A 72089-nucleotide genomic window follows, 5' to 3' on the forward strand; every position below is an offset into this window, starting at 1 on the left:
TACATATAATACATTATAACCAGTGCGCGATATTGAATCAATAATTATGTACATCCATAATAAGATACAAGGTGATTCATGAAAATTGGCTTGAATTTCTGATCTCCATAACTTGGGGAGTAGCAGTATTATTTCTTTTTCAAATTTTGTGGGTTTATTCACTTCATGCAACCTTTCAAGACGTTAAATGAAATTTCTATATTTTCAGGGTAATACTCACATTATTGAGGTTATTCCTTCAGACATCTTAATCCATATTTGTTACACGTTTAAGAGGAATATCGTTATTGCCATGAAAAATACATGTTTGAAGTGAGTGAACCAACAGAATTGAATCAGAATCGGACTACTGATTCCCAACTTATGGATATCAGCAATTCAGGCCAATTTTCATGAATCTCTCAAACTTACAATCTTAGGATACAAAACAAGCTATTTTTTTGAAAAGCTTGGGTAACCTGTTTTCACCACTAGTCTATGATCATTCACTCATGTTACAACCTCAAAATTTTGTTTTTGGTTGGCTTGTTACTTGTTGCTTATTACTTTTTTTGATTTTGTCTCAATATTCTATGAAGCTTGAAACTGTTATCCTATATACATACACACATAAATCTTAACTCAGTTGAATCTGTTGTACCTAACTGAAATATTTTGTAGTTTTTTTCGATATTTTTCTTGAAATTTCTCTAGTACTAGTGAAACAATCAACATAAAATTTTGCATGAATCTTGAAATTATTATTTTACATCCCAAATCGAAGTTTTATCTCCATAGAATTTCTATAGAATGATATTCCACATATTAAGCTTGCCGTAGAAGTTTCGAAGGACTTAACAGGTTCAGGTTAGGTTCGCTTTTCGAAAACCTACCTAGTTTGAGTTTGCTTAGAGCCAACTCGATCATCTTCAAATTTATTATTAAGATCTCAAAGACAAACAAACAATTTGAAGTTTCCTGCAATATTTCAAGTTGATCGAATTACCAGAACCATGAAAAATTTCAGAAGAATATCGAAAAAATAACAACCGGCAATTTCAATTTTCAAACTTCATGCAAAATTTTAAGCTGACTTCATCATGAGAACTAGAAAAATTCAACAAAAATAAATTATCATAAGATATGCGTTTCTTCGTGAAATATTCATTTACTTACTTTTTCAAGGTGGGTAAATTTGCTGAGAATTGAGAGCAGGACCATATCTGTATAGGTTAAATATTTACCCAGATATTTTCTTCTTCTTGAAGTGCCATATCCATCTCAATGAATGTTGGCAACAATTACCAAGATATAGTCCCCCAGAAATTGGCATTTTTCCAGTTCCAGTAAAATAGTCTCAAACTTCCATTATTAGTTCTGCTTTTCACTTTTTTTCCATTTTCAGGTCTAAACCAAGGCCGGCCTACAGTTAAGCGAGGCTGCCAAGGCATCCAATATGGTTCAACATGTGAAGACATATTCAATGATTTACGTAGCAGTGGTTTATTCCATCGAGGACACCATGAATGTTCAACATGTAGTACGGACTTCTGTAATTCATCTGGAATCATAAGAAGTTCCTATAAAATTTTAACTAGTATAATCATACTTAGTATTTTTAATCACTTCTGTAAAATTCTATTTCTCTGACAAAGATAGGATATGTGGTTGAGAGTAGAAAAAAAGTTCTTTATAAAAAAACTCGCTGTTCTTTAGAACTATCCTTACTCTTCAAAGTATCAAGCAAAGAAATTTTCTTTATTCTTAATCATGATATCATTCTATTTGAATTGAAATGAATTGTGATAAGAATTTTTTCTTTGTAGAGTGGATCGAACCTTCATTGAGAAGAAACCTCAGCACCATTATGTGTTCATAAATTAAAAATACTACCAATTTTACATAATGGTTTATTATATTCACCTATCTAGATAATATGAGAACCCACAGAACAACCCATATATATGTTCAAATGAAAACTATTGAATGTGGTTTAACATTAGGTTATTCGTTGAAAAATACTTTTGTAACTGTGAAATTAGAGAAGGTTAAAACTATATATTAAAAAAAAGTTATTTAAGTTTAAGTATATACTCTATGGCCTAGAATTTTCTGGAAAATATTTTTCAATTGAAAGCAAGTTCAACTGAACTTAAAATTCGAGTTTTTATTTTTTCATTACCTCCTACATTGAAATTCTTTATTTTAGATTTCATGAAGTCTTGAAAAATCTATGAATTTTTTATCAAAAATACATAGATTTTTGGATTTAACTATATCTAGTTAAATCCAAAGATGAATCCCTTTCTACGCGCTTGTTGGGGAAAAGCAGGCTATAATTTAGCTTGAAAAAGAACCTCTGTTCCTAGCGATCTGAAACCTTTTCTGTCTCCTCTTCTATAACAGAAAAATTGAAAAGTCCTCGGTCTACCATAGTAAAACGCATTTTTTTGGCAAAATTCAATTTTATTATCCAACATAGTTGCCTTCGAGGGCGATAAAGCGATTATAGCGATCTTCCAACTTATCGATACCATTTTCGCAGTACGATTTGACTTTCGCTTCAAACTAGGCCACATTTTCAGCGATTACTTCTTCATTGGCGCTAAATTTATTTGAGGCCAGCATTCTTTTGATTCGTGACACGGCGCATTGTGTTGATGAAACAGGAACTTTTTTTTTTCTTCAAATGGGTCCATTTTTTAACGATTTCATCCTTTAAACGATCCAATAACGATATATAATAATCGCTGTTGATGGTCTGGCCCTTTCAGAGGTAATCAATGAATATTATACCTTGCGCATCGCAGAATACTGATGACATCTATGGAATCTATGTTACTTTGACAAGTTAACAGTTTATTCGGGAAATATTCCCCCGAATTACACTCGTGCATCAAAATGACCGGATAATTTCGCATTCCAGAGTGTTTTCTACCTCTCTACCTCTCTACCTCTCTACCCTCCACCTTCGGTCGGGCTCTTTCTCCAAAAATGAAAATGAACTCATGCAGTTTTTATAACAACACGTTGTCATGCAAAATTATCGGTAATTTTGATGCACTTGTGCAATTACTTACGAAAATTTTTTTGACGTTTATAATGACAATATTTTTTTTGACAATCTAATTTTTATATGTTCACATGATAACTTTGATTGATTTCAACTACAAGCTTAGATGTTTTCTAAATTCTTTGGACCATTATGATCAATGTTTATACTAAAAACGCAATTATTATATAATATGGCAGGTGAATTGGAAGTTGCTTGTTCTTGATTTAGAGTACTTGATGAAGACGAAAATTGATGTTGTTAGAAATAAACACATTTGGTGCGCAATTTTCTTACCGAATACCACACGAGGTCCAATTAAATCCGGAAATTTTTTGTCGCTCATGAATATTTTTAGAAAATTTTCAAAATATTCATGAGCTATTTTTAGGAATATTTTTAGAAAATTTTCAAAATATTCATGAGCTCGAAAAAATTTCCGGAAAGAATTTGACCTCTAGTGGTATTATTAGTGAAAATTTGATTTCATTTGTAGGAACCACTGTTCTATCGATCTAAAATATTTTCAGCGCTGCAGTGTTGCTGCTTATATCAAATGGTATAGTATATCCAAAGTCACTTGAACTAGTGACGCTTGGCCAGAGATAATTGCAAAACAGTCATAAACCATAGGCGCACAATTTTCAAACCCTTGAGTTGAAAATAATATTTTTGCGTAGATATGTATGGGACTCAGATGTCGATTCTTTCAGAAAATTTGTGACGTGAGTAACTTTTTCTGTTACATCAAAAATGATACTTTGTCATTCTACGGTGTTATAATTTGATTATTCTTTATTCTCGACCTGTAATATACTATCAAGGAACGTTATCAACGATGATGAACTGATCGTTGCATAGAATTATAAGAGCATGAGATGAATTCGGAAATGTTCTCAATGATAAGACAAACTAGGGTAGAATAGGTGCATGACCTTGAGATCCTTGAATGACATCCTTCTACGTCCAATTAGCAGCTACGTTGCCGAATTGAATTTTATTTCTTCGTTATTATAAGGCGAAATTTATGTCCCTCAGTGGAAGCAGAAGGCTAAATGATAATGATGTACAGAGTGATTCACAGCGATGGCCTATTAGAAGTTTATGGTAAACTAATAATAATTTTGTGCTGAAAATTTATACAATTTCCTTTTATACTGGAAACAGAGAACTACTTTCTGATTTCAAACGGCACACTCAGTATATTATTGCATTATCAGATAGCTTGGTTGATGATAATTTCAGCAATATGGCAATACTTGAGTATAAACTCAACGTTTCATAGGTTAAAGAGATTGCTATAGATATCTTATGAAAAGTTTTTTTGGAAAAAACCTATATTTTTTTATTCATTTAGTTAATTTTACGTAGGTATGAAAAGGGAGGGGTCTCAAGCAAATCCGATACTTAAGGAGTTATCGAGGAAAAACTTGAACTAAGGAAAACTGCAATTTCTCATTGAATGGAGTAGTCTATGAGTTCCAGAAAACATAAAAAGAAACTAAAAAGTCGAAATTTCATGAATTGTAATGAATTATTCGTTGAGATGGTTGAAAATCCATAAACCAATAAAATTTTCAATTACGAATAATTAATGACATTTCATGAAATGTCAAATTTAGTTATCTAAATTTCAATATTAGTTTCTATGTTTTCCGGAAGTCATAGACCGAGTCATAGACTACTTCACTCAGTTAGAAGTTGTAGTATTTTCTTAGTTCTTCCTCGATAACTTCTTCGCATTCAGAATCAGAATAAATATTCAAAGATATATGTAACATATTATTAAAACTGTCCCGACTGATGGCAGGAAATGGTGAAATATTTCTATTTTCTCACTGGCATTCGTGTCCTGACTTTTAAGTATTCAACTATGTAGTGGCAGAGAGGACAGGGGAAATAAAAATCCTTAATGAGATGCCGACGTTTCGACCTTTATTTCTGGTCTTTTTCAAGGCTGGAAACAGAACGACATTGAAAACATGGGGCATAACATAGTGTCATAATATAAAGAAAGTAGTATACTCCAGTAGGTGCAGAAACAAAATACAACAGAGCATTATAAAAAACATAATTTAAAACACATACCAATTCATATGAATAATCCCTCACAATATTCTGAGGTGGACATAAAACTGTGTCGTCAATTTTTTAAGAACTCAATATACAATATACAATATACAGGTCCACTGGTCAACAGATGAAACTATCTATAATCTTTTATTATAATTTTAGGGTGTTCAAAAGATTTTTCCACATTAAGTACAATAAACAGCTGAAAACTAGTCTCCGTGTCATCTGTCATATGCAGAACGTCGAGCGTCATATGGTTATCTAATGTCAAAGAAAGGGGTATGTTCCTGAAATTCGTCAAGAACGAATCATCCGTTTGTATCTCTCTAAAATGTTGTGATATATTGTGCTCAAATTCTGTACATCAGTCCTCAAATTTACCGTCTCGTTTAAAGAAATATGAATCATCTCACCGATACATCTCTTTTTATAGTTTTTTTTCTTTATTTTTAATTATACAAACGTAGTTTTGCCAGAACCTATCAAAGATATTCTGAGTGCGGGTCCTAAATTCGCAATACCTATTTCCCCAAGAGAATGTCCTATACCTACACTAATCAAGGACATCGAATTTTGTATTGGTGACCAAGTTGAGTTAACCGAAGTGGACAAAAACGTTTTAAGAGGCATAACCACTAACATCTTCACTAACTATTTGGCTCGGTCTGCTAATGAAGGTCCATGTGTGAGACAGGCATACCTAAATTATGTATTAACAAGTAGGTTCCTCAAACAACATCCTGATTGCGTTGTTATGCGAGCTGACAAGGGAAACTCCACAGTTATCATGTTTAGAGATGAGTATGTCTCGTATATGGAGAATTTGTTGTCTGATACAGAGACATATAAAATAACACCTAGTGACCCAACAAATAAATTTCAAACTTTGGCCAATGAAATTGTGAAAGAACTTAGGGATGTGGGCGCCATTGATGAAATGAAAACGAAACATCTAAAATGTCATAACTCTGTTATTCCAAAGCTATATGGCCTTAGAAAAACTCACAAGGAAAATATTTCCATTCGACCTGTGGTCAGTTGTATAGGTGCTCCATCATACAACCTGTCCAGATATATTCATGATATTTTATCTCCTGTCACCACATCATTCGAATACAATATATCGAATTCCAAAGATTTTGTAGACTTCGTCAAGGAAATTAGAGTACCTAAGGAAAGTGAATGGGTGTCACTCGACGTTATATCGTTATATACCAATATTCCTAAAGCCCTAGTTTTGCACATTATAAAGAAACGATGGCAATATATATCTGCATACACAACAATTCCACAAAATTTATTTTGCAAAATAGTTGAGTACATTTTTGATTCTAGTTACTTCTCCTTTAACGGTGTAATATATATGCAGATTGATGGCGCAGCCATGGGAAATCCGGCTAGCGGCACACTAGCCGCCTTAGTTATGGATGAAGTAATAACGATAAGCTTAAGAACGCTAACCTTTGATGTCCATTTCATTAAACTATATGTAGATGACACGATTTTCTCTATACCGAAAGGGAAATCGGACGAATTACTCCTAAAATTCAATAACGTTCATCATAAACTGCAATTCACCATTGAACGAGAGTCCGAGGCAACAATACCATTTTTAGATGTACTGTTGATTCGAAATGAAGATGGAACCATAAGCACCAATTGGTATACCAAACCCACCTCCTCTGGTAGAATGTTGAACTACCGATCACAACACCCCACATCCCAGAAGATAGCAACTATAACAAACTTGATGTTCCGTGCTATTCATTTGAGTGATGAAAGATTTCACAGAGAAAATGAACTGAAGATAACTGAGTTACTAACAAGAAATAATTACCCAACAACCTTGGTCAAACGTATTCTTAATCAATATAAAAGGAAAGTGCTCACTAACGATGCAGGTTCGAGGAATGATGAACGAACCAGATATTACCGTTTTCCTTATATTCAAGGTCTATCTGAAAACATGAGCAGAGCCTTACAACAAACTAACTCTTCTGCAAGACTGGCTTTCTATCCACTGAAATGCGTCAGTTCCCTTTTCTCGAAAATCAAAGATAAAACTCCAGATGGTTTGCAATCCGATTTAATATACAAGATCCCTTGTAAAGACTGCAGCAGATGCTACATAGGTATGACCAAACAGTATCTTAAAAATAGAGTCTACCAGCACGGATATGATTGTAGACCCACTAATAAAGACAAAAATGAAAAAACCGCTCTAGCCGCTCATCACTTCAACGAAGACCACAATTTCGATTTCGAGAACGTCACCATCTTAGAAAAAGAAAAAAACTATAAAAAGAGATGTATCGGTGAGATGATTCATATTTCTTTAAACGAGACGGTAAATTTGAGGACTGATGTACAGAATTTGAGCACAATATATCACAACATTTTAGAGAGATCCAAACGGATGATTCGTTCTTGACGAATTTCAGGAACATACCCCTTTCTTTGACATTAGATAACCATATGACGCTCGACGTTCTGCATATGACAGATGACACGGAGACTAGTTTTCAGCTGTTTATTGTACTTAATGTGGAAAAATCTTTTGAACACCCTAAAATTATAATAAAAGATTATAGATAGTTTCATCTGTTGACCAGTGGACCTGTATATTGTATATTGTATATTGAGTTCTCAAAAAATTGACGACACAGTTTTATGTCCACCTCAGAATATTGTGAGGGATTATTCATATGAATTGGTATGTGTTTTAAATTATGTTTTTTATAATGCTCTGTTGTATTTTGTTTCTGCACCTACTGGAGTATACTACTTTCTTTATATTATGACACTATGTTATGCCCCATGTTTTCAATGTCGTTCTGTTTCCAGCCTTGAAAAAGACCAGAAATAAAGGTCGAAACGTCGGCATCTCATTAAGGATTTTTATTTCCCCTGTCCTCTCTGCCACTACATAGTTGAATATTTCTATTTTCTATAAAATACATGATTGATTTTTCGGTCTGGCTACGTAGCTGCTAATTTGACGTATAAGAGCCTCAACATCATATGCCTATTCTTCATGATTTCTCAAACCAATAATAACATTGCTAAAAATCAGAGAATGTAATGAAAATTTTATTGGTTAATCTCATTTTAATCAATTCTGCCTTCAGTGGAATGAAGATATTTAGGATGCGAAATCATTTTCTTCAGAACCCGTCATATATCAATTCCGACTTTGAAAGTAAATGGAGGAATAGATTTGATTGCGAAATATTCATCTTTTTTTACATAAACCGTACATTTGTGCCAAACATCATAGTCGAAATCATTAAAAGCATCAGTCACACAACGAACTAAAACTACGTAAAAATGCATTTCAATAATACCCCTATGGACCACACTGGTCTATGCGAATTATTGGAAAGTAATTAAGAAGTGACAGATGCAGCCAATGAGTGTAACCAAAAACGCTCTCAAAGTGGAAAGGGGAATACGAGGGGAAATATTCAGCCAATAAGATCAATCAAATCGAGACATTCTTGTTTCCAAGACGATCTGCTAAATACCGGGGTTTATTTGAGAGTATTGATAGCAATATTTTCATAAATTCCAAAGAAATTTCTGAAAACTTAGACAACCCTTGTATAATTGAAATATTCAGGCTTCCTCCAAGTGATTTTGGATATACTATACTGACAACTTCGATATTTCAAACCAAGCATCCTGTATGTTTTACTTTTTCGGTTTGCCATAACAAGGAAGTAAATACATAAATAATTAAGGGGAGGAATAAGTTATAACATACAGGGTGTTCTATTTGAAATATCGAAGTGGTTAGTACTCTTTGAAGAAAGCGGCAACACAACAGGTCTAAAAATATTTTTGATCAATAGAGTAGTGGTTTCTACCTAAGAAACCAAAATTTCAATAAAAACGTACCTTCCGTTCCCAGTAAAACTCTAGCGCACCATCGACCATAGCCCTACCATTGTACAAAATTATACAATACTTTTTTTATTACTTGGAGATATTCTACGAGGAAATAATAAACCATTTTCTAAAATTTTCCATATTTCCTATTCGTTTTGGATAAAAATGAAAACTTGTTGGAGCTGAAGAACCTGTATTATGCAAGGCGAAATAGCTTCGTAATTGACCACGGTAACGACAATGGTAAACAAACCGCGAGTAAATAGCACAGCAGAAATTATCTGCAAAAAATGTACCAAAGATGTGAAAAATTATGTGACTTGTCATAAATGCAAAAGTACTTTCCACCCCAGCTGTATTTTGAAAATCAGTGGACTATACGTGAGTGAAATTGGGGAAATATTCTGTTGTGATGACATAACCTCCAAGAAATGTAATTGCGAGGAGAAAGAAATAGAAATTCAGAATTTGAGAGCCCGACTTTCTAGTCTGAATGAGATTTGTTTTGAGAATTCTATTAATCATCAGCCTGAAATTGTAAACGATAATGAAAATTCTTCAGTTGTTGACACACAAGAGAAATGCTTTGAGGACATGGAACAATTAACATCGTGTACGCATTGTGTGAGATATCAGTTAAAAATACAGTATATGAAAGACGAAATAGCATTGAAAACAAAAATGACAAATCAGCTTGAGGAAAGAATAGATGAACAAAAACATTTAATAAGGCTTATTACAGCAACAAATAGAAATCCTGTTGAGGTTGGTAAAGGAAGTGAAAACCAAAACAAATGTAAATATGACGATAATACTTCAAAAAAGATACCTACTGTCAGGTTATCTGTGCCTACTACATCACATGGGAAAAATTTGCGACAACACGCCACAAAAGATACTAAGGCGCCGTCTGGAGGAAATATTAAGAATTCCACAAAGACAACTGAAACTGGAAATATGTTGACCTCTTCTGAGGAGGAGAAAACTAATAGAAAACCTTACAAGACTCGTAGAATAGACGTTATAAAGGGGACTGGAACAGAGAACTGCAGTCTCAAGTCGGCAAATAAAAAAGCGTGGTTACACTTAGGAAAAATAAATAAAGATTGCAAAGAAGAGGATGTAGTTGAATTTATAAAGGCAAAATTTCCAGAAAATAAAACGGAAATTGTTGTTGAAAAAATTTCAAGAGAAGATAGTACGAGTGCATCTTTCAGACTGGGTATTGATTTCGATCTGTTGGAGGAAGTGAATAGGGGAGACTTCTGGCCGAGGGGAGTTACTCTCAAGAGGTATTTTTTTCGAAAATATCGAAGACAAGCTGAACATTAAGCCCGATTTCGGATCTTTTAACCTACTGAACGTCAATATAAGATCAATTAAGCAAAAGACAGATCTCCTGGAGGAGGTGCTTTTCGAGAAAAAAATCGATGCGGCCATTATCACAGAGCATTGGATGGCGGAGGAAATCGTTGAAGAGTTGAAGATCCAGGGATACAACGTAATAGATAATTATAGTAGACTTCGAGGATATGGTGGAGTACTGCTGCTTGCTAATACCAAATATAGATTTGAGGTATTGAAAGACCTCAAAGATTTTTCCGTGAAAGACACCATAGAGATGGCTGGTATGTGGGATGCAAAGAACAGACACTTAATACTGGGAATTTATAGGCCTCCTCAGGGATCCGTTGACACTTTTTTGGAAAAGCTGAGATGCTGCTTGCATAGCTTACACGAGATGAAACCTGAAATTAAAACAATTTGTGTTGGTGGTGACTTTAATGTGGATTTATCGAAGGACAAGGTGGACTCGAGCAGATTACGAGAGGTGTTTATGGATTTCGGTCTCCAGGCTAAGTTTATGGAACCATCAAGGATATCTTCGTCAAGTAAATCTACAATCGATAATATATTTTCGAACGTGAATGATTGTGAGTCACTTACTTTTCAACCACACCTTTCAGACCATATGGGTCAAATATTAAGCTATGCTACTCACTCTGCCCCGGGAAAGGCCAAAAAGATCATCTCTAGGGACACAAGAAGGTCAAATATCAATAAACTGAAGAAATTTCTGGAGGAAGAGATGTGGACAATTTCTGAAAGTCTATCATGCAAAGCTGATTTTGATAATTTTTGGGAGAAACTAATTCATCATTTCGATCGAAGCTGTCCTGAAAAAACAATTTTGAAATCAGACAGAATTAAAATGGGCAAGAACAAAAAAAACAAAACTGTGATGGAAATGAGAAATCGGTTGGAGGCACTGGAGACAGTAATGAAAGTACGAGGGGACGAAGGAAGTAAAAAGGCATACCAAATCTACAAAAAAAAGTACGCCCGGCAATTGACAGAGTCGAAGAAGAAATCCAATATGAAAAGAATTGAATTAGCAGAAAATAAAAATGATGAAATTTGGAAGATTATAAGCCATGAAAGTAATCGTAAAACAAAACAACAACATGAGATAGATATTAGCCCAGATGACCTCAACAGATATTTTGCTGAAGTTGGTTCGAAAACCTCAAATGAGTGTACCAAAGTGAAAATTACACCAATACAATTATTGAAAAAAGCCAAAAGCAAATCGATAAAGTCTATTTTTCTACAGGGATATACAGTTAATGAATTGAGAAAAGCAATGAAGAAAATAAAATCTAAATCTTCCAAGGATATCTATGGAATGACCACCACCATCTTGAAAGAAATATTTCCCCTTATAGAGATACCCCTTAGTGTCATAATTACAAAGTGCCTGGAGGAAGGATACTTTCCGGAGCAACTTAAGAAAGCAAGAATAGTACCTCTTTATAAAAAAGGCGACCCAAGTTCCCCGGAAAACTATCGACCGATCTCAATCCTTCCTGCTCTGTCGAAGTTGTTCGAGGTGATTATGAGGGATAGACTGGTTAACTTCTTCGAAAAACAGAAGATTTTCAGCTCTCAACAACATGGTTTCTTAGCAAATAGATCGGTGGAGTCCGCAATCACAGAAATTATGCAAAATATAAGTGAATGTTTTAATGGTAAAAAAAAATGTAGCCTACAAGCATGTGATCTCTCAAAGGCGTTTGATAGTATCAAACATTCGGTGTTGCTTGGGAAACTTGAATTCTACGGTATCCGAGGGGTGGCATTGGACCTGCTTAAAAGTTATCTTACGGATAGAACACAAAAAACTTGTTTAGACGAGAAAAGTTCATCCTGGTTAAAAATAGACAACGGTGTCCCTCAAGGGTCAATACTGGGTCCCATCTTGTTTGTAGTATACATCAATGATTTGCCAGAAAATGTAACAGCTGATCAGTCAATTCTCTTTGCCGATGATACCTCATTCTTGAATTCAGGAGTGGAAGATCGGGAATTGCGGTCAAAAGATGAGAAAACAATGGCGGATGCAAAGTCATGGTTTGATGCGAATGGTTTGATGATGAATGTTGATAAAACCCAGAGACTCCTCTTCGAGACCAAGCCATCGTCTTCCGGTTGTTCCTTGAAACTTCTTGGTGTCACATTGATGCCCAACCTGAGCTTCTCACTTCATATTGATATGCTGATTCCGAGACTATCGAGAGCAACTTATGCTATAAGGAGAATCAGGCAGCTCGCGGGACCCGAAGCTGCAAGATTGACTTATTTTGCACACTTCCATAGTGCTCTTAATTTTGGCGTGCTCTTTTGGGGCGATTCCTCTGAGAGTGCCAGGATATTCAGAAAGCAGAAGATCGCTTTGAGGGTGCTGTGCGGGGTGCATTGGCGACAAAGCTGTAGGGAATTGTTCCCGAGGGAGGGCATTCTTACCTTGCCGAGTATTTTTATACTTGCCTGCATACTATTTATTTTCTGTGTTTGTAAAAAATTTAACAATTTGTGTTATACATATTTTTGTACTTTGTATTTTGACTCCCCATGTAAGTTTGATGGGTCAAAAAAAACTTATTTACCACATTTTTTTATGTAGATAAGTGAATAAATAAATAAATAAATAAATATAAATTTACACGAGTAAAATACCGCACAATATCCTGCGATAAGTTTATAGTTTTTAAATAGGAAAAATAAGGAGTGGTCCAATGAACTAATAACTGAATTTCCACTTGAAGGTTAAAGGAAACATTTGCTCTTGATGTAATACTCCAAAGTCAATATTACTTTATCAATGAATCCAGATGTTTGCCGGTTTTATGAAGTAATCAATTAATTATTAATGCAACACGAAATTTTATCTGAGACTCCACATTCATTCCCAAAGCTTCCCATCGCTTAATATTCTATTTTAAATCCAACAAGAAGATCTGGCGTTCAGGTCTATCCAAGAATTTTCCTCGATAGTTAACAAAGAGGTACAACTCCAGTGTTTTGTTAATAATATGTCAATGGAAATAATACGAACACAATGGTTACTTCATATAATGGTAGTGCTTTGTTGTTCATGTGAAGGTGAGTGGCTTGGTAGTAATTTTTCAAATGAAATCAATAAATTGAACTTTATCGAAAATTTGAATGTTTCTTAAATTCTTATCCATTTGTTTTTTATTTCAAAAAAAGATTTTGTCGATTAAAACCTTATACTATTGGAGCCCTCAACATCATATTGAGACTCGTTACTAATAAAAATCGAATTATTCTGTTCATAGGATCCTCCCTTTTATGCTACTCATGTTCAGCAAGTATCGGTTATGGAAGTGCATGTGAACATGCTGAGCTATTTACAACAACTATATCTCACCACGAATGTTTTTACAAAAATCCTGTTTGTGCTACTTACAGGATAAAATGTGAGTTACCTCTGTATATAAGCAGAATGAGGTTATATATTATATTATATTGTACAGTGCATCCCATTTTGGGTGAGACAGCCAGGTTTCTCGCTTGTTATGTAAGATAGAGCCTTGCGGTTTTCACGTTCCTGTCCTACTTTTTTGTGAAACTCAAGTTGGTCTAATCAGATTTTGCATAACTATTTCCGTTCAAGAGATACAGGGCGATTTTGGAAATTGATACTTTTCGGACACCTCCTTTATCTCCGAAGTTATTAGAAATAATGATGAGGTAAAAACTACGTCGGAATCACAATTCTGCGTAGAATCTAGTGGCGTACTCAATTTTTTTCTCGGGGTATGGTTTTGAAGATTCAACACAAACCTATATTCTTTTTAATGGAACACCCTATATATCATTACTTCGTTATATTCGTTATTTTTTCCCTTCAAAATGATACATGATACTTTGTAGGTAGGATGTTCAGAAATGTTAAAAAAAACACTAAAACATCGAATAATGATGATTTTTTCTAAATAGGCCATGTTTCAAATAGAGGATTATTACTTCTGATTTTTAAAAGTAGTAGGTCGTTGATGATACAAACATTCTTGTTGTCATTATGGCTACTATGCATTTGGGAGCATTGTTTTATCAAGTAGGCATTGGAGAGAAAAAAACCAATCTGATTTAGCTGTCATCGCTATGAATTATTATTGTTATTATTGATTCTTTTTTTATATGGGAAATCCATTGCCCATTTACAAAAAATCATCATTATTTGATGTTTTAGTGTTTTTTTTAACATTTCTGAACATCTTACCTACATAGTATCATATATCATTTTGAAGGGAAAAAATGACAAATTCAACGAAGTAATTATATACATGGTGTTCCATTAAAAAAAATATAGGTTTGTGTTGAATCTTCAAAACCATACCCCGAAAAAAAAATTGAGTACGCCACTGGATTCTACGCAAAATTCTGATTCAGACGTAGTTTTTACCTCAGCATTATTTCTAATAACTTCGGAGATAAAGGAGGGGTCCGAAAAGTATCAATTTCCAAAATCGCCCTGTATATCTTGAACGGAAACAGTTATGCAAAATCTGATAAGACCAACTTGAGTTTCACAAAAAAGTAGGACAGGAACATGAAAACCGGAAGGCTCTATCTTAAATAACAAGCGAGAAACCTGGCTGTCTCACCCAAAATGGGATGCACTGTACAAGGCGAACAAGGATGAAACATTTAAACGTTAATGATAGAATTCGCAGTTAAAAATAAGATTTTTATCATTACTATGTGAACTCACAGCTGCTTTTTCGATAAAAAAAAAGGTTCGAAGAAGGAAGTCGAATTATTGCCAGGAAATTGATTTCAATCAAAATTTGAATGATTTATGTATATACGGGAAATAAAATTCCATAACAAAAACGCCAATAGGACCCGCCACAGAATTGTTTATGCATAAACAATTTTGTGCAATTCTATGCAGCATATCTCCATGGGGATATAGTGCATATAATGGTCGGAAATTTAGTTGAAATGTTGCATGCTTTCTCTTCAATACCTACTTGATGCTGAAAACTATCTGTAGATGGTTCTCCATTTTAGCTACAAATACAGGGTGATTCTTCGACTTGTACATATCTAAATTTCATCCGAACATTCAACAGCCAGTATCTTTTCAACTGAGCCAGATCAGAAAAATTGGTTAAAGAAAAAAGTGTTTACCTTGACCTCAGGAATCTTCGGTTGAAATATATGTACAAGTCAAAGTCTTGCCCTGTATATAAATACTGAACAAAGAATTAATTTTTGTTCGATATTTCTAATATAATATATTTTTTTCTAGATGACAACGATATTATAATATATAGGAGTTGTAAAAAGGCAGATGTCTGTTTGGGCCTTTCTAAGAGATACAACACTCCGCAAAACCAACTTCTTGATTGCCAAACATGCAATGATAATCAATTATGCAATTCTGCAGTCGAAAGATATTTATTACCTGTTTCCTCCAGATTGATCCTTTTCGTTTTGATCTCTAGTTCAATTTTGACTTCTGTAGTTTGAACACCACATAACATTTAGATCTAACATTAAGGAGGCCAATTATTACCTCTTATCAGAAGTTTCCCAGAAAAATGTTGATCGTGGTGCTAATTTTAAAATGATTTGTATTATTTGCATATATTTTGAGGAACGCTTAAATTTCGTGATCAGTCTCATTCAGTTTTGTAGTGTTATTGAAAAAAAGGCACATTTAACTATACATATATGTATGTAAGTATATTGAGAAAATTTATTTATAATGGAAAATAATGATCGTCATAACGAACGGAAAATCCAATTATCTACTTCGATTATTTTTTCAAATACAAACATAAAAAATGTGTACCTGAGCTAGTTTCGAAGAGAATGTAGAAAACAAATTTTTGGCTCAAAAAAAGTTTCAACATAAGTATTACAATCCTAGTGTCTTTATAAGTACCTAATAATATTGTATGAGCATTATACATGATAAATAATACAATTCCTGTTATTGTGTATATTAGTTTCAATAAATAGTTTTGATAAAACCTAACAAAAAATTATGCTTGTTAGAGGAGAAGATGTAAATATGGAATATGTTTATAATATTGAATACCTTGGTTTTGACTCAACCGCAAGTGTTGCCTATCTATCTAAATATAGCTGATAGAACGAACTTTTTCGATCTGTATAGTTGGCAACATGAAACGCTCCACCATTTGTAACATATTTAGTTGAATTAGAAATTCCGAAAATTCCAATACCCTATATTTTTTATTTTTTAGTTTTTTTTCGATTCTTCATGATGATGCCATTCTATAAGAACCAAAGTCTAAGAATCGCTGCGTTTGTTCAGATTCTTGTTATCTAGGTCTTACTCAAACATTGATGAGTTTGCTTACTGGTAATATGGAATACTAGTATTCCAGTATTTTTGTTATATTGTTACTTAAATTTTTCTAAAAAATTCAATTCATTACACTGAATTCTGTTTTTTTATGGCAATAGCGACATTCTCCTAAAACATGTAAAAAATATTGATTTCGGTGCTAAAGGAAAAAAAAACAATAATCTGAGTACTGCCCTGAAAAGATTAAACATTTTGAAGATTTGTATGAACTTAACAAACCCACAGAATAAACAAAATTGGACTGCTGATTTCCGAGTTATAGAATTATAGATATCAAAAATTCAGGCCAATTTTCATGAATCACCCTTTATCTCCCAAACTAACAGTCTTAGGATATCTACTTTTCTGAAAGGCCTGGATGACATGCATTCATCACTAGGCTATGGCCAACTTCTAGTGTGGCACCCTGTATATTATATAGGTATGGCATAAGAAAAAATGTTGAAGCACTGACAGGAAGTAGAGAAGGAGCCTAGTTAATTCATGGTTCATTTGCGCCCTTGGAGATCACTATTTAATCATATTTACCAAGTTTTTGGGGTCGGTAACTATTTTTCTGGTTTATTATATCAAAATCTATTGGACTTATTAAGAAAAGCTTGGGTTTAAACTAACAATAAAACAAATTTGATTCATTTCGAAAAGATGTTTCTGTTTCTGCAAAATCAACCTCTCACTAGTCATGAGTAGAAAACTGAGACAAGTTCGGAAATTTCGAGGTGTTTCAGCTCACAAAAAAATTGCGGATGCAATGGACTAGTTTTCATTTTTTTGTTAAGGTTCAATTCTAAAAATTTAAGTAAAATGAAACAAAAATATGGAAGAATCATTGAAATATCTCTAGAAATGAAAAAGTTATGGGACTTTGAAGAATAATTTCATAGTACGTGTAAGTGTCGTGACGTCACACACTAGACGACTGGTATTCGCAGAGTGCTTACGAATTCATTGGTGTACAATCACTTGTGCCGTTCGTGTCGTGTTTTGTTCGTTACACGATGGCTGAAATAACTTACTATATACATACATATAAATTACTTTTTTCTCTTTTTACTTTTTACTCCTCACATAAATATGTTTTGCCATTGATAGACTTCAACAACCAGTACTCAACTACAAACTGTTTATGAAACGTTTTTTAAATAAATCATCGTTATAAGTTGAACCATGATGTAGCAAACTCAAAAGTAGATACTTTCTTGAAAAGTTTAACTCCTTTTATTTCTGCACTGACATAAGATGGATTTGAAGAAAAAAACTCCATCACTGCGAATATATCTATTTTAGGCAAATTGTCACTTTGTCCTTTCACGAAGCCTTCTTCCATTATGGTGACATAACAACAAAACTCGAGTTAAAACTACACTGTACAACTACAAACGGCGCGAGAGCCTTGGCGCGGCTAAGTATTTAAATGTAATTTATGGTGTAGCGATCACAGGCAAGAGCCGTGACGTCACAGACCAAAGACGTTCCGCGCTAAAATACGTAAATTCAAATAATCTATTTCTCAGTCATTTATTGATGGAATTTCAAAATTTTTCCAGTGATTTATCAGTTTTGCTCTATATTTTAATTATATCGTGTCAAATATAGTATTATCAACATCACTAAACTAGTCCATTGCTGGAAACTTTGCAAATATGTCCTAACTACCTACATACCTGAAAACCTCGGCCAATGATTATAGTTCAGTGCTTTCTTGTCTTTTTAGGGATCACCTGCAGTTTGAACTGAATGGTCCAACAAAATTTCATTAAAATCGGATAAGAATTGTAAAATTGTAATCTGTAGAAGTTGACGCTGTTAGAAGGGTGTACGGACATAGGAATGGACGTATGAAAAGATGAATAAGAAATTAAGGTTGTTCAGGGGGGTTTGAAATTCAATTTGCAAAATAAAATCTCCAAATCAAAGCCTTACCCCATGCCTACGTGAGAAGATCATTGCGGAAAATCAGTCGCTCGAATTTCGCGCAGAAATATCAAATCATTTGATCGCGGACATCGCGCGAAAGTCGCGTCAAACAGTTTTACGACCGATACGACTGCACGTAGGACAGCTATTATATTCCAAACTATTCCAGCTATTATATTCCAAGGTTTGATAAATCCGCTTTGGTCGCGTCGCTCGCATCGCTCGCAATAGTTCGCTTACGCAGGACACAGCATTAAGCTTTCTTCCCAAAAATGACCACTACCTTCGTCAGACTTCAAAACCAGCTTCCTGCAATTATTTTGGAGTGTAACATCCACATTGATCTGTCTATTTGTGAAACAGTCGGTAAATAGGTTCAATTTAACTTTCAATAAAAAATATAATATCTTGTTAGAATCCAGTGGATCTACTTAAAATCCTCATTTCAACATCCCAGGATTAACATCAAAGAGAATTGTCGCGATGCATGACAAATACAACAACTATCTGAAACATATTCTTGTGACGGATAGTGCACATATTGTGTTTCCAGTTATTTTATGACCCACACATTTGCCTGTCAATTTGAATGTGTATTTCGATATTGGAACAGTCGCCAAGAAATGAATTTAGACGTGTATTTAGGCAGAATAGTGAATGTTTCCTATAACCTGATGCACAGAGTTTTCGCAGTTATATTTATTTTGTTGGGGTGAATTCTTATAGTGAAAAAATTAGGTGAGTTGATTATTTGAAGAAAAATCGAAAATAGTTCGTATTGAGTTGAAGAATGATAGGAATAGTATTAAGAACCAAGAAATGGTCGGCTCTGAATTTTTATCGCAGATCCATGATACCAATTACCTACGCCTTGTTTCCATGTTTTAACCATTTTTAAATTTACAAATAATTTCTTGAGGGTGTTACTTCAGTCATATTAACTGAAGTTTTGAGTAGGTAGATGTAGGGTTTTCGAATAACTCAATTTTCAATCCATGATACAGTAGAGTAAACATAGAAATTCAGAGAAATAATCCAATGTTGTTTTTCATTCATACAACAACTTTACTTTTTAAAATTGACTAGTCTTGTCCAGAAGGGAAAGCTAAGACTACAATCGATCGATCACGAGTACCCTACTAGACATAAACTCATGAATTTCAAGACGATACGTACCCAAAAGACGGTTGGTCAGAGATGCTGGTGGTATTTGGCACCCAAAATGTTCGCTTTTCTTTCTATGGAACATAGAACACTAAAAAATAGTAGATCATTCAGTAGGAAGGTAAAATTGTGGCTACTGAATGGAGATGCGAAGAATGATTTGGGAATTCAGTGAGTGTTGGTGTGGATTCACTTACCTTATTATTCATAACCATCATGACTAAACAGAGAGTTATTAAGTGCCCTCAAGAAAAGTGACAAATATTTACTCATGATTAAGACATTTTTACCCCGAATTGGACAGAAATTAAAAAACAGATTTTGACAGTTTCAACCCGATAATAGACTTTTAAATTTTATATGATTCCAGTTGTGTTATTGTTCATACCAAAGCGAATTTTTTTTTCTTTTTTTGCATACTGTTGTCACGACGTTCAAGGAAGAGAATTTTTGTTTTTTTTTTCAGAACTAACAGGCGAACCTCTAGTGAGCCTCTGTTCATAATGTTTATTTGCAATATTTAATATAATATTATATTAGGTTGTGTTGGAAACAAATAAACGTTATTATTATTCAAGAGAAAAGGATGAAGTTTGAACAACCTTCATGTTGTTTTACAATTAACAACAGAATTTCAAATTGACTGAATCGGTTTTTGACGTATTATTGCAAAAAGTTTTAGGAATTTGGAATATTTTTAGTCTCTTGATTTTGTATTTCCAAATTATTCAAGGCTTTCACTAACGAAAATGCATAATTGAATTTAATAAGGAATTCTTAATTCAACTACTTTCGGCTCATATTCTATGGACTAAGAACTTGCAACCGTGATGAAAATTCTACGAACGTTCAAAAGCTCCTCTGAATTTATCAATTCGATTATTTTTTATTTTGGGAGTATTGAAAGATGCTACTCATGAAACCCCCTAATTGGTTGATCGTAAAAAGGTAAAAAAGACATATTCGGATTTATTATGATAGTATGAATTTATTTGATTCACTATATAATATAACCGTATATCATATCCTTCAATATATCTATGAAACTATTCTTTATTGCCCTCAAAATATACAGGGAATGTCACATATAATCATACGAATGCAAATATCTGCAATAAATTATCCTTTATACTTATGATTCACCTTGTATCATGATTAACCAATCAGCCATCAGAAACATATTTTAATTTATCATAAGAATAAAATTCAATCGATAGAGAAGATCATCATTTATGTCTGAATAAATGAATAACCCTTCGAAATTTCACCATTTCTTATCTAAAATTTTGTTTCAAACTATTTCAACTGTGCACCAAATTGTGAGGAATCAGTGAATAAATATCGAAATGTAGAAAATAAAAGGCTGATAAATAGTTGATGACAAATAGATCACTACAATCCTGAGTCAAAAAAAAAAAGTCAGCCGAGTAGTACGCAGTCGATGAGAACCGTCCAAATCAGGGAAAACTTCAAACAAAGTAAAGAGGGCTACTCAGTTCAAAACGATAGTAAGGATATTTCTTTCTACTAATCACCGATAATGGGGTTTTCACATTATTTCCTCAAACAATTATTTATATTATAGAAAGTATATATTTTTATTTTGCGAATGAAAACAAATTAGCATCTTTCCGTTTTTCGCAGAAGAATTGATGAGGATATTTACAATGTACAAGGCACCAATATGTTTATAAAATATTCGTAAGGAAAAACCTTTCAAAAATCATTAGAAAAGAGGTGAACTATAATTATGTAAAAAAAAAAAATCTACCGTCGTCCAGTGCTGCCCTTTACTTATTTGCTTTGAAGAATGAAGGGAGATAAAGTGAATATAGACCGTACAGAGTTTGGTCATGGCAGGAACGCCAGAGGAGAATGAATTGGTACCAAAGGTTGACTGATATATGGAAAGCCATGTAGTGGTAATTCCTCTTGAGGAATCCGTATTTTTGGATGTGCATGATTAGTTATTTATCTTGACAATGGCCAGCAGCATTAACTGTGGAGATTTCATAAAAAGTCCTTTAATGAAAAAAAAAAATTACATGACGGTCGGACTCGACAATGTCCATGATTTTATCGACATTTTCGACCATCGGCTTTCCAGTGAATCTTTGAAATCGAAATTCCCGGAACGGAATCGACGAAACCAGAATTGCGCGTGATTGGCTGTTACAGTATCAGGAGCATAATAAACACTATTTACATGACGATATCACAAATCGATGAAAACCGTGGTCATATTGAACGAATTAAGCTTACAACTGCTCGGCCACCAAGCTTATTTTCTCCAGATCTGGTCCCCAGTGATTAGTGGCTTTTTGCAGACCTCAAAAGTATGCCCCAGGTAAAGAATTTTGGCTCTTATGAAGAAGTGATTACAGAGATTGAATCCTATTCCGAAATCACAGACAAAAAAATATATTGAAATGTGAGAGGAGTCATGGAGTACAGGTATAACACTTGAAAGTGAATATGTGAGCGAATAATGTCGAATTTTTATGAAAAATTCGTGATTTTCCTGATTGTATCCTGCAGGCCTTAGATAGTAGATATATTGTGCAACAAGTAGGGAAAGTTCATCTTTTCTCACGAGTGTGAAAGTTTGTGGTACGAGCCTGAAAGGTGAATGCCGCAAACACACGAGTGAGAAAAGGACTTTCTGTCCACATGTTGCATACTATACTTTTCCTACAACTGCTATGGAAAGTAGCGTATTCTTCATAGCTTACTCAATTTCAAACTATGTATTGCTCATACTGTGAGAAATATTTAACCCTACGGCACTTTGCCCACACCTCGCTTGGTAAACCAATGAAATTGGGTTTTTGAGCAATCGATTCTATGGAAACGCAATAAATGAACAGATTCTGTCGACGAAGGCCATTTTGAATTGAATTAGGTACATTACTTGAATTATTTAAATTTGTGCAGTTGTAGCGAAAGAATAGTGTGCAACATGTGGAGAAAGTCCTTTTCTCATTCGTGTGTTTGCGGCACTAGCCTTTCAGGAGCGTGCCACAAACTTCCACACTTGTGAGAAAAGTTGGACTTTCCCCACTTGTTCCACAATATACTATTTCCTACAACTGCACTAATTCAAATTATACAAATAATGTACTTGATTGAATCCAAAGTGATCTTCATTGATAGTACCTAAGCTTTTCTTTCGTTTCCATAGAAATGACTTTTCAAAAGCTCGATTTCATTGGTCTATCAAGCGTGGTGTGGCAAAGTGCCGTGAGGAATGATATGTCTCACAATATGAGGAATACATAGTTTTGAAATTCAGTAAGCTATGTGATATTGGATACTTTCCATAAAATTTGCAGGAGAATAAGATTTACGTCATATGTAGAAGAACGAGAATTAAAAAATATCTGAAAAGCAGGGATATGTAAACTCCTATATTACGTGTATTAAAAAGAAATCCATTATTTCTACAATTGATGCCTTAAGCCATATGTATCTCGCGTTACAAAAATCCGATCGGGTTCCAGTTGATGGTGTTAGATAGATGAGATTTCGTACTACAATAATTATTTTGATTGACAGTTTTGTGACTATTTGACTCAGTTTACTTTGAGCGCGCGTCGAAGATGGACACCAGCATAAATAAAATATGCTTAACAGTTTTTCTTCGATGAAGGCGAAAATGCGAGCAAGGTGACTGAAAATGTAGATAGTGTTTATGCTTCTGATACTGTAATAGCCAATCACCCGCAATTCTGGTTTCGTCGATTCCGTTCCGGTAATTTCGATTTCAAAGATGCACCACGCACTGGAAAGCCGATTGTCAAAAATGTCTATGAAATTATGTACATTATTGTCTGGTCCGACCATTATGGAAGAACTGTTTTGATTGCCCAAAATCTAAAGATTGTACAAAAAAACCATTAGGAACCATTTGCGTAAGACTTGTCTCAAAAAGAAGCTCGATGTATGGGTAACACATGGGTTAACGCAAAAAAAAAAACCTCATGCGACCGAATTTCCATGTGCGAATTGTTACTGAATCGCTACAAAATCAACTTATTTTTGAAGCAGTTGGTGACTGGTGTTGAAAAGTGATGAAAATTCACTTGCGACAACGTCAAGCGAAAACAGTCGTAGTCGAAACGCAGAAAGTTTTGCTGTGTGTTAGGTGGGATTGGCATAGAATTATCTACTAGGAGCTGCTCCCCTATGGCACAAATGTTAACTCGGAACTGTACTACAATTGGATCATCTAATAGGAGAAATAGTGTTCCATCAGGACAAAGCCAGTGACTCGATAGTGACTCGACAGAAGCTCAGGAAGCTTGGTTGGGAGGTTCTTATGCATCCGCTTTATAATCCTGACCTGACACCAAAAAAAACGGCGCATATGTGACTTGAATCGGATCGTTCTATAATAATTAAAGCCTTGTTTTTCATGTTAAAATAATGTTTTTTTTTTACTACACCTTATACACAGAATAAGAATTTTCATCATGAATGAAAGCAAGTTTGATAAAGCATTTGGTTGTATTGTAAAATTTAGCAATGTTATGACATTAAAACAATATCACTTGACAAACATAATATTTTTTTCCAGATATTCTTAGAATGTATTCGGTCTTCATTCACCATTCGTTGCAGCTAAAATAACATTACTTTTCATCAGTAGGGCTGGATATAGTTTCAAATGTGATAAAATACGTCTAAAACGCAGAATGGGGAATAATTGATATCATTTTTAACTAAAAATGGGACAGTTACGAAATGTTAATTACTTCTGAGCATGTGATAGGAGGACACTTGGGAGTCAAGTTAATTTCATTACTGATTCCCAAGATTAGGGTGGGCTTGCATTTATATTCCATAATGAAAAGTAACTCCGTAGCATTGTTGAAGAGTGGTTAGTTATAATTTTGAGCTCTATTCCGTACTTAATAATTTTTTTTTAATACCAAGTAAAAATAATAATTAGTGATTTTCGAAAAAAAAAACGTTCTTGAAGTAAGTATTGAACCAAAAAATTATCAGTACAGATCTCTAGAGATAATAGACAGGAGTATAGGTCGATTGAACAGCGTTTTGATTTAGGCTCCATTCTTTTGAGTCGTCACTCTCTTTGAATAAATTGCTCATATATATTTCAGACAGTATATGCATTGAGCGAATACGTTCACAACGTAAACTACTATATTATCCGGTACCTACTTTTTCTATCGCCTTTTTATCTCATTTCCGACGAATTGATGTAATAATTAAATGTTCAGTCTATCAATAATGATGTAATTTTAATTTAACCCAGCCGAGTAATATGGAAGTTGAGTCGAATAGCTACAAAGTACATCCTGAGTCGAAATCTCCTGTAAAGTCTAAAAGCCCGTTGAAGAAGCCCTCTATTCTGGACAAGATTAGGACGCACTTCAAGTCATATTGCAATCACACTAGCATCCATGGTTTCCAGTATTTTGGACAAAATAGAACTATTGTTGAAAAGTGAGTATTTATTCGATTATTAATTCCCTAGTTTATAGAGCATTCTATAATATTTTTGTATCAGTAAGACGGTAGGTTTGGATAAATGGAGGCAAGGCCGCTTTTATTAGTGACTTTCTGTCTACTAAATGACTGACTCGACGTCTCTTTAATGATAAATTCAATTTCACGAAAATTAAGAATCAAAAATTGAAAAATTTCGATATACATATTAACAAAATTAAACATCGAATGAATGTATGGTTAGTACATCTGTTGAAGAAAGTACATTACCTTTTTCACTCAGATCAGATTCATTTTGAGTCTGTCCGGAAATCGCTTGATGGATTCTTTCCATTTTTGGATGAAACCCTCGTATGGCAGTTGAGAATTTATTTAGGTAGATACTATTTTTTTTCACAATGAAATTTATAGTGTTTGTTTTATAGAACTTTAAAAATTGAAGGCTTTTGCACTCGTATCTTAATTATTCCAATAGTGAATTTCAAAATTTGTTGTAATTTACACATTCTGATGAAGAATACATACAATCCGTTCAAAGCTCAAAATAAAAATTTCCTTTTCATTACTTTCAAGTAGTGTTGTTCAAAAAATTGGTTAATTGATAATTGATAACGGGAAAATTTAGAAATTGACCGTTAAATAATTGAGGATCCATTGAAAGCCTTTAAATATTCAAAGTGATATCGAACAAAAACCATTATTTTTTGTGAAAAGAATTTCATTTCAAACTTCGTTCGAGCTTTTTTACCACAGAATCAAAATGAATCTAGTTACAACTAAGAAAGGTAGTGTATACAGTTACACCTTTAAGGTAACGCCTCATATGAAAGTGAAAATCATTGAAATAGATGAAGCATGATATAAACGTCATTTTTGATTTTTCAGTAATCAGTTGGATATTAATATACTCAAATCAGAGGAGCAATAATAAAATTGTGCAAAAACGAATTACCTATCTCAGACAAAAATTGCCTTCGATCGATGAAGTACGCATATTGTTCTTGATACTTTGTACATGGAATATTCCGTTAGTTTCTGAGCATATTCGTCAGTTTCACCGAATTTCATTGGAATGATTTTTTGGTTTTTCATTCCTCCATAGGTTTGAAACCGAAATCAGTTATTCAGTTGATCGGTCAACCAAAGTGTAATTAAACCAAGTTCTACTGAAATCAGGCTCCAATGCAATCTCTTTATTGATTTTTGTTTTCGTTTCGTTCTTTGAAAATAAAAATCAATTTTGACTGTATTTTCAAAGATTAACCACGGCGATGAAAAAAAAAAATTGTGTAATTGAGAATAGAACAACGTGAATCTCATCCGAGAAAAACAGTTTTTTTGAATATTTTTGGCTGACAAATAACGTCAACTTTTTATGTTTTTTATCGGTAGCTGTATTCCCTATATCTATAGGGAATACAGCAGAATACGTTATTTGTCAGACAAAAATATTCATATATTTTATTATAGATTCACGAATTGGTAAAAGGAAGCTCAATTTTTCTGTGCTCGTGAACAGTTGAAACCATAGAAATATTGCGACTTTTAGGTAAAAAAAGGTTTTTGACAATTTTCTATTATTAATATTGATACAAACCATACGATATTATATATTTTTGAGATCAGGAAGAATTGAGCTTTCAAAAAATAGCACAGAAATCTAGTGTTTCCATTTAAAAAAGATTACTTTGGGTCATAGCTTCGTAATTAAAAACCCTTTTGAAAGGACGAGTACGCCACTGGATTCCACGTAAAAAAGTGCCTGTATGATATTTTAATTTCAGAGCTTTATCATCAGTATTAACGGAGATATAAATGTTTTTCGATATCGCCATATTTCCAATAATTTACGCTTATAACTCGAAAACAAAAGGGGGTGACCAAAAATTAATACTACTCTTGTTAGTTTCTCAGGAAAATAGACCGAGAAGGGGTATCAGATTTTGTCTATCTCCTCTGGTTCAAAAGTTGTAGTGCTAAAACATCGAATTTTGCCCACCCTGTACCTACGATGATAAAAGCTTCTTCACCTGTGTTCAAATTGAAATAAACTTTGCGCCCTACACGATTTTTGAATCTCACTCGCATATCATTTTTGGCAAATTGATTTGTTTTTTTTTTATTTTAATCGTTGCAATAAGTTCTTTCAAAGCATGAGAATATTCATATTGATTTCATGATAAAACTAAAAAAAAACCATAGTCTGGCAACGCAGCTAGAAAATATGTAATGATGGCATGGCTCTGCTGAAATAAGTGGATAGAGTCGGGTTAGAAAATTTTGAACAAAACTATGGAGTTGAATAGTTATATTATAAGTGTGTTCCATTTCGGTAAAACTGATAATTTCTCCTAGGTGTTGGTGGATACTCATCTTCATTTGTATAATCAGCGGTTGTGGCTATGCAATCTACCTCATCTACAATAAGTGGCAAAGGAGTCCTGTCATTGTGTCCTTGACAACAATAGACACTCCAATATACCAAGTTCCATTTCCAGCTGTCACAATATGTCCGACAATAAGGTTCGATAAAAAGTGTATGGATTTCGGTTCACTTTTCAAAAATGTTACTGATGGTACCTTGGATAGAAATAATGTCAGCGATTGGAGTGAAGAAGAGTAAGTTCAGGTTGAATTATTTAGAGTGAATTACTCTTGGAAATTGCAGATTAATGAATATAGTCGTGAAGTTTTGGAACGGCAATGAAATTTTGATAATCCAAATTATTCATACTCATTCTTATTATATACCAATCAGTTCAATGAAGGTACACAAGCGTGCAATCTGCTTTCATACATATATTTTTTGCAAGACTTTGTCTTCAATGGTACCAACTACCACTAATTTTAAATAACATCAGAGACCTATCGTAACCAGTACAGAAAAACTATAGCTTTTCTATTTGTTTTTTTGAAACTTGTATAAATCTATGTCACACTTTGATCGAGGCCAAATTAGCAGCGCCATAGCGTCTATTGATATAGAAAATCAAAATCTGCAAAGTTGCAGAAACATTCCTTCCTTATTTTTTGGATAGCTAGAGTTTTAATGATGACAACAAATTGATTTCTCCGGTCAAATGAAACTTGGGTGAAATTTGTAGATCTTGTAGGTATTTAATATTATAAGTTTGTTTCAGAAAACAATTTTTGCATTATATGATACCCCTGTGCAAGAGGAATGATCTTTTACATGTACTCATTGATGAAGAAAAAAGCTCAGATGGAGTATATGATGCTATCAGAAAGGTGAGTATTTCTTTCAGATATATCAGAATGTTTTCCTTATTGAGATAACTGTATGACACAAATCAGAGATCGGAGGTAGTCGAAGCAACCAGGAGGTCAATAACAGATTATGCTCCAAAGGAATGAAACGCATGATCCTTCTGTAGCCCGAAAGCGAAGCTCCAAGTCGCTTCAAAGCATTTTGGGACTCAACCATGATTCTGATAAAAGGAATGAAAAAAATTAATAAAATTCCAATATGTGATTCGAAATTCATTAAAACAAATATCTGAATTGTATACAAAACTAAATTCGATTATAAGACTTATAAATAAGGAGCTATATTGCTTTGGTGAAAATCGAAAATATGTGCTCACATTTTCCATGCTGTTATTCCACTTTTTTTATAAATACGAGTATAACAAAAATCTGTGATGAAATATTTTGTGAATAGAGCGTTCACAAGAGTCAGCGAAGAAAACTATGTTGTTTTGTTTACAATTGTAAAAAATATATGGTTCTAACGTAACAGAACAAAGATATTTTGTGAATTACAGATGTAATAAAGGCTTATCCCAACCAGGAGGTTGAAACACTTTTGGACGATTGCCTGTCAAAAAAGCTGAATATCTCAGAATCTTGAAAATTTTTTCTAAGTCTAATTTCGAAAAAAGAGTTCGGTGTTCCTTGAAATTTTTTCTTCAGTCTAATGGCGAGTTGCACCATTTGCCTAAACATTGATTAAAAATTTGAGCATTGATTACTTTCTGATTTCTTAAGAGAAATCAGACAGTAATCAATGTTTAAATTTTAATTAATATTTAGGCAATTGGTACAACAGGCCAAAATGGTTTTCGGGATGCTTTCAGTGAATATCAAATTCGTGACACCCTGTACGTACAAAATGTTAGTAGAACAATTTTTTTCATTCTTTCAATTATACTATCGATATTACTTTTGAATATAACTAGGTACGTTTACTGTTATGTTCAACGCCTTCTATCCTAACTCTCGTAGACCTTTGTGAGATCTTTCAGGAGCATAGAGCTTGTATGAAATAGAAAAACTGGTTGTGTTCTCTGTAGAATTATTCGCTGTGTCTAATTGTCACTGCAGATACATCACTGTTGGCGAATTAGACGGTGTTCTGTAACCAGAAAATTGCTTTTATGGTCCGTGGCTTGAACTCTAGACCTGGACCAACTGATGCAACAAATTTCTAAATTTCGGTTTGAACGAATAACTAATTTTTCAATTATCTAGAAACAAAAATAGCCCTCTCGGCTTAAAAGTGGAAAATTATAGACATCCGATGTAGCGCTCAATAATAGTGTAAGACACACTTGTATGAAAATGTTTGCACCCTTATACAGGGTGATTCACTACGATGGCCTGTTAGACGTTTATGGAAAACTGATCATAATTTTCTGCTGAAAATTTACATGTGCGGGTTTTAGACAATGATTTTTTTTCCCTAGAATATTTTCAGATTTCTACAACTTCCGGTTATACCGGCAACAGACTACAACTTCCTTATTTTGAATTGCGCACCCAGTATATTATTGTATCATTGAATAGTTCTTTTGATGGCAATTTCAGCAAATTAACAGTCCTCGGTTAAATCTCAGTGGTTCATGAGTTGGTTCATGAGTTAGTTAATGAGATTCTTATGAAAAAAAATGGTGGCGACGAGTACTCACATTTTTTTCAGTATTTCTGCCGAAATGGATTTTTTCGAAAAATTTTTTTTCATTTTAAATTCTATAAATACGTACTATTATAAGACTCTTTGCTGATTGGACCAAAAATGTACATGGTGTTCATCTCATGTTTTCAGCACAAAATTCTGATTAAACACTAATAGGCTATAGCGGTGAATCACCCTATGTAGTATGAAATTGTCTTTCCAGTGTTCGCCATTCGCATCAGGAGAAGCCATCTCTGTCCATTTTATGGACCATCCTCTCAGCTTTAATGATTCATTTCAACCCATTTTTACCGAAGATGGCCTTTGCTTTTCGTTCAATATGCTATCGACAGAGGATATATTCAAAAATACCACGTAAGTCAATATCCATACTAATTTGATAAATCCGAATTTGTGTTTGTTTGTTCATTGGCGAATATACCTAATTTTAATTTCACCGCCATAAAATACCATGGCTGAAAAGTGGAGGTAATCATTCAAAAGTATTCTATATATTTATACATATGGAAAAATATATAAATAAATAAAAAATTCTATAATGTACCTCCTGAAGCTACGGTCTATGTAATAAAGATGTTAGTAATTTTTGCATCATTCCATAAATTTCCTCTATTCATGAACTTCGTCATGCAATTTCAGGAATTTCAACCAAGATTCCCATACTTCAGGTCCACAATCCTTCTGGGTTGCACAATACGGATATTCCGTGAAAGCCGATTTAGATACTTTTCCCAGAAGAGCATTGTTGTCAGGAGCAGCTAATTCACTTGAGATCAAATTGCAACATCGAAAAGACGACATCGATTATGTGTGTACTGGTGCACAGCAAGGATATAAGGTAGGTATGCACAATATTGCACCTACATTGGATCCGATCCATTATTCCCAATTGCGTCCTGATTATTCCATGCAACATAGATACACTGTGTCCGTGAAGTATGGAACAAATTCATTTTCAGCTAAACAGACCATTTTTAGAAATAATCCTGAAACACATCGATTTTTATTTTTATTTACCGTATTTTAAAATAATAATCTAATATACAAGGTGAATTACTTTCGAGAACCTAATGACGTCACCGTCTTTTTTTTGGAATGGAACACCCCCATTTTGTCTCAATTTTCGGATTACTCTAGCTGAGCTAGAGTATTCGGAAAATTGACACAAAATGGGGGTGTTCCATTAAAACAAAATGACGGTGACGTCATTTCTCTAAAGTAATTCACCCTGTATATTTGATTATTATTTTGAAATACGGTAAATTAAAATGAAAAATCGACGTGTTTCAGGATTATTTCATAAAATGGTCTGTTCAGCTAAAAATGAATTTATTCCATACTTTACGGACACAGTGTAGGTATACATAGAGGACATAAATTTTTTCTTTAAGCCTTCCATATTTACAACTATTTCTACGGTTGTTTCCGGGGTAAACTTGACCTCCCCCGAATGAGTTTTTCATTAAGTATCAAGCTAGGTTGACATGGGTAGTACATCACGGTCGTGGTTCAATAATTCGTGGAAAACGATTCGTGTCAACAGAATAGTGTCTCAAATATTCACGAAAAGGATGCTTTATTCTAGATGACATGTGTGGAGAAGCAAAGTTGTGGTTAGTTATGTCGTGGAGCTCGACTCGTGTCAAAGGATAAGTCACGAAACGAATGGTTACTTACATAAAAGGCGTTTTTTTTTGTGCTGAATTGTGATGTGCTAGGTTTGTGCTACTTTATGCCATTGACTTTTTTTGTTACATACAATTCTCAAAATATTCCCCAAAATATTTTTATTGAATATGAAATAGATTTCTCAATACATGTCCGATGTTGTGCTTTGAGAATTTTTCCTAGAATGTCCCAGACAATCACAAAATTCATTTAAAATCTAGACCAGGACCTATGTTTTTCTCTAGTCATAAATTTTTTGAGTTTCATAGTAAGTCTCGAAAATAAAAAAAACTCATCTATATTCCGATTTATCTTATGAAAATATGTGTAAAATGTTATGCCACACTTAAGAGAAGTTGAGGCCTCGAAATTTCCGTGAAAAAAAAATTGAAGAAAGTTAGACCTGCAATTTGGTTTTTTTTTTTACGAAAATTGCTTCCAATACTTGTGCTAGTTTTGTACTGTCTTGTTCTGGTCAGATTTTCAGAAATAACTCTCATTATTTTCTCAAATTATGGAAATCAGTCTTAAATAAGTTGTTTGAAAATCTGAAAGACGTCAGTCAGCAAAAATATATAGACCAACTATATAATAATATATTTAGATAGTCCTTAAATAATACGATTATATTGATGGGTCATTTCTAGTTTTGCTCAAAGAATTAATCACAAATCCAGATACCCGCTTACGTGAATCACCCCGTACAAAATTTGAATTTCTGTTATTTTTGTTATGAGGATGAAGATCTATAGTACAAAGAGCTATTTTGAGTACCTAATCCAGATGTACAATAATGATAATCTTGATATTCATGTGTGATGTCTGAACATTTTTACATTCACTAAAGCAGTTTACTATATTATATATACATTTGTAGTGACTCTGCTAGTCCAGCAAAGTCACCCATAACACACTGAATTTGTCATTTTATGTTGGAATACTAGAGCCAAGCAGTGATGAGCGAGATTAGAACATGGATAGGTGAAGCATGCTGTAAGCTTTAGGTTTATTCACTTCAGGCAAAGTCCTCCGGTATAAAAATTGAGGGTGTATTTGGTAGTGGTCACTGAGTTCCAAACTGACGATTCAATCAGTGATTTCAGGATGAAAAACAAAATACCCTCAAAAAATTAACTTGGGTCGAGTACATCTCGCCAAACCTTATATTTGGAATATCCAGAAGGTACCAAAAATATAACCCGGATAATTCATATGTCTTATCTATTTTTGTTATGTTAAATACAATATATAAATAACTGTTTATATATTGAAGTATTTTATATAACAAAAATAGATTTATATTATTTATTCATTTAAGTGTTCGATCAACGTTTGTATTGATATTATGATAAAACTGTATTTAGACGTGATATTTTTACTGATATTAAACGGTTAATTACACAACCATTTCACAACTTCATATTAAAATACCTACACCCATTGGGTATATTTTTTCCTAATATTGACATAATTCTATCGCAAAATTTCTCAATTAGTTCGCACTCATTCATTCAGTCCATGTATATGACTATATGTACTTTTTCGATGTTTAAGGTCAGCCTGCATATGCCGACTAGAGTGCCAAGACCAGCATTAGAATACCATATGGCTCCTTTCGGTAAATCAACCACCATAACCGTGAATCCCCATATGATGTCTACATCCGAAGTGGTCCAAGATTATGATCCACATAACCGAGATTGCTATTTTGAGGGAGAAAAATTCCTAAAATTCTTCAAGGTTTATTCTAAAGTTAATTGTGAAGTTGAATGCCTTGCTAATTACACGCTGAAAGAATGCGGATGTGTACCTTTTCATATGCCTAGTATGTTCTTTTTATTCTTGGGTGAAAAAGAAATACATTTGTGATTTTTTCAGGGGAAGCTTCAAAGCCTATATGTGGAATAGGGATGCGATATTGTGTGATCTACACTCTTGGTAATTATGCTAATTTTTTTTCTATTTATCATGAATTTTCGGGACTTGCGGTAAAAATTTTTACCACTAAAGTGTACAAGAAAACACACTGGAAATTGTTTGAAGTTCATACCTCTACCGCTAAGGGGCGTAATAGCTATCGTCGAGTAGAAAAATGAATTTTACTCGAAAATGTTTCATATGAAGTTGAAGAAAAAATATCATCACTGTAATCCTTGTAAAATTCTCTATCTTTTTGAATTGTTACTTTCGATTTTACGACATCAAATAAGGGTAGGTGAAAGGGAGAAGTGATTGAAGTGCCTGTAACTTCGGTTTAGCTCAACATTTTTGAGCAAATTAGATCTCGTCTGAAATCTCAATATCTTGTTGATTTACCGCAAGTCTCTACGATGAGTGGATCCTGAGATATAGCCGCTTACCTCGCTTATTTGCCCATCCTGTACATAGTATATATTATATCTGTTTAGAGAAATTCCAAGAAAGGATAAGAAATTTTGTCGCCTTAATATTTTTGCCTATACTCAACCTTCCCACGACGTATCGACTGTACATGAAAAAGTGGCATCCCTACGGATGCCAACTTCGCCGAAAAATGCTTGTCTTCAAAATGAAAAAAAACCTTTTTTTCCAATCTCATGAAATTCTGCCTAGCAATTCGGCTATGGATTCCGTGATACAAATTTTTGTTGATAGAGCATTCATTTTGTATTCATTCATATGATTATCTATTGTGTTTTTTTGTTCAAGTCATTCATATTATATATTTCTACTATTCATTCACACCTCATGCAAGTAATTTTCTTCTTGCCAATCATAAATGAATCTTATTTTTTGTACATAATCGAAATTGTTGGTATCTTGTTAATGATTATTTCCCCTATGTTATTATCAATTTTGCTTTCAATTTGTTCATCGCTCGGTAGAATATCCCGATTACCCAATATTAATTTTTTGCATTCTGCAAACTTAGCTACGGTTTCCAGCTTCGTGCAGAGTTTCGAACTGATCGAACCATAGACAATTCAAGAGAATATTGAAGAAAAAAAAACCCAATATTCCTGTGATAACATGTACGAACAAAATGAAATTTCTTGTCTTGTCGATTGCGTTTTTAGATCCATAAAAAGTTCAAGTAGTATATCGAAAAAATAGGTAAATAGTAAAAAATCTCAAAGATAAACTTTCATTTCAATGCTCTAAAAATTATAATAGTTATGAAAGTTATGTGATATGAAGGCTGTCAAGAGTGTTGATTGTGAGTCAAATGAATGAGTATTTATTAGGAAAATGAATCTAGTGGTTTAGTTAAGATCGACAGTACTTCAATGTCTTTGGAGTTCTGTACGTATAATACGTGCTATAAACTTTAATATCATATAAATTTCGAAATGGATTTCTGCGATTTAATTTTTTTTCTTGAAATTGAATTGAAATAAGAGCTTATTTTCAAAATGTGTTGTATGTTAATGATGAGTTACTTATCCGTTTGCTGGAGGAAAAAGTTTTGGCTAGCCACTGCTAGCTAGTTATCGCTATAACTATTAACTATAGTACCTCATTTCTGTCAAAATTAATTTAGCATTACAACCGTAATAAGGCAAATTTTCCATTGATCATAATTATTACAATCGTTGATATAATATTTATTCAATGTCGGATGTCCAGATTTTTTTGAATTTCAAACTATGGAAAAAGGAACAACATATTTCATTCGGAGGAGAAATGTCTTCAATTACCCGCCTCACTACTTTTGGAGGGTAAACACAGGCTCGCCATGACAAGTGACACTTCTCCTCCTTATGAAATAATATACTATTGATTTAAAGCTAAATGCTCCTTACTTCTTCCTTTTTTTGAATGACGTTTTCTCTCTCAAATAAATACAAATTTTCTTGAAATAATTGGCAGATCGTATCTATCTGCTCTAAAGAAATGAATGGCCGAATTCAGTATAAAACTTTAGTATAGGTATAACTTATTGTCGGTTAAAATCGATTGGTTGCATTATTGTTAAAACAATATTCACTCTAATGTCTCATTACATTGAATTGAATCATGAAAATGTTTCAGAAAAGTACAATTTGATGAAGCTTCGGTCGAAACTTAAAGAGTCAAACAAAAAAGCTCAAATCCTGAGGACATCATATTTAGAGACCAATGTTGTCAGAAATAGCACTGAAACGAATGAGACAGAAAAAAGGACACAGCGCAAAAAGAGACAATTGGTTCCTTTATTAGAAGATGACGATGACGCTAGATGTGGCTGTCTTAGATCCTGTAATGACATCACCTACAAGGGTACTGCTAGTTCTACAGATTATAACTGGAGAGAATCTGATATTGAAGAAATCTCGGAAGAACATTCTCCGTAAGTCGTATGAAGCGAAATATTTTTATAATAAAAGGTTTACCATGTTGATCAAACCATTACAGAGCTATTTGGTAGGAAGTGCCAAAACGGTCTCGTAGAGCAATTTGTCTAGCGTCTACATTGTCTTACGAACGTTTGATTAGCACTGTTCTCTAATTCTGTGGCAAACCTTGAGTTTCATACGAGTTTATGGAAAAATGTATTTCATTATTATATGTTAACTAATATCTGTCAAATTTGTGATTAAGAAAACAGTTCCGCCAATCAAAATTTTCCAATGCAAAAATCACTAAATGATATAAATGGAAATATTCCATCAATTTCAACAAAAATTCAGCGAATTAAAGAAATGAATATATATTATTCGTATAGAAATCTCACTCTAATATTTGTTCATTCATTTGAACTCATGGAAGAATATTAATGCCTTCTGCTTAAGTGTTGTCAACCCAAAATAGTTATTTATAATACAAGTGCAGAAGGCATTGATATTCTTCCACGAGTTCAAAATTCAAAAACGAGCCACGAAGTGGCGAGTTTTGGAATGAACGAGTGGTAGAATGAACCTTCTGTACGAGTATTATACATTATTTTCTCTAATTCATTGCATTCTCATTGAAATTAATGAAATATTTCCATAAATATATTTTAGAATTTTTGCATTGAAAAATGTTGGTTGGCAGAACTGATTTCTTCAAGGCAAATTGATGAATTGACAGATAAAGCCGTGGCGGAAAGTTCGGAGTACCAACATAGAATAATAAAATATAACCATGAAAACTGTGCGTTTCTGATATATTCTCGCACGATTTTGTTCTACAAGATGTGGAAGAATGAACGGAATAATCACAGAATTAGAGAAACATATAGGTAGCGTATTCGACTAGTGCTTAGGCAAATTAGTGCTTTAGCCCCTAATAATTGCTCAAGAGCTAGAAATCGTTTTAACCCCTTTTGCGAGTCCTGAATAACGGGTAGCGACGGTTTTTAGGTTGTGCTTCAGATTTTAGAGCCGAAAAAACGCGAAATTTTCGTATTTATTTCCAGTATTTTTCTTTCAACTCGAAAGGTTTATATCCTATCTAAAATTTTGTGTTCTCCCTCTTCGAAGAATTTGAATTTAGTTCCTGATGGCATTTGAAAATTTGAAATCGTTAAAGCAGTTTAGCCGCAACTGACCGTCAAAGATAGATGATTTTTACAAACACACATTGAAATTTGACAACCCTCAGCTCAGTTTTCAAAAAAATATGGTTTTCAGTTGTTCAATCGAAGTAAATTTTTATACTCAGGTGAGTCCAATAAGATGATTTTCCGAAAAACACTGTAGCTCATCCGCCTTTTTGTTTGTCTCATAATTATACTGCTATGTATAAGGAAAAACCTTCCTAGCGGTATACAGCTTGACAGGCAGGTGTTATATTGAAAACTAACCTAATTATAAGGAATGAATTTAAACATTGCAGGCAGATAAAATCTTATGTTATTCCACTAGAGATATAATTTCACCACTTTAGTATCTGCATAAATCTTATCTCGAGTGGTCTTTGACATGACTATTTCACGGGAACGTTATTTAAAAGTAAGGTGATAACATATCTAAGCCGAGGGAAAACAAAGTTTTGAAGTTTATATTTGAATACTGGGTGTCCAACTAAGTTCCCGCTGTTTGTGAATAGATGACTCCAGTAGCGCATGTCTCCCGCCGAATTCGAAGCGCACAGTTGCGCCCTTTCGATTCTTGGTTTTGCGTTTTAGCAACGGGGTTAATTTGACGTTATAACAATAGAACATACTAACCATGAACAATAATAAATTGTACCCGTTTCAAAGTTAACATAAAGAACTATCTAATTTATTTTACAGATATGATTATTCACTTATAACAATATATTTGGATACCAATGTCGTTTCCACAACCGAAAGAAATGAACTTTATGGTCCAACCGACTTTCTCAGCAATTTTGGAGGTCTACTAGGGCTTTTTTCTGGATTCTCGATACTGTCCTTTATGGAAATACTCTACTTTTGCACTCTAAGGATGTTTGGTAACATGAGACTCATAGGAAGATGGTATGGAGACAAAGAAGATTGAAAGAAAATATCTATAATTTTAATATTATAATAAAATTTGTCAGATTTTGAATTTTTGCCCAATTCTGTTGATTGATACAATAAGATTTGTTTCAGTTCGATGGAGGGTCAATATTATTTTAATAATATTTGAAGACATGCATAAATACATCTAATAATGAGTTTTATGTAGTTTCATTTCATGCGATTGTAGGGAATATTAATAACTTGAAATGAACATTATAAATGTTGTGATATATGATACTTTCTGGTGAGGTTTCACATTTCTGAAGAATTATAACACACAAAAAAAATTATTGAGCTGCAAATATGCCAAATAAAAATATATCAAAACATATTGTATCCACTTGTATTCAGTGAAATAACAAAAAAACTTTTCAAGATCTCGACCTACAAAATATGTAGGTACATCTTCGTCAGTTGATAGTATAGTTTAAAAACACAGAATTAAATGAGTAACATTCACAAGCAAACGTACATAGCTGTTTAAAATATCTCGATAAATTTTGTTTTATCTGGCGAATACATTCAAAAGACTGAGAAAAAAACTATTTCAGACGTTGTGGAAAGATTTCATCTTGACTATTTTGGCATACATAATGAACTTTGAGCCACACATTTCGTATGAAAGTTATCCAAAAAAATCACCCTGTATATCAAAATTTCTTGAATTTGATAGGATATTCGGATAGAGGAGAAAAAAGTAAAGGGAGCAAGGTATTTCACGAACTTCCGGATGCTATTTTAAGACTCAATAAATATAGTAGTACCTAATGTGAAAAGTTCAGAAATTAGAGTTAGACGATGAAATAGCTCGACTAGTTTTTAGGTGGATTTTGTGTAATCTAACAATTTCATACGGATGTTTCTTTGGTGATGGACAAAATTTGCCAGAGATGTTATTAATAATTTCAAAAATCACATGTCCGTGTCCAACCAAATCCTTTTGCTACAAAAATGTCAATACAGGTCTCATTTGATGTTTGGTGTGGTGTTTTCGTGTTTTAATAATAGATTGGTAAATCCGTACGTGTTTCTACCCTTTTTAACAGGCGAAATTTATTTTGACTTTCTTCAAATTGTTTTACATGTTTTGCTTGATGCAGCTGTTGATGTCGGAAGCATGTATTTTCAACATGATGATGCTGCACTTAATTTGAAGACCATTGTGACCAATTTCTTGAAAGAAAATTGTTTTTATCGTTGGATAGAACTGGCCTGCATCCTTGCAGGCCAGTTGAAAATAAGTTTAAAATAAGTCGAAGCTTCTGCTCCGACTTGAATCCTAACTTATTTTATTTGTCGTTACAAAATAAGAAGTTTACTCGATACAAATAAACGATAGATACAGCTTCTGTATCTGTCTATTTATACATAGACCTTCTCCAAAAACTTCTGTATTTCGTTGTTTCAATTTTGTGATCCCAAAACTTCAATAAATTTGATAAAATCAATAAATACCGAATGAAATTCAATTTTTTCGAAAATTTGTTTACTATGGTGTCTGAATATTCATATTTAATTAGATTTATCGAATATTAGAATCACTTGCAGAAATACCTGCTCTTTAGATTTTTCTTCATTCGAATATCCTATCGAATTCAAGAAATTTTGATATACAGGGTTTTTTTTTAGGTTGAATCTTATTTATAAATTTTCCTAGGCCAGACCTGAATAAAAAATCAGTAAATATGCTTTTATGAAGCAGTTGTTGCAGCAAATAAGCATACCATGTATCATGAAAATATATAGAATGGTTCGAAATATATGGGTAATTGAAGAAATAGACAAAATCAATAAAATTCCCTGTATCCCGATTATAACGAGAGATAGATCGTTCAAGGTTATTCTAACTCGCTTCACTGTCCTCTATCTATCCTTAGCTTCCGCTCATTTACCAATGAATCACCCTGTATAGTAGTCGTGGAGAAAGGGAATTATTAAGGACATTTGTAAAATAATATTTACTGCATGTTCTACATTATTTGCAACATAGATTTTTTTCGCGAAAAATAGTAGAACTGGAAGTACTTTCGGGCTTGTGATACAGACAGGAATTAAAGAGAAACAACATCAATTAACATGATCAAAATTAATTCGTTGATGGAAAGTAAGGGTATCCAGCCAAAACTTGCGTGAAACAAACGCAATGGCCACATAATAGAGTAGAGGCTGGAAAATTAAAATAAACATTAATTAAAATAGAAACCCAGTTCGGAATATCAATCGACAATGGGAAGAATGTTATAAACACATTATTTCGATATCACATACATATATCTGAGTGATAATCGACAGAAACTGAACAGGAAAAGTTTTGGGTAAAAGTTTACTGTGAATTTATTACATGAAATTAATCGATTCCTCGTTTCCCAACTAGTTTTCGTTATTATCGTGATAGTATTATTAGTTATAACCAGGAAAAGTCCAGAATAATTATTCAATCGAATTGAGATATTATAAAATGGAGGTTCAGAGTGTTGAGATTGGAGAAACAGCGGTGAAAAACCGAAAGGCGAAGAAACGCTTTCGTCATGTGAAAACATACTTGAAGGAATATTGTGACGTTTCCACAATACAAGGACTTGCTTATGTAACGAAGGACGGTAATTCCCTTTTTGAAAGGTGAGTAAACTTGTTTTGACAAATAGTATTAAATAGGAAACTTATGACATTGTACTTCAATTTTTAGTATCTAGGATGATATGCACTGTGTCCGTACAGTATGGAATAAATTCATTTTAGCTAAACAAACCATTTTAAGGAATAATCCTGAAACACGTCGATTTTTATTATAATTTACCGTATTTTAAAATAATAATCTTATATACAGGGTGAATTACTTTCGAGTAATGACGTCACCGTTATTTTTTTTTTTCAAATCGAACACCCCCATTTTGTCTCAATTCTCCGATTACTATAGTTGAGCTGATTCCAAAAATGTATCACATGTTGATTAAGATTGGTACAGAGTGGACAAAAATACATTAGTTTTGTGTGTGCTCATATAAAGTAACGCGTAACATTCTTCATTAGTTAAATTAACAATATTATCAAAAAAACTCATTGTCTAGCGGCAATTGGTTTGAATGTTACACCCTGTAGTTTGTTATATTTTTAGATCAATAGAAATGAGCTGTTTCCAAACATGTTTGGTACTTGTGGTCTAGCAGACATAACATGAAAGAAATTATTTCTTATTTTATACATTTTTATTAATCTAAAAATGTAACAAACTACAGGGTGTTATATTCAAACCAATTGCCGCTAGACAATAAGTATTTTTGATAATATTGTTAATTTAACTTATAAAGAATGTTACGCGTTACTTTATGAGCACACACAAAACTATTGTATTTTTGTCCACCCTGTACCAATTGGAATCAATATGTGATACATTTTTGGAATCAGCTCAGCTAGAGTAATCGGAAAATTGAGACAAAATGGGGGTGTTCGATTTGAAAAAAAAAATGACGGTGACGTCATTACTCGAAAGTAATTCACCATGTATATTAGATTATTATTTCAAAATACGGTAAATTATAATAAAAAATCGACGTGTTTCCGGATTATTCTTTGAAATGGTCTGTTTAGCTAAAAATGAATTTGTTAAATACTTTACGAACACAGTGTATAACATATTATATCAAAACATTTTGGTCTGTAATAAGAACATTTCTATCGCTTTTCTTGAGTCTCGAAACCATTGCTCCGCTAAAATTTTGTGCATCTAAAATAGTTATTTATAATACAAGTGCAGAAGGTATTGATATTCTTCCACGAGTTCAAAAACGAGCCACGAAGTGGCGAGTTTTTGAATGAACGAGTGGTAGAATGAGCCTTCTGTACGAGTATTATACATTATTTTCTCTAATTCATTGCATTTTCATTGAAATTAATGAAATATTTCCAAAAATATAATTTAGTGATTTTTGCATTGAAAAATGTTGGTTGGCAGAACTGATTTCTTTAAGGCAAATTGATAAATTGACAGATAAAGCCGTGGCGGAAAGTTCGGAGTACCAACATAGAATAATAAAATATTACCATGAAAACTGTGCGTTTCTGATATATTCTCGCACGATTTTGTTCTACAAGATGTGGAAGAATGAACGGAATAACCACAGAATTGGAGAAAAAAAATTAACACCTCTTACACAAAGGAAAATAAGATTTATGTGAATATTTCTTTGAAAGTCTGTGCCCAAGTATGCGGCCTCTAACTCTGCTCATCTGTCCGATGAATACGATAACTCTCAAACGGAAATACCTAGAAACTTGATTCTTCAAGGTAGGTTTGGATCTCGAATGTCGCATTTAAGTTTGTTGAAGGGCGCAAAAACTCAATAGGAGTTTTCATGATAATTTCAAAACTACACATTCGATCAAAATGAAATGTTGAATTACATGCTTCATGTCAAATTTTATGTTGATCATGTAGCCAGAAACAAAGAAAATTCATGAATAATACGAAAAAAAAAATATTATTCAATATTGTCGTGACCACAAAATCGTCGGAAATGAAATTTTGGGTGTAGATATAAAATAACAATTTCAAACTCCGAGTAAAATTTCAAGCAGAAGACGTTTTTAGAATTATAGAATATTCAAGATGAGTAGGAAAAAAGAAATGCCTACTATTTCCATAATAACAAATCTGATCGGGTAGAAATTTTGGCAGTTTATGACGAATTTGGAACTAGGCCCTTTATGGAGTCCTCTTATAACAATATGAAATTCTTCGACCTCAAGTCAGTGTTTTTCTAATTTTTTTAATGACGATAATAATAATGACATGGTCGATTTCTATCATAGATGCTGGTGGATTCTTGTATTTCTTTGTTGCGTCGGAGGATGCAGCTATATGATATTTGAAGTTTGCAAAAAATGGATTGAAACCCCTGTGTTAGTATCTTTAGCAACCAAGGATACTGCCATTCACAAGGTCCCATTTCCAGCTGTTACGATATGCCCAGAATCCAAAATAACTCGCTCTTGTGTGAATTACTCGAAAGTGTTGAGATTGCGCAGAGCAGGCAGAGGAAACGAAGTATCAATATTAGAGTAAGTAGATAATCTTTTTTTCTTTTGCATCTTACCATTTTGATGATTTGCAAAAATCCAAGGTGTCTTCAATTTTCCATCGATATCTGTTTTAGAGGTATAATATTGTACCAAAGAGGATGCTAGATACAATATTGTGCTTGAGGGTTTTTTATTCAATCGAAATCTTCAAGATTAATAGTAATTTTTTCAAATAAATTAATATTTGATGACAGAAAATTTTTCATGTAGAACTGAGAAGGTATTTTTCAAGAAGTTGAGTACCTACAATCTGTTTCTCATTGAATCTTGAGTGATCATTTGAATTTAATAGTATTTCCTTCTGACCTAGATATCAAATTTCCATTTTTTTTTGTGATGAACAAAATTTGTTCATTAAGCAGGATTGTAAATATCGACAATATACAAGTATCAAGTGTTGACGATACATCTTATTGCTTTCTTATAAATACTTTGCTTTAGCCCGTAGTGTTGACGGAAATACAGGTTTGTTGTTTTCTCGTCGATTTTGGGAATTAAAAATTTCACGACATTATATCATATTTTGCATAAGATCTTGGGTCTCAAGGCTTTTGAAATTTGTGTTGAATAATGAGTAAATTGGGTCAATCACCAGCAACGTCATATATCTGCGCTGATTGGGTGCTGGAAATGCATCAAAATTATCCGTATTTTCATCTTCAGCTATCAGGCCCATTTTCACTTCGGAGGCTATATTCAGGGTGTTTCATTCAATAACAGACAAACCTATATAGACATGTAGATGACATCGAGACAATCATTTTTGCTTTATGACCTATACCTCGTTTTCGAAGCATAAGCGAGATATACAGGGCGTGCACCGTCAGTTACGTATAACCTTTGAAGTTACGATTTTTGGTCAAATCAGAGTATTTTTGAGTGCTCAATTCAGAAAAGGTAAAGAACCTTGAAAAAAAAAATTCAAAATTGCGGAAAACCTGCAAAGTTTGAAATGTTTTTCCTTGATGGTCAAATTGAATTTCATGTTCTGAATTAATTATTTTTTTTTAGAATTTCTATGAAAAAATTTTTTCAAAAAATCGAACAAAAATTTTTTCAACATGTCTACAGCGAAAAAACAATTTCACCCAAGATTGATTAAATTTGACACGATTATGCTTTTTTTTATACCTAATACGAATATGAAAACATTATCGAAATATATCAAACGGTTCCTTCATAACCGCCATCCAAATTTCTCCTTCGGTCCTCTAACATAATTGAAAAACAAGTAGTTGAGCTATGATGGCCAAAATTTGAAATTGCACTGTCGAAGCATTCCAAATTGTTTAAAATAGTATAAAATTATCACAAAAAAAATTTTGTTGCGATTTCAATGAATCTCTGTGGGGATTCGAACTCTCGACCTCTCGAGAATGTAAATTTGAAATGATCCAACAATATCAATTTTCGTTACCGACAATCCAGAGAATTCGACAGTGTATTCGCATTTGAATATTATTTTTCAATTTTTCTGCTGATGTGCTGTTAATTCTCACGTTTGTGAAATATGCAATTATTTAAAAAAATTTCTCCAATAATAAAATAACATTAATATCTGAAAATTATTGAAGTGCCCAACAGCTGCAAATTTCCCTCAATTTCCTACCTGAGGAATTTGCTTCAATTTTAAATTCGTTTCAAGGAACTTGCAAAATAATATTCAGTGAAATGCGATTACACTATGTCGAATTCTGCGAATTACCAATGCTTGGGTATAAAATGAAACACCCTGTTAAGCAGAATTGTCGCATTGGCATTCAGGACACTTATTGGAGAAACCTATAATATAATTAAAAGTGTATTCACAGTATCGTCTGTATTTTCAGTATTGCTGATTTCTTAGAAGTATTTAAATAATATCCTCAAAAACTTATTATTATTATCAGACATTAATGTGTACACATACAACATGGACGCAACTGGCAGAATAAAAAAATAGTTTCCATCATAAAACTTGGTACCATGCTAAAAATGGAGTCCTAATAAAATTTATTTGAATTGCTAGACAAACTTGAATGCCCTGTATAGGGTGTATCAATTTCGATACTCACTGAAGCATCTCGAGATCTATAAGACGTAGAGAAAATCTAAAAAACCTCGATCCCTATTTCTCAAATAAGTACTAAAATATCAGAAAGCAGATCATAGGTATCTGGATTCACTTCAGAGTTTTTGTAAAATTATTGTTTCAAGTATTCCCCTATATATCTACCATAGATTCTAAAACGATTTTTCTGCAATTTTGTGGTTCAATTTGTGAATTAAGCATTTCCCAGATTCCCACTGAGCAAATTCATATAAGTTTTCGATTCTCTATCATCTCCTGGATTTCACCTCTTAAGCTGGACTGTGTAAATCAGCAATCAGAATATAAGAAAGGTTTTTTTATGTTCATTTTGCATTTGCTACCTCTTAATTGATCCATGACACAAACTAACAATTATGTACACCCTTATGGTATACAAATACTATCTACTCAATACAACACATGATGAGTTTTATTTCTCAATAAAATGACTATTATTTTTATTCGAATGTATTTCTGAAATATTTAATGAACACAAAAACGCCATTGTTAAAACTCCTGCTTTTTTGTCTCATAATGTAGATTCTTTTTGAATCTATGTTAAAATTCAAATAAAATTCGAGATTAACAAATTACATAATATTAATATAACTATGATTGTCTCATTTTGCGTTGCAGAAATGAATTTTTCGATAATATGGCTCTCTTATGTAAGGCAAGCAATTACGGAAATTCTTCTGATAACCAACCCCTTGACGATTATTCAGATTTTTTGGAGAATGTGAGTAATATTCTTATTTTTCTGTTTTTGCGTTGAAAGTGATTTTAATAGAAAGACCTTAAATGAAATTAATATACCCATTTATGTATTATTAAATTCCAATTATTTTTTGTTTTTCTTTCAGTGCAAAAGTGTCCACCTGGAAAATTCCCACTGTAAATTCTTAGATAAAAAAATTCCATGTGAACAGATTTTGCAGCCTGTGATCACCGATGAAGGTCTCTGCTACTCCTTCAATATGCTCGATGTAAAAGATATCTACACGGACCTGAAGTAAGTTGAGACCTGAATTACTATACTTACTATAATCAGTGATAGTGTTACAATCTCAGGGAATAATTTCTTCAACTTGATTCAAATAAATATCAAGAATGGAACAAAATGATTCTCAAGAAGATACGGGTGTACTTGGTTTATCTCGAAGAGAAATAATAACATGTTTGGTTTTTTTAAATGACAAAAATCTTTTTATCACGAATCTGTAAAATAATCATTAACAAAATATTTCTAGAACACTCATGTTTTGTTATATTCTACTAAAACACTTAAAATCCATTTGCATTAATTCCTGACAACTCTACCCCAATTGATTTAATCTTCTATTTGGACATAGTTACTGTATAGCTCTAATATCTCAATATCTGATGAAAAAATTTTGTGGTCGTACCTCATAACATTTCCAAGATGAAAATGGAAAACTGCACTACAACTTTACGTTTCTCGATATAGATATGTCTCGAAATATGTACCTATATTCAGTTGAACAAAATGGGACACTCTCTACATGTACTATAATGTAACTCAAAATTGTCTAAACATTTGATGAATAAGGAAAAAAAAACAGTTATTCTTTAACCATGTATTCAAGTTGAAAAATATCAATTATGTGTATATTTCTTCCAATTTCACTGAATTATAATTTTTGTTTCAAGTCGAATGAAATATTTTAATTCCAAAACTCGAAAAGCCAACTGGGATGTAGACGATGGTTATCCGGATGACGTGCCAACATCAAAAGATTTTCCCGTACGAGTTTTAGGCACTGGTACCAAACATTCTCTTGTTGTAGTTCTACTAACCAGAAAATCCGATGTGTACTACTCATGCAGAGATTTTTCCTTACAGGGTATGCGGGTGAGTTATATTGGATCTTTGAAGTGTCTTTGGTGATTATTGAATAATTCATTATATGTAACAAGGATCAAACATTATAGAATTAATTTTTTATGATAATTTAAAGAAAATGCAAATTTTATTCTATATGATTCGTGGGCTGACCTTCAATACAAAAACCAATCCTTTCATCTCATAATGGGTTGTCCGTCAGCGATGATACAATTTAAAAAAGTTTCAGTTGAAAAAGTCTCTTCAATATATATGCTCACATGATCATAGGCTGATTGGGCATTTTCATTTAGAAAACAGGGTGGTATCGTGTTTCAACACTTTCGAAGCAGCCTGTCGAGTCAAAAATGATCTAAGCTTATGCGCCGAATACTTTCAATTCCGTAAAAATTTGAATTTTTCTCCTAGCCCAAAATTTCATTTTGGTGCTTATTCTAATAAGCACCAAAACGTAACGTCCCACTTAAAATAAGCAATCAGGTGTATCAACTAATTTTATTATTATTATTATTATTATTATTGTTACAATAAGAGTAGAGGTACAAATACCTATAAACTCAAATTAAAAAAAAAATAACATTTATTCGAAAATCCTAGGTCTTTATACAAATTCTTTCATTTTGTAGGTTACCCTTCATATGCCTGCTCGAATACCACGTCCAAACCAAGTTTTCTTTCCCGTTGGTCTCAATGAGCTAGTGTATGCCCAAGTGACCCCTACACTGATGGGAACCACAAACACAATAGGGAACTATGCACCACATAAAAGGAACTGTTATTTCGGAAAAGAGAGAAAACTGAAATATTTCAAAATATATACTCAGTCCAATTGCAATCTGGAATGTTGGACCAATTATACAATCCAAGAATGTGGATGCACACATTTCTATATGCCAAGTGAGTAAAAATTCCAGGATGTGTTACATAAGCCTTTGAAATAATTCAGCCAATCGTTATTCTTTGCCTTAGTTACAAATAAAATTTGACGAAATATTGTCTCAATTATTTACAGGAGATGCAAACACAAGTATATGTCCAATTGCGAAGAGAACCTGTCTTCAGACTGCTATTGGTAATAACAATATGATTTCATTATACATTATATATTTTAAAACCAAAGTATATTTAGATCACCATTGCTAAACATGTCATATGAAAGACACACGATGTGATTCAACTTGTGGTAGATGAACTTCTTGAATCACCCAATAAACCACCTCTAGATCATTCGAGATATTTAGAATTTCTGACACGAATTTGTTGCACTATTTCAAAGTATATCATATAGCCTAGGAGCTAGTGGTCGATTTCACTAAGCTGTTTCTCACATAGCTACAAAATTTGAAATAGTATTTTATTAACGCTTCACTCTTCAAGTCCCATGCCCAGTCCGAAAAAACACATTTTTTTCTCAAAAATTCCACATATCCACCTTCTAGGCTCTAGAGGGATACTTTTCAATTCTTTTTCTGTGAAAAGATTTGTCTTTCAATCATTCCTTCATTGAAATTAAATTTCTTGTCGTGGAGCATTCTTTTGATGTCTGCAAAAAACAGTAATAACTGGAGGCCAAATCTGGAAATTAAGCTATATAGTAAACTACCTACTTCTTGCTTACAACTACTTGCCCACCCTTCTTAATCTCCAGATTTCACCTTCAGAAAGATTTTGTCATAAAAAAGATCCAGGAATCGAAATTTGGCTCTAATGAAGAAGCGATTGGCACAATTGCGATAATTTTTTTTCGATCTTTGAGAGAAAAAAAGCGTATTAGTTCTATACAAATCGAATAAAAATTGATTTTTTTTTTGGAATTCTCTTTTCCCTCCATTTCAGATATTTCATGAATTATCTGAAAAATTTTTAGTAAGGAAAGTATTTCTTTAGAAATATCCGACAAGTACTTTTGTAACTTTCTTTTCAAATAATGTGTTTGTTGGCAAATCAAATTAGTCCTTATTGAATTGTCGACATTTTGATCCTGAGTTTGGATCTTTTTCAAGATTGATACATTTATATATTTGTAAGAACACGCTCTATTAACCAGGCTATGGTTCCAGTAGGCCCAGTAGCAAACAACTGTCGGGCGAATTTGAAATATCATAATTATTTTTTCTGCAAAATGCTCGAAATAATAATTTGAAGGAATATCAAGAAAGATCAAAGACCCGTTTTATCCCAATTGACGATTTTTCTGAGCACTTGAAGGAATTTAACTGAAAGAATGGTTACAATTCAGTAACCATTACAGAAAGAATGGTTACAGTTCAGTAATCATTATGTATGTTCCCATAATGTATCTCGGCCATCATTTATAGGTTTTTCATATTCATCTAGTTAAGGTCCACCTTAGGTTACCATATGTTCATAGGAATAAATTGTCTTAGTATTTTCATCGATCGAAGCAATATTCGATCAAAATCTAACAAAATTATGTTTTTGCTTCACTAGAGACGTTTGCAGTATCTGACTTTCCACAGCAATACCATAAAGGTGTTGTTTTGAAGGGAAATTTAACAGCCGATTGTGATTGTCTTCCCATTTGTTCGGATTTGAACTACAATGCCGAAACGTCCAGGGGTAAATGGAATTGGGATGATCCAAATGGTGCCAACGTAGGAGATCTGAAGAAGTATTTCGAAACGTGAGTTGGTAACAATCATACTACGCTACTTTATATATCCATTTTATGTAGCATTGAATATCGAAATATTTCAACTCATCATCCTTCAAAAGAAAACACACAAACAAGGAAAAGAAATATCGAAATTGAGTACCTACCTCAAATTACCCTCTGTAAAATAGTTATTTACTACTATTACTGACAGCGATGGATAGTTGAGATATTTCAATTAACATTCGATTCTGGGAGAAGGGGTTCCTCATATATGGTTTGAACTTTCAACTTCCTCGGTGGCTCAGTTGGTGACAGCGCTGTACTAGTGATTCGGAGGTTGCGGGTTCGGGTCCCACTCGAGGAGGTACTTTTTCAAGAATTGAAAAATTGTCTTCAAGCGGTTTTGTTATTTTCCTGTTACAATGAATGCTCAAACTTATTTCCTCTAGCTCTTATCAATACATAGATCTTTCCAAGTAATTTCTCTTTAACTTTCGTAAGGCTCTTCTTTTATATTGATCACGTCAGAAACGCGTTGTAATGTTTGTCTCAATCGTTCTTCATCATCATTGATGGTTTCATATGAAACTCACCAAATCGGTGGATAGGGCGTTGTGGTACAATTGAATGACCACCACGTTCGCAGGATCTCAATCCATTGAATTATTTTCTTGGAAGATAATTCAAGGAGGCGATCTATGAAACCAATGATCGCCGATAAAAATCCTAACGCAATGTGGGACACATTTCACGAACTGGTCTCATCATCTATATCCAGACATACAATAGTCAAAACAAGACTTCACAACCAATGCAAGCCCTGGATTGATAGTGGTCATTTAAGGCTGATCAAACACAAGAACAGTCTTTGGAGGCGTTTCCGTCGCAATCACAGTCCGGAGGATTGTGAGTCCATTGTTGGTGGTGAAAACGAAAAGCGGTTGTTCAAACATGTAAGGAACGCACTCAACTCTAAGGTTGCTACTCCACTGCTGCGGCGACCTGATGGATCCACCTGCGCTGGTAACTAGGAGGTTGGTGAGTTGTTGGGTATGCACTCCACTTCCGTATTTACCAACGAGCCTAACGATGATGTTTTGCCCCCCATTCTGACCCGGCGAGTTGGCGAAACGCTCCAGTATTTGAATTTCGACCCGTCAACTGTCGAATCATATATCAACCGTCTCGATTCTTCAACTTCACCTGGTTTGGATGGAATTACTGCGTCCTTTCTGAAAAGTTATAGCTCCATCGTATCTGCCCCTCTCAGCAGGATCATGACATCATGTATGCAGAGTGGTGTTTTACCTGCATCTTGGCTCGTCGCAAGCATCACACCTATATTCAAGAAAGGTGACAAATTAGACCCTAATAACTATCGTCCGATAAGCCTTGTCTATGTCGCTGCCAAGCTGATGGAGGCAATGATTAGCCAACACATGACCGAGTTCCTGCTGACAAACAATGTAATCCCTAGAGAGCAGCATGGCTTCGTCCCTGGTCGATCGGTAATAACTAACCTGTTGCAGTGCGTGAATGACTGGTCTGCTGCGATCGATTGTGGAAGATCTATGGATGTAATATATTTGGACTTTTCTAAGGCTTTTGACCGTGTGCCGCGCCACAGACTTTTACAGAAGCTTGAACATTCCGGTATTCGGGGTAGGCTGCTTCGCTGGATTTCTGCCTTTTTGACCGGTCGATCTTTTCGTGTTCGGGTTGGTGGCGCTTATTCGTCTGGTCGGTCGGTTTTGAGTGGTGTTCCTCAGGGATCCGTAATTGGCCCACTGTTGTTTCTGGTGACATCCCTTGCCTTCTGAGGTCGCCGAGTTCTTTCTTCGCTGATGATACCAAAATATATGCTGACCCCTGCACTGGTTTTCAACAACTTCAACGTGATCTGGATGAGTTGCGCAGCTGGTGTCGAACCTGGTTGCTCCCGTTGAATATTTCGAAGTGTGTCGTGTTGCATATCGGCAGGTCAAACCCAAAACTCAAGTACAAAATTGATGATATCCCCCTATCGAGTGTCGATTCCCATGTTGATTTGGGAGTGATGGTGACGAATGATTTGACCTGGTCCAGTCATATAGCTTCGGTGTGCAGACGGGCTAATTCATCCATGTACCTTCTGCGTAAATCTTTCTCCCGGTTGTCATTCACCACGGCGGTCAAACTATACATAACCTACATCAGACCAATTTTGGAGTTCGCGGGTCCAGTGTGGAGTGCCGGGCTAGTGCGCGATCGTCATTTGCTGAAGTCCGTTCAGCGATCTGCCACACGTATGTCGTTCGGCCGGGTAAGGCCTTCGTACGAGCAGCGACTGGCTATCGCAAACCTCGACACTTTCGAACGGCGCAAGCTTCGTGGCGACCTCATTATGACTTTCCGCATCCTTAACAATTTCATCAACGCTGATTTATGCTCTATTTTCTCACTAAACTGTGACACTCGGTTGCGCGGTCATAACCTGAAGCTGAAGAAGGAACGATTCAATTCCACTGCGAGGAGAAATTTCCTCCCCAATTGGGTTTATGAATACTGGAATTCCCTTCCACCTAGTGTTGTGAATGCTCCATCTATAAACAGTTTTAAAAATCGATATGACGATATTTATTTTTTTTTTATCACGCTGGAATATCTTTGCTTTCATCATTGTTCTTTATTTTTTTGTTTTTTTCCTACATATTTTGGTCGTTTCTATATGTCTGTTAAACACTGCTATGTACTTCTATTGTGCCCAACTGCTCGTATGATTGTAATGCTCTTTATGTATATTGAATCTCACAGGACCATGTCCTTGATTCAAATCAAATTATAATAATAATGATGAACATTAAGACGCGTTTATGAAGTGATCAAGAATAAGGAAAGAGTCTTACGAAATCTTAAGAGAATTTTTTGAGAATCGTATGATTGTAATGCTCTTTATGTATATTGAATCTCACAGGACCATGTCCTTGATTCAAATCAAATTATAATAATAATGATGAACATTAAGACGCGTTTATGAAGTGATCAAGAATAAGGAAAGAGTCTTACGAAATCTTAAGAGAATTTTTTGAGAAGATGAAGGTTGATCTTAAGAGCAAAAGGAAGGCATTTTGAGCATTGACTGTAATAAAAAACCCAATGAATGAGGTATGATAATGATTACTTTATATGAAATAAGTGATTATTCTCCTTTAAATGCTAAATTTCAGTGCAATAAAATTATATTAACTCCACACGAACTATAGCGACGTATTATTTTTCAAAACCTTCCCGAAAAATTCAAGTCAACAAGTTTTTTTCGGGTTGACTGGCCCTATATAGTTCGTAAGGACAACAAATTGTTCCTGAGTAACTCTTATCCAAAACTGAGGGACCATTTTTGACTGAAAATTCGAATTTCCTTTCAAAAAAATAATATGCGATTGTTTCAATCGTTATTATTGCTGTGAAAGTTATAACTCACAAAGAATATGCTATTTTTTGAACTTTCACCTAATTAATGCTGACGAATTTAACGTTTTCACATCTTGTATGGATCGTAGACGTTTTTAAAATGGAGTTCACACGGTTTCCTCCGACTTTTCCAGACCAGTTTTTTTTTCAAAATCACCTGTCAAGTTCTTTTAGTACAAACATGGATAATTTTATGCCTTCAATTTTTGGGCCGCGATTTCTATTACATAAATAACATTGTGAATGAAAAATTGGATAAAGGTCAAAATCACCTGAAAATCAACTTTGAATGACATTGTATGATATATCGTTGAATTCAGCGTTAAAAGTTATTTCGAAAAATGTCATAAAATATGCAGGTCCGTATTGGAAAAAAATGAAGTTGAGGGTGGCCCAGAGAGTACGAAACGTTGGATACGAAATCTGTTTACGTCAAATTGAGAACAATTTACTGTCGAATAAAAAATTCCTGTAACATTTTTTGATAATATTTGAAATAAAGTGGGAAAAAAAGAAAAATCAAAATGACAGAATTTACTTTTCTTATGATATCTCAATAACCGGCCCTGATAATCTCGATTTGTTTGAACTGCTTGATAATGCTTCTATGCATGCAACTTTTTCTCTATTTGACCGACCTTCTAATTCTTAGGGTTCAAAAGTTACCAATACAATCCCATTAAAACAGTGGCCACCCTGTATACCCAAAAATCATATATAGCTACTCTTAGCCTTTTCACGGCAAATGTATGTACCTACATTTTTTGAATAAAGTCGATTTATTATTATTATTATATCTCTGAAATTATTGATTGGACCTTGAAAAATAAAATGAATTGTTCAATTTTTTTATAAATCCCTTGTATCTATTACATTCCGTGGTCCTCTATTCAAGAGATTGTATATTATACAGTATTGCATATATGTAGGTATATTATGTATAATATACTCACATGTGCATCACAAAGCAACGAAATCATTCAAATTTTCTGATATTCGACTAAAATTTCCCAAAAATCATATTTAGAAAGGTTCTTATTTAATTTCAGCCACTATGCATCAGCCGTGAAAATCACTTTCAAGAGTAAATACTTCCTACCAACAGAAAAGAGCGAATTGTATGGAATCGTAGATTTCTTATCTAATACAGGAGGTATCCTAGGATTATTCACTGGATTCTCAATGGTCTCGTTGATAGAATTGATATATTTCATGTCCATAAAATTGATAGCAAACTACAAACGATATGGATTCTGGGCAGGTCCAAAAGATGAATATGATTAACATCATTTTTGAGAATATCGCAAACAAATGAAATATTACTAATTCAATAGTTCATTGATTTTATTGTGTTCACTTGTTTTCTTGTTGGGCTGCCAAATAAACAATGGGTAAAGAGATTATTGTATTTCATTACTTTCCCTAAAATATTTGATGTTATGTAAGATTCATATTGTTTGAGCATTTAGTGTGGGAAACCTTATAGCATTTTTTTACAAATTCTAACTTAACCTGAACAAGAATTTTTGTAAATTAAAAAATGTATACTATTTCATCAAATTATCAAATTAAAGTAAAGTCAGTATGAGTCAAGTCAACTGAAAACTTAAATACCTTTTAAACGTCATTGCCTTATATCACTACGTTAAAACTATACAAAGTGATTCACCGGGATGACCTATTAGACGTTTATGGAAAACTAATCATAATTTTTTGCTGAAAATTTGCTTATTGGGGTTTGAGTTTGAGACAATGATCTCTCTCCCTCAAATATTTTTAGATCTCTGCAACTTCAGATAGCTTTTTTGACGACAATTTCGGCAATATGCCATTCCTTGGGTCAAAACTCAACGGTTCATGGGTTAATGGGATTCTTATGAAAAAAATGGTGGCGATGAGGACTCACATTTTTCAATTCTTCAGCAGAGAAAGTTTTTCTCGAAAAATTTTTTCTCTTTTCGATTCTGCAAATACGTAATATTATAATAAGACTGTTTGCGGTTTTGACCAAAAATGTACAGGGTGGTCATAAGAAGATCATGAACTTGGACAACTCAAATTCATCAAAACTCAAGATTTTCAAATTAGAACCTGAACCCTTTACCCAGGAGCAGATCCAGGCGATGTTTGAGGGGGCGCCATAGAAGGTCATGGCTCATATAGGTTAGCAAAATTTTGTTAGTACGTAGGTACTGGGTCAAGTGTTTATTTAGAGAAAGATGGATTTTAGTAAATCATATCATATTCAGTTTCCAACATTTTTATAGGGCGAAAACAAGTTCAAAAAATATATAAATATATGTAGATTCACTTCATAAGAAAACTCAGGCGCCAGAAAGTATAAGATGTAGTAAAATGAAATCCATTATCATAGTTAGACTTATTCAATTTAGGTCAAATATGCGCTGTTTTGTTCGATAACTATTGTTCCGAGTTAACAATTGTGTCATAGGGGAGCAGCTCTTCCCTGCCAATTCCACTAAACACTCAATAAAACCTTCCGTTTCCGACAACTCAGGGCTCAGTTTCGACCACGACTGTTTTTGCTTGACGTTGTCGTAAATGAGCCATTTTTCATCACCAGTCACCAAGCCTTTTAAAAATAGGGCAATTTTGTTGCGATTCAGCAGTAATTCGGAGTGGAAATTCGGTCCTTGCTGTTTTTTGGGTTAACTCGTGTGGTACGCATACATCTAGCATCTTCTTGAGACCAGCCTTATGCAAATAGCGTTCCAAACGGTTTATTAGGTACTCTTAAGTTCTAGAGCAATCGGAACAGGACTCGATTTGTCGTTATATCTACGATTTCATCGAAATTTTCGACAATTGGCCTTCAAGTGCGTGGTGCATCTTTGACATCGAAATTACCGAAACGGAATCGACGAAACTTAAATTGCACGTGATTTTCTATTACAGTATCAGGTCTATAAACACTATTTACATTTTCAGACGCGTGGCTTGTATTTTTGCCTTTATCGAAGAAAAACTGTAAAATGTAATTTTCTTTTTGCAAATGTCCGTCTGTGTGGTGCCCTCAAACTCAACTGAGTCAACTCATCACAAAACTGTCAGAAAGTTTTTGTAGTGCGAAATCTCATCTTTCTAACGCCATATAGCGGAACCCGATAAGACTTGTACAACGCGAGATACAGATAACTAAAGCCATTGAAAAATAATGGATTTATTTTTACTACACCTAATAATAATAATAATAATACCATATATTCATCATGAAAGTTTACAGATACATGAATTAAACAAAAAGTACTCCCTCAAATTAAACTATCGATTTATATAAGTTAGTCCCTCATATAAATCGATATATATATATAATTACAGGATTCCATCCCGTTCTGATCAATTGACGTAATATTGTATTGTTCATTTAGATTCACATATCAATGTGCTGCATTTTGCTTACACCAGCATAATGCAGGTGGTTCGACACGTGGCGTCAATTAAGATAAGAAAATATAATGTTATAAATAGGAGACAATATGTTATTGTCGGTCAGTCAGATAGTCAGTCAGATAGTCAGTCAGTCAGTCAGTCAGATAGATAGTCAGCTTTAGAATCATCTTAGATTCATCCTATTGTTCATTTCCATATTTCATTGTAAATAAATTCGTTTTTAAAAACGTGGTTTTCTCAACGAAAAACATAATTGGCGACGAGGATGGGATCTCTTTAAATATTTCGGAAATAATAGCGCGACGGGAATCTCGCGACGTATTATCTGAAATATTGTGCCGGTCGTAGAAGTGAAAAACAAAAACTTTCTTTCGACTATCAGTTTCAACTGTTAAGGTGAGAAGCAACCCCTAAGAAGAAAACCAGAGGCTCGATCACTGGAGTAGCGCCCAGGACAGTTTCAACTTCAAACAAGGAATATCAACGAGGTGAGCAATCCTTTCTAACTGACTCCCAGTTTACCTATTCTGGCCCAAAAATAGTCAACCTTTTCCCAAGTTTTGAGCGTAAAACTTGTATAAAAGTTTTTTCTAGGTTTCTTATAAAAAACCGATCACAAAGTTTTTCCTAGGTTTCTTATCATAAAAAACCGATCACAAAGTTTTTCCTAGGTTTCTTATTATAAAAACCGATCATTAAAATTATCAATATTACTTCTTTTAAACAGTTCCACGGTAAGAAAGAAAAGAAAGTAGCTAGAGTTAAAATGGATTTATCAACTGCAGAAAAGTTTGGATCACTCCTTCCTAAATTTTCAGGAATGGAGAACGAACTCCATTCTTTTATTAAAAACGTAGAAAGTTATTTAAGTATGTTCAGTAACGAAAATGAACTTATTAAAAAATACTGTTTAGCTTTAGTTAAATCAAAATTAGTCGGTAGAGCACTTGCTGAAGTTTCTACCTCAGATATCCCCGATAATTGGGATCATCTGAAAAGATTTTTGAATAATAAATTTGGCGATCAAATCAATTTAGATGTGTTGATTCACCAATTACAATTCTTAGAAAAGAAATCAGATATGATTAGCTTTATAGATGAAATAATTTCGATGAAAATAAGAATTAACTACAGAATAGATGCTGACACGATGCCAGCTCAAGAAAAACAATTGTATAAAACTAATATATTGAAAATTTGTAGAACGGTGTTAATTTCGAATGCACCAACGGAACTTAGAACTTATTTAATCGCGAATAATGCCTTAACGTTTGACCAAACCATAAATGCAATTAAAGATTATTTGTCAAACATGGAGCAATATGATTTATTAGATAAAAGTAGAAAACATAATTTTCAATCGCGAAGGACGAAAAATAATTTTCAAAATAATAATAATAATAAAAGACACTATATTCCAAATAATTATAGATCAAATTATATTCCCAATAATTATCATTTTAGATCGAATAATAATTATAATTCAAATTTAAATTCAAATTTCCCCTCACAACCTATTCAGTTTAATCAAAGACCTGTGAATAATTATTATCCTACAAACAAACAAGTGTTCGGATATCCAAAGACGGAACGATATAATAATCAAAATGTTTTTAAACCAAATCCCAACCAACGAATTAATACACCACCAGAAAAAATGTCAGTCCAAACTAGGAACTTTGCACAAAAACGTCCAAATTATTCGACGCAATTCCCAACAAATCCAAATAAGAAATTTTATTCCAATGAACAAACTCCCAATTATACATTTGAGGAATTAACCCAATTAGATTCGAGTCAGAATAAAAAGAATTATTATGAACAGAATGATAGAGGTCGTTGGAAAACCTCGAATTCAAATAAATCAAAACAATTTCCCACAAAATTCGTAATTGGCGACGCTTCGACTTCAAAAAATTTTGAGGAACGAAATTTTTGCGAACTAGCCTCGGGAAACGAATCGACTTAAATAATAGTATTGATCATTCAAATCAACTTCCCTATATCGAATTTAATTATCCTAAATGTAAACTTTTGATTGACAGTGGATGTTCAGTTTGTTTAATAGACCCCAAATTTGCGTATAATAATTGCCCAAATAATATTTATCAAGAAAAAACCACTTTAACCGCGTGTATGAGACAAAACACTTCAAATGAAAAAGTCTTATTACCTTTATTTTCTTAATTTAACGTAGAAGATACTCATCCATTTGTACTTTATAAATTTCATAGAAATTATGATGGCTTAATAGGAGCAGATTTTTTGAACAAGTATGGAATCAATTTGAACTTTCAAAATCAAATTTTAGAAAATGAATTTTGCAACATTCCTTTCAAATACCAACAAGTATGTCAAAATCCAACGAAAATCCCAGTGGATCTTTCTCATTTAGAATCAAAAATAAGTAATCAACTTATGAAAATTTTACAAACAAACGAAAATGTATTACAATTACCCAATCAACCTTTATCTTTTTCTAGTAGAATCAAACATAAGATTCGAACAACCGATGATGTTCCGGTTCATTGCAAAATTTATAGATATCCCGAAGTACACAGGGAAGAAGTCGAAAAACAAATAAAAGATTTATTAGATAAAAATATTATTCGACCAAGTATTTCCCCCTGGTCTTTCCCAGTAGTTATAGTCCCAAAGAAAGAGGACTTATCAGGAAAAGTAAAATGGCGAATGGCCATCGATTATAGAAAACTGAATGATAAAACAATTGATGATAAATATCCTTTACCCCAAATTGATAGTATACTAGATAAATTAGGAAATAAAAAGTATTTTACGACACTTGACCTTGCTTCAGGCTTTCATCAAATCGAAATGGACGAAGAATCAATAGAAAAAACGGCTTTTACTGTAGATAATGGACATTACGAATTTTTAAGAATGCCATTTGGTTTAAAAAACGCGCCTGCTACATTTCAGCGATTGATGAATAATATTTTGAAAGATTATATAGGAAAAATTTGTCATATTTATATGGATGACATTATTATTTTTTCAGAAACAGTAGAACAGCATTTGGCTGATATTCATACTATATTGGAAACACTTATGAAAGATGATATGAAAATTCAATTAGATAAATGTCATTTCTTCAAAACAGAAATCGAATTTTTAGGTCACATTATAACTCCAGAAGGAATAAAACCTAATCCAAAAAAATTAGAAGCAGTAACTAAATTTCCAATTCCTAAAACACCGAAAGAAATCAAATCTTTCCTTGGTTTAGTAGGATATTATAGAAAATTCATTCCAAATTTTGCAAAGATAGCAAAACCTTTAACTGCGTGTTTAAAAAAAGAAGCGAAAATTGATATTGATGATATAAAATATGTAGAAGCTTTTCAGGTTCTGAAACGTAACCTTTTAAACCATCCAATCCTATGTTATCCTGATTTTAATAAACCTTTCGTGTTTACGACAGATGCATCCGGATATGCAATCGGTTCAGTTCTTTCTCAAGGTACTCCGCCAGGTGATTTACCTGTAGCGTATGCTAGTCGTACTCTCAGCCAATCGGAAATAAAATATAGCACCATAGAAAAGGAGCTTTTGGCTATTTTATTCAGTTGCAAATTTTTTAGACCTTATTTGTACGGAAGAAAATTTATAATTTATACGGATCATAAACCATTAACTTGGTTATTTTCATTAAAAGAACCAAATTCTCGCCTTATGCGATGGCGAATTAAATTAGAGAAATTTGACTATGAAATTAGATACAGAAAAGGTTCAATGAATAATGCAGATGCATTGAGCAGAATTGTTATAGAAAATGAAATTAATTTTGAAAATTTTATAAAGCTGAATGAAATAAATGAAATAACGGATTCTCCAAATGTAAAAGAGAAAGAAGGTAATTTATTTAAAGCCCCTAAAAATTATGCATTAGCGCATTGTGTTTCTAAAGACTTCCACATGAGTCGAGGTATAGCCGTCTGTTTTAAAAATAAATACGGAAATATTGAAAAACTGAAATCGCAAAATAAAATGGTAGGTCAAGTTGCCAAGATTCGAAAAGATAATAGGAATATTTATTATTTAATAACGAAAGAAAATTATTATGATAAACCTACGTACGAAAACGTATTTAAATCTCTAATGGAACTTAGAGAAATTTGTGAAATGAATAATGAAAAATATTTAGCAATACCACGAATAAGTAGCGGATTAGACCGATTGAAATGGTCCACAATTTTTAATATGATAAAATATATTTTTCTGAATTTGAATATAAAAATTACTATATTCTATTTACCAAATAAGAATGGTAATGAAATGAATCAAATCAAAGCATCAAATATGCAAATGAATGATTTGAACGAAATCGAAGAAATAAATAATGGTATTGAAGATGACTTAGTGTCAATAATTAATCAAGTTACTGACGAAGAACTTGATGAATGCTTGGAATTACTAAATACAGGTGAATGTGAAAATGATGATTCCAATGAAAATGAAGATGAAAATATAATTGATTTCGAAACTTCAAACGTGATTATACACGATGATGTAACTATTCACAGTAGTATAGAAAACCCTATCTTTGAAATACCTTATACGGAGAGAAGTATAAACTCCGCGAATTTGCAGGTCATATTTAAAAAAGCATCGAATTATGATGTTACGAAAAATAAATTGTTCGGAGAAAAATTAAGATTTCTTGTATCAGTGAATTCTGTCGAAACAGATTTATGTAGATTCATTCGAGAATATCTACGTCCAAAAAGTCCTTATACAATATACTTCAAATCATTAGAATTAGAAAAACCTCTTATACGAATTTTGCAAGAGAAATTCGATTATAAGAGCCTTGATTTGAAAATATCGAGAACATTAGTAGAAGATGTCGAAGACAAGGAGGAACAACTCCTTAGAATGAAACAATTCCATGAAACCAAAACTTCACATCGTGGATTACGCGAAAATTTACTAAGTTTGAAAAGAAAGTATTATTGGCCGAATATGAATAAAGATATTCAGAATTATATAAATACATGTGAAATTTGTCAAAAATCTAAATATGAAAGAACTCCAGTTCAACTTCAATTTAAACCAAATCCCGTCGGTACGAAACCTTTTACTCATGTCTACTGTGACACGATTAAATTTAATCAAACAAATTGTTTAAGCGTGATAGATTCTTTTTACAGATTTGGACAATGCTATCCTTTGTTACAAAAGACAGGATCAGAAATTATGGACAAATTATTAATTTATTTTAGTCATTATGGAATCCCTAACAAAATTACTTGTGATAATGGGATCGAATTTAAAAATAATGTAATACAAGATTTTTGCAAAGTCCATAAAATCGAAATACATTATATCACGAATTATAACCCAAATTCAAACGCATTAGTTGAAAGATTTCATTCTACTCTCATAGAACAATTGAGAACAATTGAAAATAAAAATTTGACTTTTCAAAATAAATTAGCTCAAGCCTTATTAAGTTATAATAATTCAAATCATTCGAGTCTAGAGATGACTCCAATGCAAATCATCAAAGCCGATTTAAATTATTCTTTACCCATTGAAAGAACTCATAATGAACAAATTCAAAATTATGTTGAAAATTACTTAGAAAATTTCAACGATATTTCAAAACATTTAGAAAAACGACAAGAGAAAAATTTGGCCCGTTTAGAAAAAACAAATAAGAAAAGATCTGCTGATCGTCCCTTAAATGAAAATCCAACGTATATTAAAAATCCGAAAACAAGAAAACTCGACCCAGCGTTCAAAAGAATCGATGCAAGTGAAATAGACTCACATCGTATTCAAGATTTGAAAAATAAACATATTTATCATAAGAAAATTATGAAGCAACGAAAGAAGTAACTTTCAAATTTTATTTTCAGATTCAACATGGATCACCATTCATTTACATTGATAATTATGATTTTAATGATAACGAAGATAATTAATTCACTAGAAATTATTCCAATTGAAAATAATGTATTGCCCATTCAATTAGGAAAAGCTTACATAACAAAAAAGAATTTACAACTAATTTATCATATTGATTTAAATAAAATAGAAAATGTAATTTTGGCATATCAGAAAGAAATAGATAAATTTAAGAAGGAACCATTAGGTTTTTCGCAGACTGCAAACTATAGATATTTGCAAGAGTCTAATAAAATAAATATTGAATCGTTCGAAGAAATAGTTAATGACAAAATACGGACTAAGAGAGGATTGATTAATTTAGGAGGCAAAATCTCAAAAATACTCTTTGGAACCTTAGATTCTGACGATGAAGAATTATACAGAAATTATTTTAATAGTATAAAGAAAAATGAGGAAACCCTCATAAGGAATCAAAAGAAGATCGCTACTGTAGTTAATGACTTGAAAAATAAATATATTGATAAATTTCAGAAAATGCATGATAATCTTGAATTATTAAAAATCGTACCAGCACTCGAAGAAGTTCAGCAAATGCATCTTATGACTTTTGAACTTAAAGACATTAAAAATACTTTGGATGAAATTCAAACTGCAATTAGTTTTGCTAGGTTACATTTGTTACATGAATCCATTTTACCCTATTCAAAGTTTTTAGAAGTAATCAAAAATTCAAGTATCATTCCCTTACATCATATAAAAGACTATTATCAATTATGCCATACTAAGGTAATTTTCAAAAATAAAATTTTACTATTTCTTATATCTATTCCAACCATTTATGAAAAGGGATACGAATTATACAAGTTTTACTTTCTTTCCCAAAATAATGAATCCCTTTTCTTAACCGACTCCTACATGCTCTCACAAGAAGAAGAATTACTATGGAGTACGAGTCAATGTCACCCAGTTGAAGAAGACTTCTTATGCGATCAAGATCTACTATCCAAGCCTCCAGAATGCATCAGAAAATTATTGAAAAATCACAAAGAAAATTGTTCAAGAATTGTATCAGTCCCACAAGCTAACTTGAAACTTCTAGAAGATGGAAATATCCTCTCAATCAAAAATGAAAAAGTCCAAGAGAAATGCCCACAGCAAACAAAACATTATTTCATACCCCCAACGGCAATCCTTCGTTCAAGATGTGTTGTAGGAAACACACAAAAGGAAATTTTTCCCATTTCTACGATTATGGAAGAAAAATACGTTGTCCTGCCCAAGATGGCTCATCCAATGAAGAACCAGCCCAGTTCGAACTTCAAGAAAGAAGATATCCCTGACATCCAGTTGGAAGACCTAGAAGAATGGCACATCCAACCAGGATATTCATTAATTTTTATTCTTATGTTTATAATAATATTGATTTTGATATTTTTTCTTATTTTTAAATATTTGAAAAATAATAGACTTGCTAAAGTCACACCTATTAAAGGTGATAACTTTAACTTAGGTGGGGAGGAATTACAGGATTCCATCCCGTTCTGATCAATTGACGTAATATTGTATTGTTCATTTAGATTCACATATCAATGTGCTGCATTTTGGTTTCACCAGCATAATGCAGGTGGTTCGACACGTGGCGTCAATTAAGATAAGAAAATATAATGTTATAAATAGGAGACAATATGTTATTGTCGGTCAGTCAGATAGTCAGTCAGATAGTCAGTCAGTCAGTCAGTCAGATAGATAGTCAGCTTTAGAATCATCTTAGATTCATCCTATTGTTCATTTCCATATTTCCTTGTAAATAAATTCGTTTTTAAAAACGTGGTTTTCTCAACGAAAAACATAATTATATATGATAATGAATAAGAACATATGATCAAATATTAAAAAATTAAAAACAAATTACAACCCACGCACAAGTGTCATACTTTTGTGCAAGATTTATGTTTGTCCATTCATTAATTAAGGTAGAACTTATGTGCATTATTTTTTTATTTCGGAATGAATAAACATTATTATTATTATTAATTCTAGTCGCCTATATTTTTGACTAGCGTATCTTTGGGTAATGTTTTCAGAATTCAGACTGCTACAAATGGTCTTGTGTATATGCATTAATGCCAATCCATTCAACCTGTCCTCAATCATTTAAAATATTTTCCAATATTTAATTTATAAGGTCCGCGAGGGAGGGGGGCAATGACCCTATGACCTCCCTTCCTGAATCCGCCCCTGCCTTTACCTAAAATGAACACTTTAATCAAGCAATCGGAACAGGACTCGATTTGTCGTTATATCTACGAGGAAGAGTTATGAGGAAAAACCGCAATTTATAGCTGTGTGGAGTAGTCTGTGACTTCCGGAAAACACAGAAAGAAGTTTTAATTTTAGGTATAGGGTTTGCTTAAGTAACCCCTACTATTTTTGTACTTAGAATCGACTGAAATAATAAAAAATAAAAGTTCTAATTTGAAAATCTTGAGTTTTGATGAATTAAAGTTGTCCAAGTTCATGATCTTCTTTTAAACACCCTGTACATTTTTGGTTCGAATCGCAAATAGTCTTATAATACTACGTATTTGCAGAATCAAAAAAAATTTTTTTTTCGAAATATTCAAAAAAAATGTGAGTCCTCATTTTTTTTATAAGAATCCCATTATCTCATGAACCGTTGAGCTTTTACCCAAGGTATGGCATATTGCCGAAATTTTCGTCAAAAAAGCTATCTAATGATGCACCAACGTACTGGGTGTGCCATTTGCAATAAGGGATCTGAAAATATTTTATGGAGAAAGATCATTGTCTTAAACCCCAATATGCAAATTTTCAGCTCAAAATTATGATCATTTTTCCATAAACGTCTAATAGACCATCCCGGTTAATCACCCTGTATACGTGCACCAGGGTGCAACCATTCAACCTTTGAAATTTTTAGAATTTCGATAAAAAAGAGGATTACCGAGGAAAAACACTATCATGTAGTGAAAAATGGAAACATTTAAAATGCTTCTAATCACTTAATACCGGGCTGAAAGTCCCCTTTTGAGCCAAATATAGGCAGACTCAACAGTTATTAGCAGATCTCATCGAGGAAATTTCATAATTGAAAGTGTCTACACCTAATCAATTATTTTAATTAGTTTCAGCTCCTCCTATGACATGCAGAATTGAAAACCATTTCATTAGGGTTAGGATAGATAACAATTACACGAAAACTGAATTTTAAAGGAGTCATTTGAGTCAGTGAAAGCTTCGTATGAGGTGGTAAGTCTGAAAAAAGAAGTTTCAACTATAAAATTTTCATTCCTCTTTTCTTATATCCTCATTTATTTTTGAGTTATCATGAATTTTCCAAATATTAAATTATTTCTTACTTGATGAAAGTATATCCTGAAATGATGAATATAAACAAAATACCACTTTTCCGCTATAATATATTATTTCAAAATTTTTTCGTCATACCATGACTTCTTCAGGTTAGTATTGATGAATACTGATTTTGGAAGTTTCTCTACGTGAAAAAAAAATTCGACAATAATCAGTAGAGGGTATTTTTGTTAATTCAATGAAATTCGTTTTTTTTTAACAAACCGATCACATTTTGTTACGGGTGTAATTTGGATTTTCAAATAGATAATTGTCTTTCAACTCACTGATAACCTTGCTGGGAATGAACCCGTTTATCAATTCGATTCTGTCCGTCCATACGGCCGTATATACAGGATAACTCTCGAACGGATGGATCTAGAAACTTAAAATTCTCAGGGTAGGTTCGGATCAGGAATGTCGTAGTTCAATTTTTGAATGGTCAAATAAAGACTATCTACGGGTTCCGTAAATGGTGTCATTCAACATTTCGCGTTTCTATCTATTCTATCTATCTATATATGATATTTTATTTCAAGCTCTTTTCGAATTTTCTAGTAGATCATATCATCAAAAGCATAGAAAATTTAAGATGAATATTGAGGTAGTAATACATAATATTTTCATGACCATAGATCCGATAGTGTTGATATTTTGCGTGAATTTCAAAAGCATCGAAAATGAAACAGAATATTGAAAAAATTATCCAATAATTCAATAATTTTGTGACAACCTATACAGTTGAGATATTTCAAGAAAATATAACTTCAATTTCAAGCTTTATGTGAAGTATGTTGACCGCGACATCAGAATTATTATGAAATTCAATTATAAGAACTAAAATTCATTCAAGACATTGTTATTCCCTTAATTTTTCTATTTTTATCCGATTTTCATAAAACTAATCCGCAATGTTTCTCCAAACTACACTAAATCCAACTAAAAAACTACATGAACTGTTTTCTGTTGTTTTTGAGATATTTGTATGTATATGTATATGGACAGAAAGTTAAAATTTAAAACAATTAGGTAATTTTAAGTTATGTTATCTTTTTCGTATCTCCCATGCCGATATTCGCAAAAGTGATCAAAATAATATTCATTCTATCAAATTACTTAATGATTCAGTCATTTATCTTTCTGTGGAAAAGAATGAGAGAGATTTTCAGAAGATGAGGTCAATTCATCTTCACTCGCAATGTCTTCATTCTGCAGACATATTCGATATTGACCTTGATTAGGATCAACTTATAGAATTCTTTTTCAGTACCTTCTGTTCGACATTGGAATGAAAGATAATCATGAGACACCACATCCTCAAGGATATGAGAGCACTCCAACAGAGGATGAATCCGAGCAAAAATCGTTCATAGAAGAAATCAAAATATATTTTCGTAATTACTGCAATCACACAGGTATTCATGGCTTCCAGTATTTTGGACAACATCGAACTCTTATTGAAAAGTGAGTAACTATATGAGGAAACAATCAGTTATATTATCTCAAGAACATTGACAATTTTCGATTATACACCACGAGTCACGAGATGTAGCATAGTTCGCGAAATATCACGAGAGAGCAGCTCGAGTGGTGTTTCGCGATCTACGTCGAGTGAAGAGGTTCTGATAATCGAAATACATCATATAACGAATAATATTTTGAATATCTATAACTATAAGCGAAGCGCTTCATTTTGAAAATTCAATGGTAATTCACTGACCTTGACTTAATTTTTTTTGGAAAACATCCAAGAACGTTACTATGGAAATGATCACAATATGGCAGGAGGCGAAACATCTAAAGGACGTTGTCAAGGGTATATTCACTTATCAATACATCGTAACTATGGGAAATTCAAGGATTTGATTGGTTCATCAAAACATGTGTAATAAAATCATTGATAACAATTTCTTTCAAAATTTTTAATTATCATTTAATAGGTATCAGAATTGACTTTTCATAATTAATAGAACTGCAAATTTCATTTTTGGGCGCTTATTCGAGGTTCAGATCTTTGATGAAGTGGTTAAGTTATTTAATGCGCAAAATCTGAAAAAGCATTCCGTAAGCATGGCTCAAATTTTGTTCTCCCTAAACTTTCAAAGCGATCGAGATAACATTTTTTACTTAGATTCAAAATAACAATTTCAAGAATCGTGCAAAATTGTTGTTGACTGCGTAACTAGAACCAGGGAATATTCAAGTAGAGTACTCGACAAAAATATTCAATATTCCAGTGAAAATAAATCTGAGTTATATATTAAAAGTATACTAAATTGGTTCAGTATATGAACATTATGAACAACGAATTCAATGGTGAAATCCAAAATCTACCAAAATATATGTTTGAAAAACAGTGTGGGAAGTAGACGTATGAAACGTTGTATGCGTTCAATAAAGTGTACTTATTATACAGAATTGAGGTATGCTATATATTTCAGGGAATATTGATAAGGCAAACAGGGATGTTCAAGTTGTGTTGATGTTATAAATTGTCTAATTTAAATCAAAGTTGTAAATTTCTAAACTATTCAGATCTGACCTGAATATATCACATAGTGCAGGACGTATATGATACCAGTTTTAGATGTTTCCACTATTCTTCAAATTGAATTTCCATCAGCATCCGATGTACCTACACCGGATATATGGCAATCTCTAGTAGGTTATGTACTTTTGAATTTTAGTAAATTCTTGGCGCAACAAAGTTGTATGTTTTAATTTGCTTCAATTTGTTCTTTAGTTTTGTACTTACGTTATTCAGTTATCAGAAATCTTATTAATCTCCCCAGACGTCAAAATTAATTTCGAAACCTTAGTAAAAATTAGTGCATTATTGAAGTCCTGAAACAAATATGGGACACAATCAAAAAAAATACAACAATGAATATGGATCTGTTCATGGAAATTATCTTATTTAAATTAGATAACAACTATTACATGTTTGAAAAAAAAACCTCCGAATATTTGGTTGTGCTATGGGTTTAACTTCTAATATGTCATGGTTTACTTGTTGATATCACGTGTGGAAAGAAAAGTTTTTTTCTTTCATTATGTGATATCAAAGAGAACAAATATAGGTGATTAAATGGACGAACCCTCAAAAGCTTTCTATGCCAATTCGATGATTTTTCTAAATTTGCGGTATTTTGTTGATTTTTTGTTTATTTGCAGGTTATGTTGGATCCTCGTATTCATGGCAACTTTTAGTGCATGTTCCTTCTGTATATATCAGATATACGAGAAATGGGCAACCAGTCCGGTAATCGTGTCATTGGCTACCAAGGAAACTCCAATATATCAGATACCATTTCCTGCTGTTACAATATGTCCGACAATTAAATTCAGCCAAAAATGTTTTGACACCGGAAGTTTGAGTACGAAAAAGGTTAAAGGAGGAAAGTTGAGTTTTTTACAGAAGTGAGTATAAATAAAACTCAATATCTTAACGCACGAATTTTTAATTAAGATGCAATTGGTGTAACTTAGAATCTGCGAAGAATTGTGATAGGTTGACGCGAGCTGATGGCGTTTGGTGAAAATGATCACTTCGAGCTCCCTCTGGTGTGTTCTCTGGGTTTCACTTGCGTCAATTTCACTTCTGAAAGAAGAAAAATTCGTATGTAGTGAATTTTGAAGACATACCCATTCAGCAGTTTTCCTGAACTACCTGTTGATACAGACACATAGTCGAACGAAATTAAAAAATTCAATTTGCTGACGGCAGAGTTGAAATATCGGGAGTAGTAAAATGTCTGTGGAGTCCTCAAGTTTTTTCTTATCTCCAAAATTCATTATTTTATAGAAGTATGAATGTTGGACCACGACATCTGAATTGATCTATAGATGCATGAGGCTCTTGATTGTATTTAATAATAATTATGATGCAGTAATCACTTAAAAATGATCTCTTCCTTTATGAGATGTTTTTTTTCAGGAAATTTTTAGGTTATTCGAGATCATTATGTAAAGCATATCATTCAAATTCTCATGAAAATTTTAAGCAAGAAGATTATTACAACGACGATTTTTTCGAGAAACTACTCAAGGTAAAGTAACATTGATTTTTCATCTAATACAAGAATCTATTGTGAAAAATTGTATGGAATTATTCTATCATATTATTCTATTCCGAAATATTTTAATTAATTCGAAAATAAATTTCAGTGTTCGCCTTTCACAGGTGGTAATTTTTCTGTGAAATTCATGAGCAGAAGGAACATTGAATTTAGTGAAGTTTTCCATCCTATCATAACAGAAGATGGAATGTGTTTTGCTTTCAATATGATGAACATGAAGGAATTGGTCTCTGATGAATAGTGAGTATATATTTGGAAGTATTGAATTCATATTAATAATAATAAATAATAATAAAATTTATTAGTCCAATCGATCATTTACATGATATAAGACAAGTCAAAAATACATTATATACAAATATAATATATCACATATAAAAATAATAAACTTAATATTATAATAAATAGAACGTCAATATCAATTTATCAAGCTATACTAACAACAGAAATTATCAGTCAAATATTCCCTCACTGTATAATATGCCTTCTCACATAAAAGATTTTTTAATTTATTTTTGAAACTTCTATGACCGCACTCATTTTTTTATAGATACAGGCAGAGAGTTGAAGAGTGTTATTCCAGCAAACATAGGACAATTTTCATAAAGTTTTGTTTTATGTTTTGGTGTCCTAAATAATGCACCATGTCTCGTTTGGTATGAATGAGAATCAGATATTTTTGGCACTTCATTTATGTTTTTTTTAAAGAACATTATACACCTATATATATAAATACAGGGTAGCGTTAGAACTCGGTACCTTATAAAATACGGCCTGCATGAATCGCGCGATCCCACATTGAAAATAAGACGCATTACTCGTTTCTGAGCAATGAAAATGCGAGATGCAAAGGTGGAGTTACCCCACAAAGTAATATTATAAGATAAATGTGTATAAAACAAGGCATAATACACCGAAAGCAGCTGTTTACTATCCAGTATCTGTTTCAATTGCATCACTGCATAGAAACTCGCATTCAATTTTGCAGAAATGTGATCAATATTATCTTCCCAACTCAGATTACCGTTGATATATATCCCCAGAAATTTCGTGTCGGTACTCATCTTGACAACATTGCCGTCTATGTCGAGGTTAATTGCCTTGAACGATTTATTTTTTGTACAAAATTGCATGAAAACTGTCTTGTTGATGTTTACTATCAACGAATTACATCTGCACCATAACACGAAACTGTTTGCAATATTATTCAATTTAAGTTCTAGTTCTTCCTGAGTTGAAGCGCTAACAGCAATCGACGAGTCATCCGCATACAAAACCGTGCACTCAGAGTCAGCAATATGGGCAACCACGTCATTAATAAAAAGGATAAAAATTAAAGGCCCAAGAATTGACCCTTGCGGAACTCCATAGTCTACGTTATAAATCTCGGATTTAGCTTTTTCATATTCAATGATCATTTTCCTCCCCTTTAGAAAAGAAGCAAGCCATTCATGAAAGTTGCCTCTAAAGCCGGAGGCCCACAATTTATCCAGTGCCCGATCGATGCCCACCACATCAAACGCCAACGATTGATCAAAAAAAAGTGCTCCCACATATTTGCCTCCATCCAAAGCCTTATATATATAAGACAAAAATTTAACCGTTGCTAACTCAGTGGATCGCTCAGGCAAGAAGCCAAACTGATGTGGAGTTATTACATTATGTTTCAAAATGAATTTAATCATCCTATTGTAAACACATTTTTCAATGATTTTTCCCATAATACATGAAAGTGTGATGGGCCTGTAATTATTAACATCCACAGGGCTGCCTTTCTTGAAAACCGGAATAACTTTGCCGATCTTCAAGCTGTCCGGAAACCGACCTAACCGAACAGACATATTCACAACGTAAACTAAATGGGGAGCAATGATGTCCGCTATGGATTTAATAATCTTCGTTGATATATCGTCTATGCCGACCGATTGAGAATTCTTAAGACCACCAATAATGTTTAATATCTCAGACTCACTCACATCCTCAAAGTAAAAAGAGTTCAA

At 33.1% G+C, this 72089-nt stretch overlaps 4 protein-coding genes across 4 annotated transcripts in view; all 4 read left to right on the top strand.

Annotated features, from left to right (window-relative positions):
• Positions 1-12999: 12999 nt before the first annotated feature.
• Positions 13000-16007, top strand: LOC123682340. The gene is made up of 3 exons (XM_045620905.1): positions 13000-13435; positions 13633-13773; positions 15615-16007. Exons 1-3 carry the CDS (start codon positions 13366-13368, stop codon positions 15833-15835), a joined length of 432 nt encoding a protein of 143 aa, XP_045476861.1. The 5' UTR covers positions 13000-13365; the 3' UTR covers positions 15836-16007.
• Positions 16008-22107: 6100 nt separating this feature from the next.
• On the top strand, positions 22108-54753 carry LOC123683114. The gene is made up of 20 exons (XM_045622013.1): positions 22108-22131; positions 25063-25253; positions 27612-27875; positions 28397-28505; positions 30395-30546; positions 30832-31030; positions 33415-33685; positions 33739-33798; positions 35872-36169; positions 38039-38265; positions 39373-39498; positions 40687-40891; positions 43082-43330; positions 46059-46161; positions 46286-46434; positions 47094-47295; positions 47913-48183; positions 48299-48358; positions 49738-49930; positions 54403-54753. The coding sequence occupies exons 1-20, from the start codon at positions 22123-22125 to the stop codon at positions 54635-54637; spliced, it is 3573 nt and encodes a 1190-aa protein (XP_045477969.1). The 5' UTR covers positions 22108-22122; the 3' UTR covers positions 54638-54753.
• A 4276-nt stretch (positions 54754-59029) lies between these two features.
• Positions 59030-63515, top strand: LOC123682522. Its single transcript, XM_045621169.1, has one exon. The coding sequence runs from the start codon at positions 59183-59185 to the stop codon at positions 62624-62626; it is 3444 nt and encodes a 1147-aa protein (XP_045477125.1). The 5' UTR covers positions 59030-59182; the 3' UTR covers positions 62627-63515.
• Positions 63516-65437: 1922 nt separating this feature from the next.
• LOC123682825 (pickpocket protein 28-like) overlaps positions 65438-72089 on the top strand; it is a 15868-nt gene continuing 9216 nt past the window's right edge. The window contains exons 1-5 of the mRNA XM_045621631.1: positions 65438-65908; positions 67278-67474; positions 69185-69430; positions 69948-70059; positions 70178-70329. Coding sequence (XP_045477587.1) covers positions 67299-67474; positions 69185-69430; positions 69948-70059; positions 70178-70329 — 686 coding nt within the window. The 5' untranslated portion in view covers positions 65438-65908; positions 67278-67298. The remainder of the gene's footprint in view (positions 65909-67277; positions 67475-69184; positions 69431-69947; positions 70060-70177; positions 70330-72089) is intronic.

This window comes from Harmonia axyridis, chromosome 6 (assembly GCF_914767665.1).
Source record: "Harmonia axyridis chromosome 6, icHarAxyr1.1, whole genome shotgun sequence".
Lineage (NCBI taxonomy): Eukaryota > Metazoa > Arthropoda > Insecta > Coleoptera > Coccinellidae > Harmonia > Harmonia axyridis.

What these genes read in the sequence shown, in the direction of transcription:
- LOC123682340 (XM_045620905.1), top strand. Translation starts at nt 13,366, where the DNA reads ATGTCAATGGAAATAATACGAACACAATGGTTACTTCATATAATGGTA. An exon ending in GCTTTGTTGTTCATGTGAAG is followed by an intron (nt 13,436 to 13,632) that starts GTGAGTGGCTTG and finishes TTCTGTTCATAG; the next exon opens with GATCCTCCCTTTTATGCTAC. An exon ending in TGCTACTTACAGGATAAAAT is followed by an intron (nt 13,774 to 15,614) that starts GTGAGTTACCTC and finishes ATTTTTTTCTAG; the next exon opens with ATGACAACGATATTATAATA.
- LOC123683114 (XM_045622013.1), top strand. An exon ending in AATAGAACTATTGTTGAAAA is followed by an intron (nt 25,254 to 27,611) that starts GTGAGTATTTAT and finishes AATTTCTCCTAG; the next exon opens with GTGTTGGTGGATACTCATCT. An exon ending in TATATGATGCTATCAGAAAG is followed by an intron (nt 28,506 to 30,394) that starts GTGAGTATTTCT and finishes TTGTCTTTCCAG; the next exon opens with TGTTCGCCATTCGCATCAGG.
- LOC123682522 (XM_045621169.1), top strand. Translation starts at nt 59,183, where the DNA reads ATGAAAATTTTACAAACAAACGAAAATGTATTACAATTACCCAATCAA.